At 39.1% G+C, this 71395-nt stretch overlaps 6 protein-coding genes, 1 long non-coding RNA gene and 1 pseudogene across 9 annotated transcripts in view; 2 read left to right on the top strand and 6 right to left on the bottom strand.

Moving 5' to 3' along the window:
- LOC126624625 (uncharacterized) overlaps nucleotides 1-1327 on the top strand; it is a 1402-nt gene extending 75 nt beyond the window's left edge. The window contains exons 1-4 of the mRNA XM_050293700.1: nucleotides 1-342; nucleotides 431-575; nucleotides 800-842; nucleotides 1179-1327. The exon at nucleotides 1-342 is cut by the window's left edge and continues 75 nt beyond it. Of these exons, the coding sequence (XP_050149657.1) occupies nucleotides 165-342; nucleotides 431-575; nucleotides 800-842; nucleotides 1179-1193 (381 nt within the window). The 5' untranslated portion in view covers nucleotides 1-164 and the 3' untranslated portion in view covers nucleotides 1194-1327. The remainder of the gene's footprint in view (nucleotides 343-430; nucleotides 576-799; nucleotides 843-1178) is intronic.
- Nucleotides 1328-7354: 6027 nt separating this feature from the next.
- Nucleotides 7355-8188, bottom strand: LOC126621561 (protein SMALL AUXIN UP-REGULATED RNA 12-like). The gene has a single exon (XM_050290089.1). It carries the CDS (start codon nucleotides 8067-8069, stop codon nucleotides 7752-7754), a length of 318 nt encoding a protein of 105 aa, XP_050146046.1. The 5' UTR covers nucleotides 8070-8188; the 3' UTR covers nucleotides 7355-7751.
- A 5160-nt stretch (nucleotides 8189-13348) lies between these two features.
- Nucleotides 13349-17391, bottom strand: LOC126621558 (transcription initiation factor TFIID subunit 14b-like). Of its 2 annotated transcripts, none has more exons than XM_050290083.1 (6): nucleotides 17193-17391; nucleotides 16699-16787; nucleotides 16397-16618; nucleotides 15756-15943; nucleotides 15551-15666; nucleotides 13349-13738 (listed from the first exon to the last, which is right to left on the bottom strand). In XM_050290083.1, exons 1-6 carry the CDS (start codon nucleotides 17304-17306, stop codon nucleotides 13652-13654), a joined length of 816 nt encoding a protein of 271 aa, XP_050146040.1. In that variant the 5' UTR covers nucleotides 17307-17391; the 3' UTR covers nucleotides 13349-13651. The 2 variants fall into 2 exon arrangements, with proteins under 2 accessions (XP_050146040.1, XP_050146039.1); XM_050290082.1 differs by having other exon boundaries at nucleotides 15551-15672; nucleotides 17193-17385.
- Nucleotides 17392-28352: 10961 nt separating this feature from the next.
- LOC126622531 (uncharacterized mitochondrial protein AtMg00810-like) lies at nucleotides 28353-29228 on the top strand. The gene is made up of 2 exons (XM_050291324.1): nucleotides 28353-28875; nucleotides 28963-29228. Exons 1-2 carry the CDS (start codon nucleotides 28353-28355, stop codon nucleotides 29226-29228), a joined length of 789 nt encoding a protein of 262 aa, XP_050147281.1.
- A 1248-nt stretch (nucleotides 29229-30476) lies between these two features.
- LOC126621564 (uncharacterized) lies at nucleotides 30477-30794 on the bottom strand. Its single transcript, XR_007623087.1, has 2 exons — nucleotides 30758-30794; nucleotides 30477-30667 (listed from the first exon to the last, which is right to left on the bottom strand). It is a non-coding gene; the product is annotated as an uncharacterized LOC126621564 (long non-coding RNA).
- Nucleotides 30795-30808: 14 nt separating this feature from the next.
- LOC126621563 (uncharacterized) lies at nucleotides 30809-31705 on the bottom strand (the record flags this gene model as incomplete). The annotated part of the gene is made up of 2 exons (XM_050290091.1): nucleotides 30809-31114; nucleotides 31355-31705. Coding segments are annotated over 2 exons (549 nt in total), but the record flags the coding sequence as incomplete, so codon positions are not given.
- Nucleotides 31706-32324: 619 nt separating this feature from the next.
- On the bottom strand, nucleotides 32325-36940 carry LOC126621559 (60S ribosomal protein L2, mitochondrial-like). Of its 2 annotated transcripts, none has more exons than XM_050290084.1 (3): nucleotides 36657-36940; nucleotides 34020-34213; nucleotides 32325-33177 (listed from the first exon to the last, which is right to left on the bottom strand). In XM_050290084.1, the coding sequence occupies exons 2-3, from the start codon at nucleotides 34123-34125 to the stop codon at nucleotides 32687-32689; spliced, it is 597 nt and encodes a 198-aa protein (XP_050146041.1). In that variant the 5' UTR covers nucleotides 34126-34213; nucleotides 36657-36940; the 3' UTR covers nucleotides 32325-32686. The 2 variants fall into 2 exon arrangements, with proteins under 2 accessions (XP_050146041.1, XP_050146042.1); XM_050290085.1 differs by having other exon boundaries at nucleotides 34020-34205.
- Nucleotides 36941-45172: 8232 nt separating this feature from the next.
- Nucleotides 45173-61992, bottom strand: LOC126622530 (DNA polymerase zeta catalytic subunit-like; annotated as a pseudogene).
- Between the last annotated feature and the right edge of the window lie 9403 nt (nucleotides 61993-71395).

Genomic DNA, 71395 nt, shown 5'->3' with positions numbered 1-71395 from the left:
TGAGCCTCCGACCCTCACCAACGTCGTCCCTCACCATACTGTCGAATTCCGACCAGCCACCGACCCACCACCACACCATACTCTCATCTCTGACTCTCCAGCCTTCCTTCACCACACAACCACCGCTCTCTCTCTCTAGGGCGATTGTTTTTCACGGACAAGACATGTCACAGAACTGGGGATCTCTCTCGAGTATACTTCTGCAGTTGGATCTCTCTCAAGTTTTGCTGCAGGCAAAGCTGTGCGTGGATGAAAACATCCCTGTTATTCCTATACCTGGGCCGTCTGCTTTTGTGGCTGCTCTCTCTGCATCTGGCCTCTCCACGGATGAGTTTAAGTTTGGTAAGTTTTCCATGGAAATGATGCTGCAGATATTCTTCTTGGTGGATAAGATGTATATAGAACTTTGAAACTGAGTATACTTCTGCAGTTGGATTTCTCTCTAAACATGCTGGATCTAGAAGAGAGAGGTTGACGGTTTCAGCAAATGAGGGGACGACCCAAATATTCTATGTGCCTCCCCACAAACTTCAGCAGTTTCTTGAAGAGACTTCTTCAGTTTTTGGTGTTTCAAGGTAAATACTTTTAAGGCTTCAGATTAAAAATCAATTTTAATAAAGGTATTAAGAAAAAATACCAACTTCAATAAAAGCTTTACTGACTTAAGAAAAAAATGATTATATATTAGTTTTTGTTATGGTGAGTTACAAATTAAACTTCCATGTATGGATTTATGCGCTTTTACTGACTTAGTGGTCTTACAAAAAACTGATTTGGTGAGTTTGTAATTGTGTTTCAGAAAATGCGTCCTAGCTCGTGAAATTACAAAAATTCATGAAGAGGTAGGTTTATGGTGATGTCTTTTATTTATATCTATTTTACTTGTGATCAGCTTGCTGAATATGTGCACATTATTTTCCTTACTTCATTTGTGATGAATCGCATGCCATTAACCATTTTAAAATCCCATTACATAATTTAAACAAGTAACAAGTTAATGTTATCATAGGATGTATATATTGGGTCAGATTTTACTTTGAATGTACATTGTTATTAATGTACATTGTTATATATTAATGTACACACTATGCTGAACTGTGGTTGTGATATATTAATGTACACACTATGCTGAACTGTGGTTGTGATATATTAATGTACATTGTTATTTTATTTGTTAGGATGGACGGATCTAGTAGCCAATCTAGTACACATATGGTCTCGGTATTAGGAAAACGAAAACAAACCCAACTTAGTGGTACCCTTCAACTAGGCACTCCCTCACCTCAAGATTATTTGCATAATGATTATTATGAAGATTGTTGGGATGATGATCTGGATGTGGAGGAGGATATTGCATTAGAACAAATAGAAGAAGAGGGGGAAGAGGGGGAAGAGGGGGAAGAGGAAGTAGCAGAAGTAGAAGTAGTGAGACAATGGGATGGTCCTCCTCGGAAAAAGGGCAATAGGAGAAAGGGTCCAAGTCCGGTGTGGAATGATGCTAAGAGGGTAACGATCACCGATAATAATGGGGAGAAATCTTACATGGCCGAATGCAAGCATTGCAAACTCTTAGTACCGGCACACCCTATAACTCATGGGACAACGGGAATTCTTAAGCATTTGAGGAAATGCCCGGGTTCTAGTGTTTTTGAGAATGTGGATCCGAACCAACCTACATTGACACAAGCAAGGATGGGAGGTCCGGTTGTCACTCACACTTTCAATCAAAAAAGACTTGATAGGAGATGTGTGAGGTGGATTATAATAGCGAAGATGCCTTTTAGGGTGGTTGATCAAGAGGACTTTCGAGATTTTATTCGTGACTTGAATCCAAAGTACAAACTTCCTAATAGGCATAAGGTGGCGGCGGCGGTTTTGGAGTTGTATGTTGAAGAGAAGGCAAAAATAAAAAGTGTGATTGAGGGGTTGAGAGTGAGTATTACAACCGACACTTGGACCTCAATTCAAATGATAAACTACATGGTCATCACGGCTCATTTTTTGGACACTAATTGGGGGTTACATAAGAGGATCCTAAACTTTGTCCAAGTTACTTCTCATAAGGGTGATGATATTGGAAGATGTCTTTTGCTTGAATGATTGGGGTATAGACAAGGTGTTTAGCATTACCGTTGACAATGCTAGTGCAAATGACACCGCTATTGCATACATGAAAAGAAGACTTAAGTCAAATGGTACTCTTTTACTTGATGGGGCTCACTTGCACATGAGGTGCGCTTGTCACATTCTCAATTTGATAGTTAAGGATGGAATGACGGAGCTTAGTAGGGAGATTGATGCCATAAGAAATTGTGTGAAGTTTATACGCTCATCCCCGGCAAGGTTGGAGTCTTTTAGGGAATATTGTGTCTTGTTGAGATTTGATAGGATGTCAAGTATCCCTTTTGATGTTGTCACAAGGTGGAATGCCACATATCAAATGCTTAATAGTGCTTTCAAGTTTAAAGAAGTGTTCTCTAAGATGGTCTTTGAGTGTGACTCTTTCATTGCTTACTTTAAAGAGGAGGTCTCGAAAGAGGTTGATGGGGTGACAAGAAAGGCCAAGCGGGTGGGTCCTCCGGAGGTGGATGATTGGGAAAGGTCGGTGAGTTTTGCTCACTTTCTCAAAAAAATTTATGATGCCACCTTGACATTGAGTGCAACCCTTACTCCAACGTCACACTTAATACTTAGCACGGTGATTGCCTTGCAAGTGGAGATAGAAGAACAAATTTCAAACGCCTCTAATGCCACTTTGCAAAGTGTGGCTACCTCAATGAAGCTCAAGTTTGACAAATATTGGGGTGACATTGAAAAGGTGAATCCTATTCTCTTTGTGGCCCAATCACTCGACCCGAGGTACAAATTTGATATGTTGGAGACAAATCTAGAAAAGCTTGGCTATGGATGTGACAAAATAAGGGAGGAGAAAGTAAGGGTTAAAGGTTATGTAACCGAGTTGTATAATGCATATAAGGAGGGAGTGGTCTTTAGTAGTAGTAGTGGTAGTAGTACTAGTAGTAGTGCTACCTCAAATGTGGAGCAAAGATCAAGTGTTGTACTAGATGATGGGGCAGGGGGTGTGATGGTAGATATTGATGTTGCTTCAAGGATGGCAAAGAAGATCCAAAGAAAGAGAGCGGAGGCACAACAAAATGAGATAGCCAATGAAGTGGATATGTACTTCAATGATCCACATCAAAGCCTAACATATGAGGGTTTCAATCTTTTAGATTGGTGGAAAGGAAATTGTGGTCAATATCCAATTCTTAGTAAAGTTGCTAAGGATGTATTGGCCCTTCCTAGTAGCACCGTTGCTAGTGAGAATGCCTTTAGTCTTGGTGGGAGAGTTGTTGATCCTTTTAGAGCTTCCGTAACACCTAAAACGGTTGAGGCTTTAGTGTGTACTAGTGATTGGCTTAGAGAAAAAGAATTTTGTTTCTACAAGGAGCCTACCCTTGACGAATTATGTTTCTACGAGGAGCTTGAACGCTTAGAAAGAAGTTAGTAAACAATTTAATTTCATCTTTTATTTTCTTAGTATTTATTATCTATTAGACTATAATTCAATGTAAATGATTTGTGGTTTATTGTTTTAGACATGGCTAATTTGGGAGGTGAGGAGAATACAACACAAGAAAATGAAATGTCACCTCCACCTCCTCGACCACCTCAAGTACAAGTTCAACAACGTCAAAATCAATCACTACCTCCACGACCACGACCACCCATTGTAAGGGGAATGACTCAACCATCAACATCAAGGGGAAAATTACAAGTGCCAACAAGAAGGGGCCGAAGGGGCCGAAGAGGTCAACAATCTTCATAAACTTGAAACTTTGTTTTTTTGCTTTTGGTTTGTAACTTAATTATTAAAACTTTGGATTGTAACTAATTTTTTTGCTTTTGGTTTGTAACTTAATTATTAAAACTTTGGATTGTAACTAATTTTTTTGCTTTTGGGTTTGTTACTTTATTTATTTTAAAACCTTGGCTACAATACAAGTGGAAAATGCAGCTGAACTGCTAATGTTCGTTCTGCTCTTATAAACATTGCAGGTTTGCCCAATATTTTTTTTATTTGGTTGAATAAAAGTTAAGCCCATATGTGGGGGCTGTTACATTCAGTGGGCAGGCCCAATATTAGGTTTTTGTCCAATTGGACCAATATTAGTTTTTTTTGTCCAAAAGCCCAAAGTTATTTTTGGGATTCCCGATTTGTCCCGAAATCCCGAAACTATTTCGGGATTCCCGAAAAATGGGATTCCCAAAAATTTAGTTTGGGATCGGTATTGAAATTGGGATTCCCAAAAATTTCGGTATGGGAATCGGGACAAGGGTTTCGGTATGGGATCTCATACCGAACCACCCCTAAGTATCTCTAGAAAAGAAAAAGAAAAAAAAATGTAATTGAGTGAAATTTGAATGACATGTTTCAACAAGTACTCCTGTTGTTATTTATGTCGAGATATAAATTAAGAAAATCAAATAGGAGAACTGCACTTGGACTTTTAGCTCAATATCATAGATTTATTCTTTACGTTTTGAGCAGACAACCAGATCTTGAGGGGCTAAGCATCTGCCTGATGTATAGCTTATAGGCCTTTGGGCACATTCACATAAAGGAGTTCTTTAGGCACATGATATCTAACTCCTGCCACCGTGTCTTTCTCGTCTTAAGGAGGCAGGTGTCGACACTTCAGAGTCTCTTGGATGTCCCCAGGCCTTCCACCAGGGACTTTTCGTAGCTACTTGCGAAGTGTAATCTTCACCACATTGGTATATAGAACATAGTGGTCTGCCTAGTATCGCCTACGGCCTCACCTGTTAGCAACTTGCAAGGGGTAATAGCTAAGTCGAACAAGGAGATCTGGCCGCTTACTACTCAGAATTCTCTTTGTTGTAGTTTCTCTTAAACTATTTCTAACTTAGGCATCATAAACCCTTTGGCGGACACCCTCCTTTTTTCTCAAGTGTTCATCTATTAGATTAACAATGTTGCTTGTTTTATAGGTGTTATTTCGTTAATCCTGGAATTTGCATCCACAATATACATATACACTATTAATTGAAAATTTAAACTAAAACCAGATATGCTGGTCATCATATTGTTATAGCTGCTGTATTCCACAATCGGCATGCTCACATATTCAAAGGAACCCGTACACATATATGTAGTCATACAACACTATGGTTGTGATGATCACATAAAGGTTCTTTGGCATTAGTAAAAAAGGTGTATTCAATTTACCGACTATTGCCCTCATGAAAGGTGTTATAGGGTGCTCACAAGCATGTCATAACAACACTTCATAATTGTTATTTAATCATTAAAAGAAGTGATTAGTGTAATTAAGTATATTTTACCTAGGTAAAGACAATGTCAAATGCACATGAAGTACGAGTTACATAAACTTGAATTTGGTCAATGGAAATTGCTCACCCACATTAATTGTGGTGTATACTCGTCACACATCTCTAAGCCTACCAAGTGTCTTTTGACTTGACTCTAGTTAAATTGCTCTTTATTAATTTTTAAAAGAATTGAAAAAGAAACTAAATATTCACAAAATCCAAAATACCCAACAGCCACCGCATCCACCCAAACCCATCTCGCCGCACCACCTATTCGCCTCCGGCCAACCCTTACTTTAGCGTTCTCTATCTCCTTCTTCCCCCCCTCCCATCTCTATCTCCTCTCATTATTTACCAAGACTCGTTTCTAATAATACTATGACCATATATTTATGACTAGTGGCACTCTAAATGACAAAGTTTATCGAACCCTCTACAATATGTGAACACTCAAACACTTTCTAAGATGCAAAATGACTCACGTTATGTCTTGTATTAACTAATTGAATAAGATCTATAACCTACCCTTTAAAACTATATCCCTTCAACCCACCCTTCAAAATTTCTCACAACTTATTTTTTAGTAGAGCGATAGCGTTAGAAGGTTAGATAATTAGTTGTTAGGAGAAGAAAAATTGGTGAAAATTTGAACCTGCACTAGGTGCATATATAGGTATGGTTACTTTCTGCCACTGGGGTAAAACACGATCTGCCACTCTTAAAATATTATTAATGTTGTTACTTAACTTTTATCTTTTGGGCTTATATAATTTTTTAATAATAATATATTTGTCACATAGTATTATAGTTTAGTAGTATTTATCTTGACTTGTATATGACACAACATAGGTTTGAATGTCGTGAATGACAAGTTCTATACCAATTTATTCACTCCACCACTTGGTGTAAATATATCGTTATAAATTTACCCTAAGAGGTGGGAGATTTGGGTTACGCCACATAAATGAATTAGCCATATAATTTGGTATTGAACTTAAAATTTAAGAGTCGAACTTAAAAACTCTTACATACAAATAAAAAGAAATATCACCTAGACCGTAACACTTGATACTTTCAAATAAACAATACTTTCAGATAAAATATGTAAGAGGACACTTTCTTTATTATAACTCATCTTATATAAATCTGATCATTTTCTTGAAGTTGCAAGTTGCAACTAGGATTATTTGAGAGGGAGTTTTATTCTATATGACATTCTTGAAGATGCTGTTATGACTTATGAATATATATTATTTTTTAATTAAGGAAACTTTCAAATAAGCTTATTTACAGATGTAGACCTATATAAATATATATAGCACGTACCCACTTTACTTACTAGTAGTACGTTACAACTACAAATAATGATTCATGTGAAGAACCTGATCGTTGATCCGTACTAAACCAATGTACCCCACATTCTCTGACAAGTCACTCAGTTTTAACATGATTTTGGGAAATCGATCTTCTTCTGATTCCTTCTATCAAATTCATCTTAACAATTAATCCGGATATTTGAAATTTGATTTAACGGTTAAAAACATAAAGTCTTTTTAAAAATTATAATAACTTTAACTATTTGATCAAATTTTAAAGATCCGAATTGATTGATTTGATGAATTTGATGGAATGAATCGGAGAGGAACCCTTTCCATGTTTTTGGGTACTACTTTCTTTTACCTAATAGATGCTCCTCTATGTGATTTGACTCAATGTTTTGTATTTCACGTAGCTAAGCTACCTGCAGCTTCAAGCCATGCACAGATCTCAATGTTTTCTATATGTGTGTGTGTGTGGGTGTCTAGAGAGAGAGAGAGAGAGAGAGAGAGAGAGAGAGAGAGAGAGAGAGAGAGAAGCTTAATTTATAAGGCAAACAGTCAATTAAGCTGTTCTTAATTCCTCAAAAACAGTAGTAATTGTCTCACAGGGAACATAACAATCTACCTCTGAGAGAGAGAGAGAGAGAGAGAGAGAGAGAGAGAGAGAGAGAGAGAGAAGCTTAATTTATAAGGCAAACAGTCAATTAAGCTGTCCTTAATTCCTTAAAAACAGTAGTAATTGTCTCACAGGGAACATAACAATCTACCTCTGTGAGTAAAATGGATCTCAAACTTTACAATGTAACCAAACCCATTTTATGTTAATGGGTTTCAAGTTAGGGTCAATAATCAAACATCTCAAAAGGGTTGAAAACAAACCTCCATTCACAACCCCCAAAAGAAAAAAAGTATATAAAAAACCCCAACAAATTAAGGTCAAGATTGATGAAAAATGAAGAAAAAGATGTTAAAAAAAAGAGAAGCTATAGCTATCTACAGCTAAGCTTCATCTTGGTCATCTCTTCTCCAAGAAAATCCCATACACAAATCTCTTGACCTTAAAAATCTGCAGTGATATCATCTCATGAGCATCGACGTTAGGGATCGAAAAACGACTTCTTCGCAAGGGATTGTGAGGCCCATGTCGTGATCGAAACCGAATTCCTCTTCGGCTTGGTGGAGGAGGCATTGGAACTGAGGATGTGTCAAAAACGAGATGGGAACAATGTACCTTGTTCTGTTCTTGCCAACGTAAACTGGGAAATGGCCTTTTGGGACATCGATGGGAAGACCATCTTCGTCGTAGCCATGTTTCTTTCCCAAGCTTGAGCATCTTTTCAGGATTTGCTTGAGCACTGCGGTTTGAGCCAATTTGTTCGGTTTTCGGAAGCCCATTTCCTTTTTCTTTGTTTTGTGTTTTTGGTTTGTGGTGTTTGTTTTGGGTAACGGAAATGGGGAAAAGGAAGGATAAGAGAGTGGAGTAGTAGAGAGCTGTTGGTGGTGAAGTGAGTGAAGGGTGACCGGGGTATTTATGGAGAGGGAGAGAGAGAGAGAGTGCTAGGTCATGTGGAGAGGGGAGGAAAGGACATACCACGGGTGTTTTGCGGTGTGTATGTGTGCAAGGACATGGTGGGAGCCAAGCCCATTGGGTTTACTCTTGCATGTTGACCCTCCATATGACAACATGGACCCTCTCTTTCTCTCTCTTCCCTGATGGAAAAAATTTATATTTTGGACGAAGATATGCCATTCTCATTATGTTATAATTCTGATTTTGAGGCGAACCAATTGCAGTTGTATTATAATGTTTGAATATTAAGAACTGATGGCAAATATTAAAGAGGTTAATTTGGAATAAATTCAAGAGATCCCCAATTAAAAGAGACGTAAACAAAATATGAATATCCAACTTAATCCGGTTAGTTGTTACCGTATTAGTGGATGAGACATGTCTTAAACTAAGCAAATGAATGCATCCAAATATTAAAATCATCCACACCAAAACTCAATAGATTGAGATGGCACTCCAAAGCCAATTTAACTCAATTCCTAATGAAAAACTTAAACACTTTGCAGTTTAGAACTTGAAAGATTCTACGGAAAAAAATTCAATATAACGAACACGAGGACAATCTTTGACAACGATCAGTGCCAACTCTCAAGAGAAACTGACAAGGAATCAACTAGTGTATATCCCATGAATTTTGTGCTCATCATCATCAAAATACTCATCAGGAAAGACGTACAAATAACCTCACTAGGAAGACACTTATGGACGAGAAGTATTAATTGAGTAATAGATTTGCAACAATTCATATGAAGACAAAAGAACAAGGCTAAGAAAATGGGGAGAGAGGTTGTCATCGGCCCCAATCCAGAGCTTGAGGCCGGCGACTATGAATTTTTTAGATCTAGGATTTTAATTAAGGAAGGAAAGTTCGGCTATTGGAGAGTTATAGACAAATTTTCTAAATACTAAATAATAGGAATTTACAAATGGTATGTAAATTTTCCATGAGAGTTTAAAGCTAGGAAGGTAATCCATTTTTCCTAGCCTTCAAAATAGATCAACAAAGAATCAACCGACAAAGATGTGGGTTTTTTTTCCCTCAGTCCTTTTGCTTTCCTTTCTCTATTTTCTCTTGTGCTCAGTTGGGTGCTTCTCTTTTAAGCCTCAATGTTGAAACCCTAAATCTCCATCTCTCTCCCTCCTCTCTTTTTCTCCACCCACCAAAACCATTTCTCAGCCTCCATCTCTCTCTCCTTATCTTGGGCTGCCTTTGTTAGGCATTCCTCACTTTGTAGTGTCTTTCTATTTTAATGTATTCTGTTGAGATTTTCCATCCTTTTCTCTTTACCTAAACCCACGGACCGATAATTAGGGTACTATTCAGTACAGTCCCGTGGATGGTTTGCCCTTTTCTGATTGTTCCACAACCTGGTCTGGTGGTTCCAGATAAAACAACTCTCTCTCTCTCTCTCTCTCTCTCTCTCTCTCTCTCTCTCTCACACGCACACACACACACACAGCGAACATAGCAAACTGACATTTTTACAGAAACCCATGTGTAACTTACTGCTATTTATGCATCCTTCCATCGTACTTTGGTGCCCATGCTTCCTGAGGAAGCTGATACCAAAAATCAAACAAACTCATGCCTCAAACATTTCCTTACTTTCATGATTACAATATTTAACCTTTCTTTCACGATTGTTTAATTAACTTAAACTCAACCCAGATACGTATACGTACATAAAAGTGTAGGATTGGTAATCTAACACCAGCACAAAATGACACTGATAATCCGTTAATACGATTCAAGTGGATACGTATATGTATTTGTTTATCACAGATATCAAGTAAACTCCATGTACTTATATATAGTTTCGTGTCCTACGTCCTGAACACAGATGTCTTTCTCATAAATCACAATTCAACGCCCTCTTCTAAATTGGTAGAAAGTGTTGACGAAGACAAAGAAGGTTGAAGGCATTGATCAACATTGGTTGTAACTGAAAAGAAAAGAAGCATTGCTTTTTTGTTAAAAGTTTTTTATGTTTCCAGTTTAAACAAACTTCTAAAGTTGTACCAGCCATCTTATCTTCCCTATGGTGAATATTCATTCTATCTTCTCAGATCAAGACCTTTGTCTATCGTATAGGCGTTTACCTATTTTTTCGTTGCGTTATACTCTTGACACGCTTACGAACTCATAATTGAGTTATAAAATTAATCATTGCATGGAGTTATACAAGTCACCCAACCGGCTCACTGACTCAACAAATTGCGCGTTATACAACTAAGACCATCTTCAAAGGAATGTCAAATTATAAAAATCAAATTATAATTGATGACTGATGTGGCAATCTGGAGTCTTATGTCAAATTTTGTATTTCTCTAACCGAATTGTCAAATATTATTTTATTATTTAAATAGAGCTTTAAATGATTGTAATTATTAAAAAAATGTTGAAACAAAATTTTTATTGGTTGAAATGTTAGTGGAATAAGGGACCCGCTATTAAAATGAATTAAAAATAAATTTGACATTGATGTCAAATTTGACATTAAATCACTAAACCTTCAAATCCAGTCAGCAAATAACATTTTGGTTGGAGAGACTTTTGATGTCAAATATGTACAATAAAATTTCACCTAAGATTTTGACATCTCCTTTGAAGATGCTCTAACAGATCCAAAACCTGACGAGTCATTGGCAATGGACCTAATGGTTAACATAACAGTGAAGTGCACTGTCTTAATAACGTAGAGCTTTCTTTCTGTGGTCCTGATGAAACTAGTCCCACCAGAAAAGAAGATTTGCAATGAGACATAAATCTATTGCAAATGTACACCACTTATGCCTTCCTAGAGTCTGCATCCATTTCAGCAAAGGAACCCCTCCATGTTCGAATTCATACAGTGGTCCACAAGCTATGATTTAGTGGCCGATACGGTCATGTCCTGCATTTCTGTCTCTTCTTTTTGTGTTTTTCTCAAACCCAAACAAGTACATAATCCTTACGATCATAATTAATTATCACACTCACAAGCACCACCAAAAATGTAGGTTTACAGGGTGTAATTTTCTACCAACATAGAGCCGGTCATTAGATTTTTGAGGCCGGGGCAGCTCCAAAAAATATGCACTACATAACTCTCCAAATAACTAAAAGTATTTGTGCCAAAGACCATAAGAAAGCGGTTTTAGTTGACTAGAGACGGTGCACTCTTTGATAAGCCAACTAGTCCTTAGCTACGGTGTTTCTAGCAGACCTAGCCGAAACTCTTGGCTGAAACCGCGTTGGTGTTGTTGAGTGCATGTCGCCAAGAACGTCCTCAAACAGCTGGGTTCTTGATTTTAGAACTATTGTGGCTAAGTAAGTCGACCTGGCAATGGTGTGGCTAAGTCGACCTGTCAAAGAAAGTGACTATATATGGGGGCCAAGGTTGGAGGGTAAAATCTGTTGCAACAGGCAGCCCCAGATAGAAAACATACACAGGTATCAAATTACCTACATACATGTCACCGTCTTTTGAAGAACCCCTCCCATCCCATGTTCTGTGAATGAGATTGATTGGGGGAAAAAAGAACAAACAAAAACACAGGAGAGGGACTGTAAAGGCCCGCCACCATAGACCCACCAAAAATACGGTGCCCTGCAAAGCCAATAGACATTTTATTCAAATTTTGGGGGTATATATTTTTTTCTTCTCATTTTTTCACTGATTGTGACTCTGGCTTGGTTTTGCACATGATGGCCATGTTACTCTTGCCCCCAAAACTCTCCTGTAAAGACAACAATGTAAGGACCTGATGATGATCACTGAGATGAGATCATTTTCAACTGCTTCAAACAGCCCTCTCTCTCTCTCTCTCTCTCTCTCTCTCTCTCTCTCTCTCTCTTCAATTATCCAAAAAAGATTACTTCAACTGTTAACTGTATATAGTTGGAATATCTTATGAGGTATTGTCTTTTTCCACTGGCTCTCTTGCTGAAAACTTGGTAACAAAATGAGGTCATCTTGAATATTTACCAAAAGATCCCAACTATTATTCTTTTATAGGTATGGGTAGAACAAGAGGAACTAAACCAATAATGAAAATGCAGACTTCAAACGTAGCTCAGTTGGCTAAAGTACTGTGTTTCTGCTTTTGTAATTAAGTTGAATCATGTTCAGAGTAGTTTGGATCAGGTAAAAATATTGTTCGAATGGAAAAAACATAATGAACAAAGGCATTCACACCCATGTGGGTTGTAAGCAATTGCTTTGACAATGAAGCCTGAAGAGGCTACATAATGGATTTTGATGGTGGTGATGTCAGAATACATGGTCCCATGGGTTGTTCAATAAGAAGTTTAAAAATCATAAACATACTAAATAAACACATAGAAACATGATTGGTCAAAGGATATATATGAAATATGGTGTTATCCATATCCATGTGTATTTTCAAAGTAAGGATAGGATCAGAACACTAAGCACCTGATGGTTATGCCATCAAGATTTGTAAATTGGTAATATGAATTCAATCCCATGTGCATTGCAAGGGAAATAGTAAATGGCGAACAATGTAGAGATAACTGACCACATCGTTTGTAGGGCACCTCTTACATAAGATCATTATGTATTTAGCCACCACATAATCCCACGTGATGTGAGAGCTACCCTAGTTAGTCAGCCATATTGAATATCTTCTCTAGTAGAGGACGACAAAAACTTCAATATAGCTTCTGCACTATGACAATCGATACAAATAGGTGAGTGAAACCAAATCAATGTATTAAAAGGCGAAGGCGTAGACAAGGTGTCCCATGGATAGCCCCACCTAGGTGTGAGGCGAAGCCTCACAGGACCTAAATTTTTTAATATATATGTTTTATATATTATATATAATTATACAGAAAATAATACTTTGTAAAATTTTAAATGGTAATATCATCCAAATCCATTGTAAAATTAACCAAGCATTACAATTAATCAGTGGAACTATATATTATGTAATTAAAATGCATGGCAATATTGGTTATAATACACAAGTGAACACAATTGATTCAGATGATATCGTAGTTCCGAATGCACCTCAAATTTCATACCTACTATATTCTCTTCATATGTACTTTCAGATTACTAGCACAGACAAGTTGAACAATCAATAATAAGGGTCAAAGTAAACCAAAATTCTCTCTTTTCTTGGCATAAAATATATTAAAAGATACACCTTTTACGTTCCTCCTTTAAATCGTTTACCGATGGATGCCTCATTGCAAATGAGCAAGACAACAAATTTACGTAAAAGAGAGATAAACAAAAAAGAAAATGAGAAGGTACAATAACTCGCCATAGCTGAGAATATACATGTAGGCACTACATTTGTGTGCCATCATGTGCATCTGCTGCGAGTAATTCGAATGTATCTACCACGGAACCAATTTGGAACTGGAATCTTCATAAATCTGCAGGATAATGTACAGTCACTGGTCGGAGACAGAATTCACTTGTTTATTCTTACCCTCTAGAAGAGTCATCTCTCTTCGGAATTTAGCAATATGAGCTTGAACCTAATACAATGGCATTTGAAACCTGAGGTTAATATAGTTCCTTGAGCATTTTCTATCACGATAAGTAATTTTGTTATCTTAACTAGAGTAACCAAGCTTATGGTATACATTACTGCCTACTAATGCATAAACATCAAATATGTTCAGATCTCTACAACATGTGATTCATCTTAATAAATCCTTACTAGTTTCAGGATTCATAACCTACTCAATTCCAACTTATTTCAGATTTCAATGGTTAATAACAATGAAATCACAAAGAAATTTGATTGTGATGAGTCAATGAACATAAAGAAACAAAATTAGGTATTTATCACAGATGCTTAGGCTGGTTCACGAATTTCAGAATAATTTAAACAACCACTATAGCAGTCGTGAGAATTACCAGTAAGAACTCATACAATTATGCAGAACTCAACAAATTAGTCTGCCCAAGGAGAATTTAAAGAAAACATATTCATTCCGTTGAACGCCATACAGATATGTTTCATGGAAGATGGTTGGCTCCATTTCTAGCTGAGAGATTTGTCCCCGAGGGGGGGGGGGGGCTTTTAACTCAATATGGCATGTTCGCACTTCAAAAAGAAACTTTGGTGGAAATTTGGCGACCGACGAGACTATTAGTCTTCTGATTAGACCAAGGGTTACAAAAAAGCAGTGCGTACTTGCCTGCCATAATTGCCAGCCTGTTTTTTTACTCTCCCTAGTAGTGTACATAAACATAGAACGATACCATGAGCGAATGACTACAGATCTTTGCATACATTTTGCTCTGTTTGGAAACATGTTATCAGAATTCATTGGAAGAAGAAAGGTAGTCCTCCCTTAACTCATTTGAGAACCCAGTCAATCCATTCAACACATACTTAGGATGTGTTTGGGAAACTAAAGAATTAGTTTATAGTTAAAACAACTTAAATAAGAACTAGTTTTGAAAGTTATTTTAGGTCTGCCTTGGCTCTAAAGTACAATTTTGGTTCACCATTTTCTACATCTGAACCCATGGACGTTACAATCCATTAACGCAAAAAGCATGCTGATTTGTTATTCATCCTGGCTGTGTTCTCAACGCATTATCAGTTCCACAGACCAGCTTACAGCATTTGAGTACCAAAGACTGTTCAATTTAAACACAGCCCTACTAAACATGGCTGGCTGGTCTTTGGGGTTTACAGAGCACACCCTAGGATTCAAACATCGTACCCCTATATCTCTTGGGATATTTAAACATCTGTTAGATTAGACATTATTACACTAGTTTACACACTACATGATTGACCAGATAGAGAGCTACCATCTATCGGGTAAATGTTTTTGATTGATGCACAACAATGTTTCTATGAAATCGCTTTACAACTCTTAGAACATGAAGCCGTCCTATTCATTTTCTCTAAGCATACTGGGCTCATGTTTGATGTTTTCTTCACTAACGTATAATGATGATTTTAGAGTTCATAATTCTCAAATATACATCTAAAGTTGCGCTAAAGACATGACTGCAAAATACGGATGGAATTCCATTCAATACATAAATGAGAAGGGTGAAATACTTCTAATAATAATTATTATATTTATCTTTGGAGTTTGAGTGCACATAAGATTTTAGAATCCTAGACACTAATATATGCAATAAATTGCAAAAGGATTCAGCACAAAGAAATTAACTGGACAAATACATCAGCACATAATCTAAGAAACCACAGATGGTAAATTTTTTTCCACAAATACAGACTTATTGACAGCTCTTCATGATCACAAAGTTTCAAGTTCCATAAATTATATCTAGAAAATATGAGATAAAGTAATGCATACCTGCTGACGAGCTGCTGCAAGTTGTAGCAGCTCATCTGCTTCTGAAAAGTTTGTGAACCACTGGCATAGGGGATGATCTTTAGTGTCCCCTCTCTTTCTCTTATTTGGATCCTCAACTGGCACTACATGCAATGAAAAGGAATAATTTACAATCCACAAAATGATAAAGAGAAATTACAGACACAACAGCATAAATAATTTATACCAGGTGGAGGCAAAGCAACGCCAGCAGGTAGTCTGGGAACGACAACAGCTGGCTCATTCTGCACACGAGCTAAGAAAGCCTCTGAAGGCTCAGGGAACACAATCTCATCATATGATTCCACAACGACAGGCTTTTTAGTCGACATAGGACCGGACTCATCCTCTGGGTACAACTTCAAATGATGAAATCTGTGAAAAAGTTCAAGATCAAATTCTCCTTGCAAAGATGGGCAGGCATAGTACCAAATGTACGTTAAAATGAAAAACAGGTTGTTGGTTTTTTCCAATCAAATGTAAAATTATACCAATGCACGTAATAAATAATCAAACTCATAAAAATTCATCTCCCAATTAAGCATACTAGAAGGCTAAGTAAAATCTAATTTCCCCATTTCATAACTATATGGTACATATAAAGCAGGATGTGTCGCTGCAAGGGTTCTGGTGAATACTCAGATAGACAATGAACATATCGATGTTGGAAATTAAAAGACAAAGTTGCTTCGGTCAAACTAGGTTTAAATCTACCATTCCATTGTCGAGGACTTGGTACAAATGCAAAGAACTTAGACAGCATCAAACACAAAATTGGACAGCCAAGTACCAAGTAAATCACGTAATTTATTATTCAAAGCAACTCACAAGTTTAATGGCTTATCACAAACATCACCGTGGAAGAAAAGCGTAATGGCAATTTCAAATTCACCCCAGCCACATTCTGACAATTCAAATGGTGGTGACTCAACCACCCTTGTGGGATTACTGAAACTGGAATGCAACTGAAAAACAGCACGTTTTATCACCACTCCAAGATCCTCATTGGTTGCCCCACGAACGTACACAGTCCACTTGTGCGATTGGTACCTGGTTAAATGTCACGAACTTAACTATCATATTCCATTCCTCATGTAAGTAATTCAACAAGACAATAAAGCAATACTTACTCGTTCGCCTTCTTACCGAGCCAGAATGCAATATTGCCATACACTATCGGAACACTAATCTCAACATCTTTGAGATTCTTAAGAAAAATCTACACAAAGTTACATGAAAAGCAAAACAATGAAAAAAAAACTACAATTTAAGTTCTAAACATAGACTCATAGTATTAGCATATGCTCAAAGCTTTTTTGACAATTTTCCGGTGATCAGAATGATGGGCAACAATCCAAAATCAAAAAACAATTTTGAAACGATTTTTTTGAATTTTTTTTTTTTAAACAATGCCGACTCTCATGATCCATAACAGGGGGCAATCAACACATTATACAAATGAAACAATATTTGGGAAAATCAAATCAAATCAATCTCAAAACAGAGTCTTGAAGTTGAGGATCAGAACTATTTCCGAAAGCACTTCTGGGTATCTGGGTAACCCTGTTTTGGTGAATTATGAAGTGGGTAATTGTAAAATTTTGAAATTGAACAAGAAAGTTACCTTCTTTTCACTGTCTTCCGGTTTGCCCATTTTGGTGCGCAGGGATTTGGGGGAGGACCCACTTATTTCAGGTTGATCAGGACCGTGCATTTTGGAAGAGGAACCATTGTTCATGTCCTTGTAAGAATCTCTTCCTTCTGTGGTGCAATCGAGAAGGGTTTCTTCCCGCTAATTTGCAGAGTACCCTAGCTTTTCCAGGAGGGAGTTATCCTGTACAGCGTGCATTCCAGTTATTCCGCTCTTTCACCCAATGAAGCTGGGCCGTGTGGCGCGTAGTAAGGGCATTTCAGTCGGTCCACAAATACAAGGTTCTCCTCAAATGACGAAAATGACCATATTGAACTCACCGTGATGAGTATGTCATTTTAATCTCCATCGTCCTTTAGTAATTTTCTTCCGGCCCCGGTCCATTTTCACCACGCGCGTGTTACTTGAATCTCTAGAAAAAATTCTCTATCATTTGTCTGTTTATAATATGTTATTAGCATGATGATCTTTGCATTTTATTTTCTTTACTTTGAAATATTTCCTGTAAGGATTTCACTATTCCTTCTTTGTCTCTTCATCAACTGTTGTATGCTCCCACAATGTATGTGTGGGAACATAAAAATATCCCGATCAATAAAAACACCCGATGGTACCACTTAGACAAAATAACTACTCTATCATTGATGGAATACACAAACTGTTAGTCAAACCTTAACGCGTTAATGGGCCACATTCTCTATGAAGGCCTTAAGAGCCCACAATCAACATGCCCCAAGCTCAATTCATCACATACATTTAAAGTTGATCGCCATGTGACTATGCAGATTACCCTGATATGTAATGAGTTTACCTGTCAGTCTCTTAGCATGACAAGACTTTCCAAAGCATATTCCTTGAATCTTAGAGGAACACTTTTCCATTGGTGTGCAGACCAGATAACACTTTGCTAACAAGTTCAACGAACCTGAATGCTAGGGTTAGTTCCTCAATTCTCTATAAATAGCCAAGCTAGCCACTTTATCCCAGTAATCAAGAACTCTCACCACACTCTTATCACTTCCTATAGCCTTTCTGACTTAGGCATCAAATACCCTTTGTCTAAACCTACAGTAGTGTTAGCCTGACTTTGTTTTTCTCTTGTCCTTATTTGTGTAAGTTTTCAGCAATTCAATTTGCAACGAAAGTGTGCTCCCAAAACTTGGTGCTTTCATTGAGAGTTCTTGAAAAACAGTTGCAAAAACAAAATTCTAAACATAAAACTTCATTCATCAGTATCTTCTTTAATTCAAAATTGGTGGAAACACAAAGATTATCGAGTAGGAACATCAAAATGGTGGTGGCACCACCACCAAGTTCGGCTCTCTATATTGCAAGGTTGGAACCGATTCCATTGGCCCCACCTGCGACACCTACTGTAACATCCCAAAATTTTCAATTTAGAAACCAAACACACAGGTAGGCCACAATAAAAATAATGGTTAATTATAATTCTAACTAACCACACTAAAATAAATAATCATTTTGTTTAGTTTATGGATCCATCTAACCTTCTCGTTAGACTGCTTACGTACCCTACGAATGGATCAAGTCATCGTAGTTCACAAATTCAATTTCTAACTCATTTTTGAAAAAATTTCAAGTGACTAATAATCACTAACTAGGTTCAAACAAATGAATCACACCAAATGCATTTCAAATATGGATTCAGAATATCAAAATTAGTTTAAAAAAGCAGCATCGGCCCTCTGGCCATGTGTCGCTGTACGTGGCGGTTTCCAACGAACGGAAACCCCAAATTCCGACGAACTTTAAAAATTACCAAATTTTAGAGGGTTGTAGATAGGGATGGGCAAATACCCATTGGTTATGGGTAACCGAGGTTATCCGCCCATCTAAATTTCATGGTTACGGTTATGGGTAATCGTTTAGATAAATAAACAATTATGGGTATAACCGTTTACCTTTGAAATTTAAATGGGTGGTTATGAGTATTAACCACGGTTATAAACTTAAATGGTTATTAACACAAACTATGTTCCTTATCAGACAAAACTTAAATCAATGCTATTGACTATAATGCATGGTTTTTGTAGTTAATATAATATAGACTCAGCACAGTTTGAGGGACTTGTAGTCATTGGATCAAATTTCAAAAGTTCGGATCTCCGGATCCTTAGGACTTAGTGTGGGAGATCCGGCTGCGATCTTTGTCCCAATTTGAGAATATATCATCTCACTGCATGTGTTTGGATATATGCTAGTGCAATGCAATTGAAAATTTTTAATTTGGAGAAAAGATGAACCTACTCTTGCTTTTCATCTTCTCTCTCATCAACTCCTTCGGATTATCATGTAAGCAACAAGCTATCTCTCCCCCCCCCCCCTCTCTCTCTCTCTCTAAGATTTTTGTTTAATTCAGTTGTTCAAATTTTGGTGACAATTAATATATGATGCAGATGGGTATAATCCATTAGATCCATATGCCAACATAACAGTTAGATGAGATTTTCTGCAGCAAAGTGGAACAAATATAAACATATTATATTTGTGTTGAAAAAATATGTAGACTCCTCGATTGTCAAATGACAAATTGTTCTTTTTTAATTTTCAAGTTGTTAAAAAAACATGTAGACAGATAAAAAATGGGTAAATGGTAAAAAAGAAAGGATAAACGGGTTAAAAAGGGTAAATGGGTAAACGGGTACTAAACGGTTACATTAAAATGGGTACATGGTTATGGGCATGGTTAACCATTTATAAATGGTTATGGGTATGAGTATAACTGTTTAGGCAAATACTCAACGGGTAAACAGTTATGCAGATATGAGCATAAACGGTTATTGATAAATAACCGCGGTTAACCGTCCACCATAATCGTTGCCCATCCCTAGTTGTAGAGTTCAATGAGAGGAACAACTTTCATACCTGGGTTGAAGTCTAATTCGGCCGGGTAGTGGCCGAAAAATCCCTTGAACTGCCGAAACCCTCAATTTGGGTAGTTGTCGATTTGCCACCAAAATGAACTTTGACGCCTCATCCAAGGCTTGGGCCTTGCTCCCAGGGTTGAAATGAGTCTTTTGGTGGTGGTCATCGATTTTTGAATTTGGGTTAGAAAAGTTGGGTTGAAAAGAGCCACCGGAAAAAGGTTAAAGCTGCCGGATGCACCCATGGGTGTATGGCTTTGATTTGTGAATTTGGGTTAGAAAATTTGAAATTTAACCCACCATAAGGATGTTGGGTTCGACGAGAGCTTTCCATAGACACCAGAATCACCTCGAATAGACGTCAGACGAAGAAGTTTGAGCCGGGTCAAGGAACGGGGTCCAGTCGGGTTGTACGGATCCAAAAGGATCTGGTGCTCCCTCACCTCCCTCCTTTCTCTCCCTTCTTCCTCTGCCAATTGGTCCTCTCCCTTCCTCCTTTTCTCTCCCGCATCCCTCATTTCCCCTCTTTCTTGCTGCCACCTAGCAGGGTTCAACCCCAATTTGTTTTTTCCACAACGAAAACATCTCTAATTTCTTTGTTATAATTCTGTTTCACGAACGGTTTTCGCCTACACACTCATAGGATCGAGCTTTATCCAAATATTACAAGAAACATGACAAAATATACGAAGGTAAAATACTTCCTCGTAAAATTACGTTTAGCCCCTAGGGCATTTTCGTCATTTCCACTTATCGATAAAATCTTCCACATAACCATATATGTTAAATTTTTTAGGCTGTTACACCTACGACTCCACGTCATGCTACAAGGAACGACAAAACTCGAGCCACCGACATTGTGAAAGGAGGAGCGACCCGAGCCACCATCGTTGTTATGGTGCCATCTATCACCACCATGATACCAGTCCCATCCCCCATGAGACTAACAACAATGCCCACCGAAGCCACCTCAACTTCCATTTCCCCTAAGGTGCAGCTCTCCTAAACATGGCTAAGGGTTTGCAAGCCCTAGCACGCTAAACCCTAGGCTTTCTTGCCCACAAGCTCAAGCCCTAGTCCACGAGGAAACCCTAACCAATGCATGCCACACCTCGCTCATCCTGGTTGACCACAAAACGCTCACTAATCGACCAATCATGCAAGGATAAACCTCACGACAATCGACTGCCTCTAGGCCTCGTGATTTAACAAGACACACCAAGATTTTTGACCTCTAGGTCCAGCTAGAGAGCATTCATAGCTTGACAATTCCATGCATAAGTACAAAGAAAGATTAAACTATTATCTGCACTAAGTAACCTTCTCTATATTCTAGAATGGTGTTGTTTTAATTAATTTATTTATGTATTCTTAAAAAAAAGTAACGATATAAACTGACATATGTTCTGCTTGTAGAACTCCTGGATGCTTAAAGCATTTGCGAGTATAATTGTAAATTTGGATGAACCATTAATTTAGGTTTGAGTGGGCATATATCTAGTGAGGGGATGTGATCATTTGTAATGGGTGTATCTTTTATAATAAAATTTTATTCTTGGTGTTGTTGATCCTTTTTTTTCCTCTCACTTATAAAATCTTAATATATGGATTCACTATGTTTGAAACAGGAATCTAAGCACCTAACAATTTATTTCCAATTTTGTAAAATGTCACATCTCATTAGAACCCGGAGGGCGATGACTTCTATACCTAGTCTGACAACTACCTACTACTGCCACCACTGCTCCAGCAGAGATGAACCATAGGAAAGGTGAATCTGATTGACCCAGTTGGTCCTCTAGTCCCACAGGTGCAGGCATCGTCTACTTCTTCGGTGGCGCTACCTGTTAGCGTCCGACGTACTCACCGGCGTCCCCGCACTCTGGACCAGATGTCGTCATCGGGATCCATAACCGATGCCTCGGGTACACGGCCAGGTATACAATCCTAATTCAATCCCTCATTCCCATGTTAACTGAATTGGGTTATTTTAGGTTCAATTTGTTAAGTTATGTCATGTAAGGATTAAAACATTGTCATCTTTCCGAACCTTTTATTAAACTGTATGTGATCATTGTGTTGGATACATATATTGTTTATGTTATTTTTAGGGTTTTGGGAAATGTTTTAATTATAGGGGAGGTTATGCCAAAATTTTAGTAGGATTTGTTATTAGTTTTGGGTTAATGTTTTTTTTTTTTTTGGTCATTTCTTTGCAGCAAGAGAAACACCCGAGGACCTTGTCGGCAATTGAAGACGGCGAAGGTCACCTAGGTGACCAACGATCGTATCACATTCGGATACACCAACGACGGAGCAGCCTAGTACATTGGCCCCTGACATTGGGCATGTCGTGCGGACCTTTTGCCCTATGTGGTGGAAGTCTTGGAAGGCGATGCCGGAGGAGACGAAGAACATGGTGTGCAATCAATTGTCCGTAAGTAGCATCGCCTTTTTAATGTTTTTTCATGTAAAATTTATATATTTATATTTAATACTGTTTTTTATTACTAATACTTTCATAATATTTGTTACATTGCAGACAAACTACAATTTGGAGGATATGAACAAGGACATGTTGGCGCACCTCAATTGGCTCTTCTCTAAAAGCTACAAGCAGTGGAAGAGTGACCTGCACCAATATTTCCAGCAGTTTGATGATCCGCAGGTAGCTCTCGCGGAGGGTTGCCTGAAAGAGTTCGAGGACCAACAAGATAGTTAGATTTGGCTTTACGGTCATTTCAGGAGACGAGCTATGTGGTGCGTTTTTAATTACGACTTCTTTCATTTAACATTTTTTACTTTTTGCTAACGTTTATTTTTTTTTAATTTTCTTTAAGTAGTACAACTAATACATTTATTTTTTGTATAACAGAAAATCCATGTTTTTTTTTTCACAAGCGACTATGGTGGAGAAGAGTCAGTCAGTGCTTCTGGAGTCTGTCTCCCAGCTTCCCTCGGACATGCTGATCGAGTCTGTGGATCCCCCTGAGGATGCAAGGTTTCACATCTTGACAGAGATGTTGGACCAGACTTCGGTTGGAGGCCAGGGACATATTGTCGGGTATGGGAAATGCCAGGCGGCGGGGGAGTGGAGCCTCATAATTTTCGCAGTTAAAGGGCCAGGTTACGGATTTGAAGCAGAAAGTCGCTGGCCTAAGGAGTGAGCTCACATCATACAAGTCTTAAATGTCAATGCTTGTACAAGCCCTCAGTTCCTCCGTAATACATCTTCTCGGTTTTTCTGCAACATCGCCCTCAGGGCCCTTCCACACCGAGCATGCACAACAATCAAACCCGTCGACCTCCAACCTCGTCCCCAACCCCACCCCCTACCAGCAGCAAGATTACCAAGCACCTCAGAACGACTTGCCTATTGATTATTCTGCTTTTTTTTTTCATAGTTTTGTTCCCGCTTTCTTTTAAAACTTTGTATTTGTATGTACAATTTTTATTTATTAATTTCCTTCTTTTTTTTTGTCATTTGTATGAAATATTATTCTTTTAATATTCCTTTTATTCTATTTATTTATTTATTTATTTTAAATTCCACTTGGGCGACGCCTATTGGTTATCGTGCAAAATTACGCACGTCTTACAAGTTTCGTTGCGCAAATTTTTTAGAGACAAATTTCTGACATCCCCAGAAATTTGTTGTCACAAAGCACACTTGTACCCTTTTATATCGTACGACGAAAGCCTTTGTCTGTATAACTTTAGCGCAACAAATATCAAAGCGTCGAGTGATTGTTTATAAGCGCGGCGAATTTGTACTTATTTGTCACGCAAGTTTTTTTTCACGGCCTTTGTGCGACAAATTATGAGGGACGATTGGTGCGTTGCCATAATTTTTGTGCGACCTAAAATTGCTTTGCGCAACAAAGTCTTCCTTGTCGCACAAACTGTTTTATTAGTAGTGATTTGTGATTGATTTCCTTTATGATTTGCATTATCAATATTGTGTGTATATATACATTACACCAATTGACTTTGTAAAGCCATAGAAGGCAAGTATTTAGAATACAATACAACAGTAAAGACAAAGGAGGAGTGATTCGTGTAGTGCAGCAAATCACGTCCTAATGACCTATTTGTCTACTTAATTTGCTGGACCTGTAGTAATATCTTCAGTATCAACATCCATGAAGTTGAAGAACATATAGCACTTTTCTGAAACAAAATTAATTTACTGATTAATTTAAATTTAAATAATGATGATCATATCAACATTCGGCTTTCACATTACCTTAAACGTATATAGTCAAGTCACATGGTAGAAGATTGTTGAAATAGATCAAAGTCACAAGTATGGGTTGTAATCATCACTATAGCTAAGTTATGGGTTAAAGTGATGGCTACAAGGTTAAAGTGATGGCTACAAGGGTTAAAGTGATGGCTACAACTTTCCAACTTGTCATCTCACTTCTTGTTCAAGCATACTTTTCTTTTTGTCAATATTTATCTCTAAAATTTGGGATTTGCTTAATTGTATATTGTTATTTGTTCAATCCTTGGTGTGTACGGTTTCTTAGGGCAGAAACCATGTGGTGGATAGTGGTAAAAGTCCTCTATCTTGTAATATGTTCTCGGGCTCTTTATAAGAGCTTTGTTCTCTCTCTCTTGTAAAGTTTATGAGAAATATACAAACCTTGAAAATCAATATGGTATCAGAGCAGTGACCACAGTGGCCTGTCTCTGCATATCGTCTTCTTTAACCTTTTTGTTTTTCCATTGCTGTTTCAAATGGCTGGGGAAAATCCTCTTAGTCTTGATACTGCAAGCTTTAGTGTTTCACCCACTTCAAATTTTACCGAAGTAGAAGTTAATCCAAATCAAAGACTCAGTTCAGTTTTGCTAAATGAGTTCAACTATCTTCCATGGTCTCGAGCAGTTTCACTTGCTCTCGGTGGAAGATCAAAGCTTGGCTATGTAAATGGAACCATTCAGGCACCTGAAATTTCATCACCTTTATATGGGACATGGCTATGCAAGGATCAACTTGTCATGTCGTGGCTTCTCAACTCCATGGAGAGGAAGCTAGCTGAGATATTCAGCTATTCAGAGTCTTCCTTCCATCTCTGGAACAATGTTTGTGAGATGTATGGGAATTAAAACAATGCTGCCCAGATTTTTCAACTAAAAAGGGAGCTTGCAGGTTTGCAACAAGAAAGTAAGTCTTTTGTCCAACACTTGGGTGATATCAAGAGTATGTGGAATGAGCTTGATGTATACAGGCCTCACATCATAGATGCTTCCGTGCTTCTGAAGAAAGCTGAAGAAGATAAGATTTTTCAACTCTTGGCTAGTCTTAGCTCAGACTATGAAGATCTACGTGGTCACATTTTGATGAACAGTGAGCTACCTTCCTTCTCAAGTGTATGTGCCATTATTCAACGTGAAGAAACTCGAAGGAAAGTGATGAATCTTGAAACCAAAAACAGATTGCTTGAGTCTAGGGCATACTTTTCAAACCACAAGTTCTCGGATGATAGAAGAGACAAGGGCAAAAGGTTTGACCTGAAGTGCAAACATTGCAACTATGGTGGACACACCATTGACAAATGTTGGATTCTACATCCTGAGCTCAAGCCAAACTTCCAAAAGAATAAGGGGCTCTAGAGAAACTCACAACCATCTTTGTACAAGGCTAATCATGCAGCTTTAGCTGCTTCTCCTTCCTTAAGTGAAAGCTTTCTTGACTTTACTTCCAATCCAGTGAACTTGATCAACCAGTTTGCTGTCTATTTACAAGGGAGACAAAGAAGTAGAGATCTAGAGAATACAACTGGAACTGAAATTGAAAGCCCTACTGCCTTACTGAGCAAATTTGTTGGGTTTCTTGCTGATTCTGATCATGGAGGCTCAAGTAAACAAATTCCAAGTATATTGAAATCGTTCTCCACTGCTTTAAATGCTAGTCTTGTGCATGATTATTGGATAATAGACTCAGAAGCCACATACCATATGACAAACAAATCTTCACATTTATATGACTTCGAAAAAATGAAAAAACTCTTCATATGTGTCAGTAGCAAATGGTAAGGGTGTCTCAATTGTTGGAAAATGGAAAATTAAGTTGATCTCTGATCAAATAGAGTCATCAGCCTTGTATGTTCCTTCCTTTCCATTTCATCTTTTATCAGTAGGAAAAATCACAAGACAACTAAATTGTCATGCTATTTTTTCTTCTGATCAGGTTATCTTTCAGGACATAGTCACCAAGAGGAAGATTGGTGAGGGTTTCTTCCTAAATGGATTGTACTATCTTTCAAAGAATCTTTCAAAACCTAAGAGTCTTCAAGTCAGCTCAAGCCCTTCTCAGGAACAACTAATTTGGCATCATCGTCTTGCTCATCCCTCAAACCATGTTTTGTCCATTTTGTTTCCCACAATATGTAAAGGTAGTTTGGAGTGTGATACTTGTCACTTCTCCAAATCTACTAGGTTACCTTTCAATTCCTCAAGGTCTAGAGCTAGTAAATTATTTGAACTTGTTCATTCAGATATCTGGGGACCTACAATTCAATCTTTTGATGGTTATAAATACTTTGTAACCTTTGTGGATGATTATTCAAGGATTACTTGGTTGTACCTTTTAAAGTGCAAGAGTGAAGTCATGAATGTGTTTAAAGATTTTCATAAACTTGTAACAACTCATTTGGATTGTCATATTCACACCTTAAGGTTTGATAATGGCACTGAGTACATGTCAAATAACATGTCTCAATACTTAAGTTCTCATAGGATATTCCATCAAACAAGTTGTGTTGGCACTCCTCAACAAAATGGAGTGGCCGAGAGGAAAAATAGGGATTTGCTTGAAAAGACTAGAGCCTTAATGTTACATATGAATGTTCCCAAGAAGTTTTGGTCTCAAAGGGTGCTTTCTGCTACCTATTTGATCAATAGACTGCCTAGTAGGGTGTTGGATCAAAAATCTCCCTATGAAGTCTTGAAAGGAAGAAAGATTGACATGTCTCATTTGAAATTTTTTGGTTGTACTTGTTATGTTCATGTTGCTTCAATACACCGTGACAAGCTTGACCCAAGAGCTAGCAAATGTGTTTTCTTGGGATATTCTTCAACATAAAAAGGTTACAAGTGTTACAATCCTTCTTCAAGGAAAATCATTATCTCAAGGGATGTAAAGTTTGATGAGACTACACCTTTCTTTGAACAATCAGTGGAGGGTTTAAGTCAGGGGGAGAATGCCTTCGAAATCTTCCCTTTACCAAGACCAACAACCAGTGAGGAAAATATATCCATGTCCACTGACAGAGAACATGAGAATTCTCTAAGTCATGAAGAGGAAATCTTGCTAGAACCATCAATTCAGTCACCTACATCCCACTCACCTCCTAAGGACCCAGAATCATCACCTGTCTTGCCTCAAGGAAGAAAAAATCCTTCTAGTAATCGTCAACCTCCTTTAAGGCTGTGGATTATGTGACTTACAATGCAAGGTATCCCGTTGCTAAGTACCTTTCATACCAAAGAGTGGCACCCAAGCATGCAACCTTTCTCAATTCCATATCCAATGCTTCTGAACCAAGAAGTTTTCAGGAGGCAATGCAGCAAGATGAGTGGAAGAAAGCTATGAAGGAAGAGTTGAAAGCCTTGGATGACAATAGAACGTGGAGTGTTATCAAGCTACCACCAGGAAAAAAGGCAGTGGGAAGTAGATGGGTGTACAAAACCAAGTTCCATTCTGATGGCACCTTGGAAAGACACAAGGCTAGACTGATAGCTCGTGGTTTTACTCAAACTTTTGGGATAGATAACAAGGAGACCTGCTCCTGTAACTAAGATGAACACAATTCGAGTGTTGTTATCTGTTGCAATTAACCATGCATGGCCTCTATATCAAATGGATGTCAAAAATGCATTTATGAATGGTGAACTTGAAGAAGAAGTTTACAGGAAACTCCCTCCTAGTCATCATCAATCCAGTGACCCCGAGTTAGTCTGCAAACTGCACAAATCTATTTACAGATTAAAACAATCTCCTCGTGCTTGGTATTCAAAGTTGAGCTCAGTTCTTGAAGAAGTTGGCTTAAAGAGAAGCAATGCAGATTCATCTCTCTTTGTTCGAATTTGTCCCAGTGCAACTTTAGTGGTTCTTATTTATGTGGATGATCTCATTGTCACTGGTGATAATGCCAGTGAAATTGTGTTACTAAAGAACACCCTCAAGTAGAAGTTTGCCATCAAAGATCTTGGGACACTCAAATATTTCCTTGGCATTGAAATGGCAACTTCTAAGAAGGGAATGTTTTTGAATCAACGAAAGTATATTCTCGATTTGCTTCAAGAAGCTGATATGTTGGATTGCAAGCCTGCCTCTATACCCCTTGACTGCAAACACAAAATGACCATGGATGGAGAAACACTCACTGATATCAGTTACTACCAAAGGTTAGTTGGGAGACTTATTTATCTTACAATAACAAGGCCGGACATTGCCTTTGCTGTCAGCCTTGTGAGTCAATTTATGCATTCTCCAACAATGGATCATTTGCAAGTTGTTAAGAGAATATTGCGGTACTTGAAAGGTTCTGTGGGACGTGGTCTTTTGATGCAAAACAATGTTCACACTCACATTCTTGGTTACACTGACGCGGACTGGGCAGGCAACTCCTTGGATCGCAAGTCAACTACTGGTTTCTGTATTTTTGTTGGAGGTAATCTAGTAAGTTGGAAAAGCAAGAAGCAAAGTGTGATTACTCGATCAAGTGCTGAGGCCAAGTATAGGGCTATGGCAACTACTGCTTGTGAATTAATCTGGCTTAAAGGCCTTCTTTCTGATTTAGGGTTTCCTAGCTCTTAACCAATGACTCTCATGTGTGATAACCAAGCAGCCATGCATATAGCTTCTAATCTTGTTTTTCATGAGAGGACCCAGCATAATGAGGTTGACTGCCATTACATCCGTGAAAAGGTTCAATCAAAGATCATGCAAACTCGTTACACTCCGAGTTCTTGTCAGTTTGCTGATCTCTTCACCAAGCCATTGGCGACTGCCGTGTTTCAAGGTCTTTTGTCCAAGTTTGGATCAATCAATCTCCTCGATCCAAACTTGAGGGGGAGTGTTGAAATAGATCAAAGTCACAAGTATGGGTTGTAATCATCACTATAGCTAAGTTTTGGGTTAAAGTGATGGCTACAAGGTTAAAGTGATGGCTACAAGGGTTAAAGTGATGGCTACAACTTTCCAACTTGTCATCTCACTTCTTGTTCAATCATACTTTTCTTTTTGTCAATATTTTTCCCTAAAATCTGGGATTTGCTTAATTGTATATTGTTATTTGTTCAATCCTTGGTGTGTACGGTTTCTTAGGGCAGAAACCATGTGGTGGATATTGGTAAAAGTCCTCTATCTTGTAATATGTTCTCTGGCTCTTTATAAGAGCTTTGTTCTCTCTCTTGTAAAGTTTATGAGAAATATACAAACCTTGAAAATCAATAAAGACAACTGGACTTACCTGGACAAAGTCAAGTAAAAGTGCAAAACCTAGATTTGCAAAGAACTTACAAAGTTCTTTTCTTGGACTTGTTTAGGTTTCACTTGCTTAAGTACTATCAACTTTATATATATTTTTTACGCATGTTTTTGTGGGCTCACTTCGTAATATATTTTAACGATCCAAATCGTTCATTTTTTTAGAACATCATTCATAGATCATTTTTACAAAAAAAAATTAGACAAATCCAAGACCATTAAGACATTATGAACGAATACGGTTCTACAAAAAAACCCTAAATCCTTAATCTAACAGTCATATGATTTCAAATTTGGATGATTTACGGTAGACATGATCTTGAGAGAAGACCTAAAAGATAGACGGTTCGGATCGTTGAAAACATTTCGACGTGAGCCCCACAAAAATGTACGTAATATATTGTGTAAAAAAGGAAGTGCTATAGATCCGCCCCATATATATTTTATCTTTGAAGTCTTACAACTCGACTGTTGTCTCATAATAAAAAATAACAAGACAAATGTTTGTGTTGGACACTCACAAGAAGGTGTAGGACTCCCATTATTTTAAGGTATGGAATGAGATTAAAAAACAATGGTGAGAGTTTAAGACAAACTTATAGTGTTTTTGTTTTATGCAATTTCTTCTCTCTATTGTGATGATTTTTATCTTAATTTTGAAACAAATTAATGAGATAAGAGGCATTCAGAAAAGAATAATACTTGGTGTAATGCAAGGAAGTTGAGACCGCGCTTTGTTTCTTTTTTTTTTTTTAACCCAAAACCTTGTCCAAAGAGTTTTTACAAATTAGCTGAGACTGAGCTTTAGGTTGATTACTTTGATTGATGATTTCAAATTCTAGCATATTTACGTGGGATAATTTTCTTAGGGAGTCGCAAAATATTTTTAACATTAGGATTAAGTTGATTAACGTTGTGTGCTTTTAAAGGAGAATGCTTTTCCTATCAAAGCCCCCCGCTTGATTATTAATTACATTGCAACGTCAAGCCCCAGCACCTAGTCTACGCCCAAGCCCTTTTCTCTATTCGTTTTCCAAAGGAACTAAGACTGCCTCCTCTTATTCCTGCACATCATCAAATCATATAATGCGTTACAGTGCAGTAAGAAAATGAAATCTACAACTTGTCCGTGTGCGAGAGAAAATACTACGAACCTTTAGAAGATAAACAGATGATAGACGTACCAAGGAAATATGAAGAAAGAATGCAACATAAAACCATATAAGTCTATAACATAAAAATGTGCCATCCCACACTGAACTAATGGCTCTGCAAATACCTAAGGAGCAATTCAATTTCAAACAACAAGAAGATTACATAAATTGTACTACTTTAGAAATAAGTGGTAGTACAACATCACCTAAATGGTTTTCAGGGGATGAGAGTACATACATGCTTTCAGGGTCTGTATAGCAATCCTTGTCAAGTATCTTTACAGAAACCTTCGTACCATTCCATTTAGCCACTTGATACGATCCCCGTTGAGAAAAAGGGAGAAATATATCAGCACTCTGTCTAAACAAGAAAGCACACATTAATTGTCTTGCCGATCTGCAACATTATGCACATCCTGATAGGAGTTCAATAATAGGGGACTCAGACTTCCAATTTTCCTGAGTACAAAGAAACTGCTTTCAATCACCCGAAGACTTGAGACATCATAAATACTACTACTAGACCGAAGCATACATGAACATTGAAAAGTAGAGCAGAAATCTACAAATGGTGGAGAAAAGGAGAAAAGGGACAACCTTTGTGATACCGTCACTCTTTCGAACTTGAAGCTCTAACGGATTGAGCTCATACTCTGGAACTTCTCGAGGATTCACAACAGTCATTGGTGCCTTCCTGATTTTGTAGAAAATAAAAACAAAGAGGATTGGCGGACGGGGTCGAGGGAGGACTGCCTGCCGAAGCTGAAGCGCAAGTTGTTCCTCCTGGGGTCGAGCGAGGATTGGCGGGAGAACTGGCGACTGAGGTTCCGGCGCAGCGACCCCATCGAGAACTGCCGTGATATCCCCCGCTTCAGCTGCGCCGCGATGTTCTCCATTTAATATAATCCAATGGAAGAAGTACGCGCATGCACAGCAGCTGTTGTACAATTACAGATACACGATCATCTCTGTCAACTCCTCCTCCTTATTTCTTTTTGCTTTTTTGGACGTATAAAACGCGGCAAACTTCAGTTTCTGTTATTATTTGTGTCATTATTCAAGAGCAATTACCTGTGACAAAATTACACGTAATTGCTTTTTTAATTCATTTTATTTATGGTCAGGCTGAATTTAGTTTGATTTGGGTATTGTACAGGCACAGCAGCAGATGAGAATGACATGGATTAAGCCTAAAAGAGGAATTGGCTGCCTCTAACAAAACAAGGATCAAGGAAGATCATGTCAGGCAAACCTTACTGGATCAGGCAAGATCAATCCAATTTCTCTGTGTTACAGGAAAGGCCCTCAAACAAGGTAAACTTTTGCCATGGGTGAAGAAATAAGGTGATTTTTCATTCTAACTGATCAAGTGTGTGTTTCTCATCAAGACAGTCCCGGCTCTACAAACCTATCGCCTATCAAACAATTCTAAAAGGGCAATGAATTCTGAAACGTCACATATCTTGATGCGTACATGGCATGCCTATCATTTCTCAAAGCACAGGCGATAAGCCTATGTTAGAAACAAAACCAAACTAAACATCTGCAATATTTGCAAAAACAGACATCAAGGACGAAACTTCAAATATCATTGTCTATCATCAAGTCAACTCAGTACATTGGCAAAACTGTAACAAATGCAACCTGGAATTGATTCAGGTAATCAACATCAAACCCGCTCGATACCAAATCATTAACATCAGGTAAAATGCATTTATCCAAAAGATAGTCACAGTTAAATCAACTAAGCTACTTACACAGCTTAATCCAGAAAACCAACACTTTCAGTAATTTGGCAAGGGAATAAGGTATGCAAACCTTGAATATCTTCTGAAGAGTTAAACATCTAAGTGCGACTTTTATTGCCATCTGAACTCATCACAAAGCTAACTTCCACACTAGTGTCAACATAAAGTGAATGATAAAACATTACTTTCTACGCTTGTTGGGACTGGTCTTGTAACCACCCTTGGTAGGCTTTCCCCAAGGTGTTCGAGAACCCTTCCCATGAGACCCACTACTCTTGCTCTTACCCTCACCTCCACCATGAGGATGATCAACTGGATTCATTGCCACTCCTCTAACCGTTGGTCTAATCCCTCGCCACCGGTTTTGCCCAGCCTTATAGAGTTTCTTGGGCTTATTTCCGTCACTTGGGACTGTACCAATAGTAGCCTGGCACTTAGCATCAATCCATTTTTCAACACCTGAAGGCAGTCTCACTAAACACCTTGAAGCAGTGGGTTCTTTCAAAATCTTTGCAAAAGTGCCTGGTGCTCGAACTAACTTGCCACCTTGGCCCGGGTTCATCTCGATGCTGTGTATTTTGGCTTGAATGTGCATATCAGCAAGAGGCATGCACCTTCCGTATTGTGAATTGATATCATAGTGAAACAACTGATTACTTGAACCAGCTACATCTGTGGAAAGTATAACAATACAAGTAAAGTTCGTTTCGGCGGCAACTAGATCAAGGCAATTAAAAGGAAAGGTTTTTCCTAGTTTTCCAGATGGCTCACGGAAAGCAACACCGCAAAATGGACACAATCATTCTCAGGATCATTGCTAAAATTAATATGGGTGTAAACTGCAAAGGTAGTTTACAGTGCAGAAGAAAGAGACGACGCCAAAGAGAAGGAAATGAAATAGCATAATATCAACATAGAAGAAGATTGTTCATTTATGGATACAACGGTTATTTTCTTATCATTGTTTTGTTTAAGACAAACAGAACATCTGTATTGTCTTCTCAAGTAGAAACATCCCAGATTCCACAAACTATGGCAAAAACATCCTTTGAAATACAACTGTTCATTCATCAAACTCTAGCCACCTACTGCCTACTGGCTCTGCCATAACTTTCTGCTTAACCCTATATAGCATTGACCTTCTAGTTGTAAGGGTATTTCTCCTAATTTTATAAACTAACAAGCTTTCCTATAGAAATTATACAGACAATAACTTCACTCAAGAATTCACTTCAAATCTGAGTAACCAATAACTGAAATCCACATTTCTTCCCCCATTAATTTCTCAGAAACCAAACAGCAATTTGGCTTAAACCTCCAACCCAATGAACTTAACATGCAAGCTTAAACATCTTTACCAGCTCCAATCAGCTAATTTAATAGCAATTTGGCTTAAACATCCTACCCAATGAGCTTAACATGCAAGCTTAAACATCTTTACAGCTCCAATCAGCTAATTTAAAATGATCTGAAATGTGGAATAGGAAATGCAGAAATGGCATGAAAGGAAATACCGGTGGAGAGAGTGCGAGTAGGGGCGGTGACGTTGATGACGTTGGAGTGTCGTAGGAGCCTACTCAACAGGGAAGACGAAGCTGCTCCAGCTCTCCACACCGCCATTCAATACACTTCTAGGGTTTCCTCCTCGTTTCTTGTTTGTTCACGCAGCCGAATTCAATCGGTGCTCTACGTTTTGGTTCCTGCCCAACTAAAGGGAGAGTGAGTTAAAGGTTTAGGTTATGACTAGTATGCCACTTTGTGGCACCATTGATCTTGAGAATTTTTATTTTTAATTTTCTCCAATATCTTAACACAACTATTTCAGCAAACAATATTGATCTTTGTGGCACCTTCTTACATTGCATCCTCTATGTGACAAATGTTTCTGATAGACATGCTTGCATGCATAAACATCAAAGGATAATTAAACTAAATATCAGATAACCCATCACAACTGGTTCATTCTCGCAGGAAAGAAATGAAATTGCAAATCGGACAGAAGAAACAGAAAACACAAACATCCACCATAGATTTGAGCTTATAACAACACAAGAAAGTATCAAATCTGTGCCTTAGCTTAACAAGATTTAATAGACAAAGCATACGATGAGCAGATTCGAACATGTTCAATTTGTAGAGGAGGATGTTGTCTTCCTAATGATATCTCTCAACTAGTATTACATGCACACTACGCAGAAAAATATCTTTAAAAGAACAAGTTAAAATGCATACCATGCTTAATCAAGACTAATACTATTGGAGCATTATCCCAAATTTTCATAAACCAATAAATGGAATAGTCATTCTACTGTTCATGGAAGTAAGATGTTTCCAGTTTTCATAATCCTGCTAAGATGTTTCTAGTTTTCTTATTAAGTAATTACTTCTACCTTTTTTATAGTGGTAAACTTATTAATCTGTAATTGCAATTGATTTGAGTTCCTTTTTATAGTGGGGATGTTATTAATCTGTTAGTATACGGGATGCACCTTGATTATGGGATTTAATAGTATACGGGATGTACAAATCCCAAATCTTTCAAGCATTTTATCAGAAAACTTTGCACACAATTCACAACAAATTGCAAATTGAATCCGAAAAATTGGAGATACACATATGAATACTAAAACATATGAATACTAACAGCATATGAATACTAACAAGCTGAGATGCAATTTGAGAGCAAAAAAGAAAACACTACTATACTCAAAGAGAGATCCTGATACATGTCAATACACCATGCCAAAAAACAAAAAGAAGAATACAAGAATCTTGATGATGAAAACATTAATGGTCTGTATGGAAATGGTATGCTATCAGTTGATGTAGAATGCATTTTTTCAATCAATTTCTACGACTCAAGTTCTACTCCTTTCGCTTATCTAGTTCCAGCCCAAACTAAAGATTTAACGGTTCAAAAACCCGAAGAATCAAACGCTACAAAATACAATAGAAAATTCCGTTGTGACAGTACATACTAAAACTAACTACTATATATATTTTTCCTAAAGCAGGTCATGTCCTCTGAAATTCTGAATTCAAAAGTGAAGTGCTTTTGCTCAGGACCTTTCCTTTTACTCTCCCCCTACACTACATTAGCCTAACGCCTCCTTTTTTAATACCAACAGTCTGCCAAAATCCAAAAACAACAGCATCCTCTGTCCTGCGATTTGTTAGACATAATGCAGAGACCTAATCAATGCCTGTTCTTTCTCTCGGTGACAATCGACATTAGCCTCAAAACTAAAGATTTAACCTAAGACCTAATCAATGCAAAAACAACAGACATAATCCAAGTGACAACCTAAGACCTAATCAAGCATTGTATATGTCCCAGCAAATAACAGCTGACCACAAGTCAACATATTTCACTATCAATTTAAAACAGGAAACGAAATATAATTTAAAAACAAAAAGAGAAGGAAACAACAACAACAACCCAATTCCAATCCAAAAACCAACCCAAACAAAGCAAACTCAATACTTTTAATTTCATGAGGGTAAATTAACGGCTCCAAATTACCCAAAAATGGAAATTTTAATTGGAGAATATACAAATGAACAAATTTTACACAAAACCCATGAACAAAAAGCAAAACCCATTATCCAAAACACAACCAAAAAAAAAAAAAAAAACCGAAAAGGGTCGGAAATAAAAAGCAGCATTAGATTACCAAAACGAAATTGTTCTCACACCCGGCCTTCTTTGGAGATGAGCCTCCATAGTCTCCCACAATACATTCACAAGTGGCTTACATCATTAAAACCCAGTTAACCGAATCGTATAAACAATCCAATTAACGAGAAAAAAACACAATATATGCCAATTAAGTCACGTAATTTAATGATCATCAAGAAATAAAGTAAGAAAATTGAGATTTGAGAGAGCAGCAGGAAAAGGGGAAAAAAAAAAAAAAAAAAAACTAGAAACCCAAAATCTCCAATCCAATCACACCGAGAAAGCATAATTTGCACAACAAAAGCACAATCGCAGTTGAAATTATCAAACAAAAATCAACTAATTCCGAATTAATTCGAAGCTGTTCTAAAATCAAGCTCAAGTAAAATCTGAGAAAAAATAGACGAATCTAATCTGCAGAAACGAAAAGTAATCGAAATGAAAGAAGAGGTGGAAGGGAATCGGAGCTTACCAGAGAGAGTGGTGGAGTTCAGTTTGAGGGAAGAAGATGAGGGAGATAACCGGGGCCAGAACGAAGGAGCACAGCGATCTCTCAGTCACACAGAGCAACGGCGTGCTAGAGAGAGTGAGTTGCGAGCAACCTGAGGGTTTTGGATTAGCACTACTGAAATTACACAAAAGTCCTTACTAAGGGCTGTTAACGAGTTTCGCGGATTCATCCAAACTGACCCGTTAACCACCCGACCTGTCTATCACTTATCCGAATACTAATTTTAACCCGGTCGGGTCGAAAATGCCAGGTGTGGATGCAAATTTCTTCCTCCTCGATCTTGGACGATTTTGCACCTACAAAACAATTAACACCTTAGGTTAAGGCCAAGAGCCTCACGCGCCCATGATGAATGGGGGGGGAGATTTGGCCGAAGAACCTCCGATGCCAAAGTTAGAATTTAGAGAGAAAGAGTGTTTAGAGAATTTTGGGGTTTTTGCCAAAGTGTTGGAATTAGCTTTTTGGTGAGAATGGGAGTATATTTATAGAAATAGGAGGTGGCTAGGGTTTTTAGGTTTAATTTAGGTTTAATTAGCCAATTTATTATGATAAATTTGCTAATTAAACATAAAGGGAATAAATGGATGGTTATAGAATCAATTAGCTAGCTTAATTGGGGTAGTAAAGTGGGAAAAGATAGGGAAGGTAGAAAGCTTAAAGGGATGGCCGGCCATGTGATGTTTTAGGGTTGAATTGGTTGTATTTTGTGGTTATTTGGATATAATGGATGGTTTAATTGAGAATTAATGCGTTAATTAGGCAATAAACCCATTAATTAGCCAATTAACATAATTTAAAAGGAATGTGTTTGGGAATTACCTTGTAGAAAGGATTTGATGAGATGGACTTTGAATTGTTACCTATTTTGGGCACTTCTGTCTTGGTTGAAAGAGGGTTGCCCGCTGCTTGCGCGTAGGAACCTCGTTGTACTGCAAGGGTATTTTTTTCCTTTTTGTCCAAAAAACCCACGTGTCGCCTTGTGAATATTTTTGGCTCCACAAATGCCCCCACACCTGTTGGGCTGCTCGCAGAAAAGGGCGGCAGGTGTAGAGATTTTCTTGCTTTAGGAAACTTAGGACTGCTTCCTATTTTGATGTAGATTCTCTCTTTAATAGGAAATTAGATCCTTCTAGGAAAGGGAAATAAATTTCTCTCAAAGCCTATTTAAGTCCACCTTAAATGGGTTATTAAATCAACTTTGGAGAGCGATTTATTCTACCCTACAAGAGAGAGATAGCTTAGAGGATATTTGTTCCCCCTCCTCTAGCAATCTTCTACATCTTGCCCGTACAAAGGACCATTTTTCGTTGCTTTCTTCGTCTTCTTCGTGCCGCACCAATGTAAGAAAAATTTAATTTTTCTTGCCTTATTCTTGGATAGTGCTATTGCGGGGTAGCCGTCGGGGTGGTGAGGCACGTCGGATGGTAGGGGCCAGGAGCTGGCTCGGCATGAGCTGAGGAGATGTCGTGGCAGGGACCACTGCTTGGGCAGCTTGGCTTGGCTTGAGCCAAGGGCAGCTTGTGCAGCTGGGGTCGAGGATTGTGGCGCTAGGGCACAGTGTTAGGCGAGCCGCATGGCTCATGTCCTTTGGGCTCTTGGACCTGACTCGGGCCAGGCTGGCGATTGAGAGAAATAAGGAGATTGCGGGTCTCATGGGCTGCTGGAATGTTGGGCATGCAGGCCTTCTGCCTGCTGGAATGCTGGGTTGAGCTCCCCTGCTGAGTACCATGAATGTCGTTGGCTGCTTAGTCTTCTTTGTTGAAAAAAAGGTGGGCTGCTCCAAAAAGATGAGGTAAAGATGATCAAGGCGGATGCATTGGCTCGTCTGATCGCTGTCGTGGAGCTTACTATGAATGAAGATGGAAAGAAGAGATCTTCTCCGCCTGCTCATGAGATGCCTAGTTAAGAAAAAACTGAAGACTTCTTCTGCTGCTCATGAGGGTCCGCTTGCTACCGAGAGGTATGTGATTAACATGACTTCTTCTAATGGGAAGAAAAATAAGGCTGCTAGATCTGAGCATGTGGCGTCTTCCATGTTGAGAATGGCTAGTACAATTGTGGATAAGATTGCTCAGCGTAAAGGTTTTATCATGCCCCTAGTGCCGAAGTCTGTACCAGGACGTTCTTTGGGAGCCAAGTTCGGTTCACCTTTGTAGAGACTTGCTATTATGAAGAGTGGTAAGGTGGACTCTGCTGCTAAAGTGGCGCCAAAGCCTGCTCCCTTTGCTGCTGAGATTGATTCGCCTCAGATTCAAGATCTTAAGCTTGCAATTTCTGAGCTTCGTTTCGCTGCTTATGCTAAGAAGGGAGTGGATGAGCTGCAGCGCGTCTGTGTTAGTCTGCTTAAGAAGAATGAGCAGCTGAAGAGTGAGAATGATGGGCTTGAGGTTTTAAGACCTTCTCTATTTCTCCGAAAGACTTGCTTGCTTTTACTTTTAAGGCTTCCATTGGTGAAGTAGTTGGAGAAGTTAGTGCCCAGACTGGGGCAGCCGGGGGTGAAGCGCCGGATGATGCCGTTGCTAAGAGTGTTACGGCTGTTGAAGGTGTGGCGACCGAGTAGTCGTGGGATGTCCAAGCTGCTGTAGTGTAGTATTTTAGGTAGCCTTTAGGATTTTCTTTGTTTTTCCTTGTAGCTCTTGTTTTGCTTAAACTCCTTCGGCCTTTGCTAGTTGTTTATAAACATGTTTTCCTTCGTTTTTCTTCATCTTCACTTTTTTTGTTCATGCCTTAACCTTTAGACTTGATAGACCAGTGGCAGGCATGCTACTTTTTTATAAGCAGACAAGCTCGCGTAGCCTATGCAGCCGTAGGTGTTGGTGTAGAACTTTGCAAAGTTGTTAGCCATAGGGTTGGCAGCCGGATGCCTTACTTACAGAAGAAGACAAGTCCGCGTAACCACTAGGCTGTTAACCTTGACTTTCTTCAATTCCATAGGTTGCGTAGCAAGTATCACAACACTTTAGGACTTGGTGTAGGTTGTTCCGCGCTTGGCAGAGGTGAAGCTTATCGACTACGTAGCATGTCGGCAGTGGATAAAACTTCGTATATGCGCGCTAGCTTGTTTAACCTTTCACAAGAATGTGCGGTTGTATAAGTCTAACGCGGCTTTACTGCTCGAAGGGCAAGCCGTAGGCAGTCTTCCGGAATCCGTAGGCTACCTTAGTGCACTCGGTAGTGGCTTTAGGATTCCAGGGCAGCCGTCCATCGGATGTACTGCGTAATGTGCCCTCTCCGTCTCTAGGGCCCGGTTCCCCACGGATTAGGCCAAGAGACCCAAAATCCTTCAGTTAGCTAAGCCTTGAAAAAGACCATTGCGGCTACTTCTAGGAATCCCGGCGCAAGCCATCGTGCATCTAGTTATACTAGGGCAGCCAGGCTCATCCACGTCTGGATATTCAAAGTGTAAAGTTTATCCTCCCGTCTTGGAGAGCTGACCCATATGGGTGTTGGGGAATTGGTTTACCCTCTCGCACTGGAGAGCAATTAGTTTACCCTCTCGCACTGGAGAGCATGGTTGGTCCCTCGGGGGGGGGCAATTCCTGCGATGGGTCCCTAAGAAGGGCACAGTCTTCTTTTGAAGTGCTGGAGTGATCACTTGTTGTAAGCATGCAGCCGAGCCAAGTTGTGATTACTTCTGAATTCCTCATTGAAAAACGAGTGAAACGAACGAGAACTTAGCTGTAAGGTAGGAACTGCATAACAACTGGATAGTCCTCGACTTGTGAGGTGGTGCCCGTCGAGCTTCTTAAGTCTTCGGGCTTTGATGTAGTCGGAGGTCACACATGGTACTTCTTCAGATTGTAGGCGCTCCACTACTTTTCGATCTTTTTATCGTTTCATGGTAGCGGAGGTATAATTACTCTTACCGCCTATTCTGCTGAGCTTGTACGGACCTTCCCAGATGAGATCCATATTGTTGGATGTTTCGGCCTGCCTATTGCCTTGAGGATATCTCGGCATGGACATATGCTGCTTGATGCCATATTTTTTGAATAACTTCGCCAAATCTTTGCCCACGAATTGCAGGCCGTTGTTGGTGACGATGGATTAAGGGATGCCAAATCGGTAAATGATGTTCCTCCATATGAAGCGCTCTATGTCCTTCTGAATCGTGGTCGTCATGAGCTCTGCTTCCACCTATTTGGCGAAGTAGTCGGTTGCCACGAACCACGGCTGCTCGCAAGCCTTTGTAGTTGGATGCGTCGTTGACATGTGAATGCCAGAAATCTCCATTAAGGGAATATGTGCAGCTAAAGTGTGCTCGACTGCCTTCGGGGCATCGTTGGGCCGAGTTGTTGCGTTCGTCAGAAAACTTTGCATCTGCCAGGGTCTACGCCTTTATCATCGCCGGTTTGGATTTGGCGGAATAGTGCGTCATGATAATGACTGCAGGTAACTGTAGAATACAGGTAGTCGGGCCCCCAGCTCTTCTCGCATGATGGTAGAGCTTATTGCTACTTTAGATACCGTCAAACATGCGAATAAGTCATCCGCTGCTTCTAGGGAGGTGATGTCGGGTACTTCTTCAAGTCCTTGAATGTGCATTGGCGAGCCTCATCCCAAAGTGCATGCTTCTCTGCTAAAGCAAAAGAGTCTGCCAGAGTTAGATCTTCTTTCATGATCAATTTTTCGAATAGCGGGTGGTCTGCTGGAAGTCCTTTTTGGAAGGCTGCTCTAGCTATCGAGTCGTTGCATCCGACTATTTTTGCCTTCTCTATTTTGAACCTCCTCACATAGTCGCGAAGCGACTCCTTTGGGTTCTTCTTGACGTCGAACAAATGGTCAGACTTCTTTTTGATCGAGCGATAGGATGAATATTCTTTGGTGAAAACCAAAGAAAGTTCGTAGAAATTCTGGATGGATTGTGGCATGCAGGGTGTAGAACCAATTTTGCGCCTCGCCTTGTAGAGTGGTGGCGAATATCTTGCACATGAGATCATCGTTGTTTCGATAAAGGATCATTGCGCTTTGGTAATGTTTTAAGTGTCTCTCCGGGTCTTCATCCCTTTTGAAAGATGTGAAATGTGGCATGCTGAACTCGCGTGGAGGCTCTGCCTCCTCGATCTCCTCCGTGAAGGGTGACCTGCTTATGTTGATTATGTTCCGTCGTAGTGCCTCGTCGGTGACCTCGTTGCGTTGGAAATCATGCAATCGCTTGGTCAAGAGTCTCTATACTTCTTCCTGAATTTGCCTTTGTTGGGGTAGCGGAGCTCTCGGCTGCCCCTAGTCATGACTTGCTGGTCTAGGCTGCTATTCCATGTGTTTGGCTCGTCTATGCCGCGGATGCAGTGCATGTGGTGCGTTCCTAGTAGGCGAGCGAGTTCTTCGCAGGCTGCTGGTTGAACTTAAGCTGGATTGAGTGACTGCTTCTCTCCGTCCGTCGTGCTGCCTACTCTGATGTGAGGTGAATGACGCTCTTTGTGGGCTTAGCTGCGAATAGACACTTTGCCCGGAAGGTTGCTCATGTTAACTATCGGAGTATGACCCCAACCGTGAATGTATGCTCATCCGTGGGCCTAGTCGAGAGTGCATGCTCCCTCGCGCTCTAAGACGGGAATGTACACTGCCCAAACGTTCGGCTCGTGGCTGGTCGAGTGGCTGCTTACCGGGACGCTGCTGGAAATGTTCGTCTGCCCTTGTCCTACTTCGGGATACCTCGTCCGGGGCACGTTGGATCCCGATATGTTGCAAAAGTTGATTCACCAAGGTTTTCTGTTGTGCAAGGGGGCTCGTCAACTCTATGACTTGTCGAGACAAGTGTTGTTCGCCATTTGGATTGGAAGAGTTTGGAAGGAATGCGCCTCCTTGGGCAGTGGAAATGTGTTAGACTCCGGGCGCGAGATTTGAGTTGGGAAATGTCAAATCCGCGAAAAAATGTGGTAAGAATGCCCCCGGCTCGATGGTAGGTCCGGATGGTTGAGATAGTCTTGGGCCGACTTAGGCTGCTTGGAAAGCCACAGGAACAGGCTGGGCCGTGAGAGTGGGCTGCTCGAAAGAAGCAGGCTGGACCACGGGAGTGGGTTGCTCGTCGGGAGCAAGCTGGATCACGAGAGCAGGCTGCTTGGCAGGAGCAGGCTGGGCCACGGGAGTGGGCTGCTTGGCAAGAGCAAGCTGAGCCACCTCAGTGGGCTGCTCGACGAAAGCAGTATGGGCCACGGGAGTGGGTTGCTCGTCGGGAGCAGGCTGGGTCACGAGAGCAGGCTGCTTGGCAGGAGCAGGCTGGGCCACCGGAGTGGGCTGCTAGACAAAAGCAGGCTGGGCCACGGGAGTGGGCTGCTCGTCGGGAGCAGGCTAGGTCACGAGAGCAGACTGCTCGGCAGGAGCAGGTTGGGCCGTGAGAGTGGGTTGCTTGACGGGAGCAGGCTGGATCACGGAAGCAGGCTGCTCAATGCGCGGTGCATGTGAATGCGAGGCTTGGGCTTGGGTCCACGTAAACTTGGATGGCACGGCTTGGATCGTGGTCTTGGTACCGTGAGCCTTGGATGGCACGGCTCGGGCCGTGGTGAAGGCTCCATGGACCTCGCCACGAGTGGCTACTGAAGTAGCCACCGCGGTGGTTCCCATGGTGGCCGTGGTGAAGACACCATGGACCTCGCCGTGGGTGGCTACCGAGGTAGCCATCGCGGTGGTTCCCATGGTGGAAACTCGTGGTGGTGATGCCGCTCCCCTTATTGTCGCATTTTGCCTCACGGATCTCCGGGCCGTGGTGAAGGCTCCATGGACCTCGTCACGAGTGGCTACCGAAGTAGCCACCGCGGTGGTTCCCATGGTGGCCGTGGTGAAGGCACCATGGACCTCGCCGCGGGTGGCTACCGAGGTAGCCACCACGGTGGTTCTCATGGTGGAAGCTCGTGATGATGATGCCGCTCCCCTTATTGTCGCATTTAGCCTCACGGATCTCCGCAATCCCATTTCTTGAACATTAGAATTTTCACTTGTGGAATTTTCTAAATTTCTAGCCATTATATTTTGCTTATACGTTTTATCAAAGAACCTTTGCAAGTAAAAAATTCTAATAATAAGAACGTATGAAAAATATTCAAATGGACTAGAAAATAAAGAAAAAACCTTTTTGTGCGAGAGTCTTTTACGAGTATGGATTTCAACTCTCAATGAAAGCACCAATTTGTGGATGCAAATTTCTTCCTCCTCGATCTTGGACGATTTTGCACCTACAAAACAATTAACACCTTAGGTTAAGGCCAAGAGCCTCACGCGCCCATGATGAATGGGGGGGGCTTTGGCCGAAGAACCTCCGATGCCAAAGTTAGAATTTAGAGAGAAAGAGTGTTTAGAGAATTTTGGGATTTTTGCCAAAGTGTTGGAATTAGCTTTTTGGTGAGAATGGGAGTATATTTATAGGGATAGGAGGTGGCTAGGGTTTTTAGGTTTAATTTAGGTTTAATTAGCCAATTTATTATGATAAATTTGCTAATTAAACATAAAGGGAATAAATGGATGGTTATAGAATCAATTAGCTAGCTTAATTGGGGTAGTAAAGTGGGAAAAGATAGAGAAGGTAGAAAGCTTAAAGGGATGGCCGGCCATGTGATGTTTTAGGGTTGAATTGGTTGTATTTTGTGGTTATTTGGATATAATGGATGGTTTAATTGAGAATTAATGGGTTAATTAGGCAATAAACCCATTAATTAGCCAATTAACATAATTTAAAAGGAATGTGTTTGGGAATTACCTTGTAGAAAGGATTTGATGAGATGGACTTTGAATTGTTACCTATTTTGGGCACTTCTGTCTTGGTTGAAAGAGGGTTGCCCGCTGCTTGCGCGTAGGAACCTCGTTGTACTGCAAGGGTATTTTTTTCCTTTTTGTCCAAAAAACCCACGTGTCGCCTTGTGAATATTTTTGGCTCCACACCAGGCCTAGTGAAGAGGATGAGCTTGTTTTGAAGGATTTGCGATGAGCTTCGCACCTGCGTTTTGCAAGCAAAAGAGGGAGGAAAGAAGAAATGGGGCGGAGGCAGAGGGAGAAGAAAAGAAAATATGCTTCGAGAGGGGCAGTCTTTCAGGACTAAACGCCACCATGAGCATAATTGGAAGAGAAAGAAAAAGAAAACATACCAAAACATAACAACCCTGAGATTCAATTATCAATAATTAGACCTATTTTTCTTTGCCATGGTTTAGGACACTTTTGGGCCTCGAAAAAAAAAAAAAAGAATAAATGTCAACCATAAAGAAAGTGAATATTTTACACCTACCAGCTGTAAGTTTATACATGAGTGTACAATGGGTTGATCCAACTCAACCCGACTTAATGAGTGTACGACGAGCCATGTTAGCTCCGCTCAAATATATACATAATGTACAACAGGTTGATAAATGAAATAAATAAATGAGGGTACAAAGAGTTGACCCAACTTATCAGGACTCGTTTAAAATCAACTTATCAAGCGCTTTCAGTTATTTGAAAACAATTCAAATTCACACATAGCCGTTCTTGAAATTGTACAAGGCATGGAATGGAATCTTATGATATCATATGCATGTAGAGACAAATAACCTTCCGAGTATTCATGCAACCATTTCTCAACAAAATTTAACATCTGACCAAGGATAAAGGAAAATACAACAAAATCCCACAAATCTTGTAATCATGGTGGTTGCTCATCACACCACTTATGTCCTCTCACTGATCAATCAGATCGGAGGGGAAAAAAATATGGAATTATAACAAAACGTGGAAAGAATTTACGTGTTTCTTCCTAGCATAAGAGGACGACTCAAGATTACATGACTACACTACATCTCCTTCGATTCTTCAACTCAACATCCTCAACTCTAGATATTGCTCAGCCACTCCACAGATTAGGCATCTAATCGGCGTAACAAACAGTCTGCCAGATTGAAAGTAAAAGAGAGGTGAGCAGGGATAATCTTAGAGCACAAGCATTTTGAATCTGATCAAACTCAGTGTGAAGCAACATCCAATAAATGCCATAGTTTAACAGCAGTCATTACCTCTATGTTACGGATTTAGCTGGCCTTGCCTTTGTACTCGTATTATCCAATCAACATAACCTCTGCTTCCACCCATCTGCTCCTCAAGCAAGATTGGCAAGCATAAGATGCCCTTCTCGGGGCTGCTCACCTTGTCTTACAGAAACTAAAACAAAAAGCTGATACGACCATACAACTACAACACAGCTTTTGGCCAAATACTAGAAGTAACAGATTTTCTTGCAGTCTTCAAAACCACTCTACCATGCATTTCGGGTAGAAACCAGTTTCCGCTGCAACAGAAGCAAGCCCTTGTAATTCTTTCCAAACCTTACACTGCTCATAAAACACCGAGCATGCAAGAGAAGTGCATTTGATGCCGCTTTCTACAACCCAGTCGCCACCACCACAATGTCGACAGATCTGCCAGAGAGAAGTGATATCCGTAAATGCAAATTTCAATCATATGTCAAACAATGTAATAATTCTATTGAAGGATATAAAAAGCAAAGGTTCTAAGAAAGAACGAAAAATTGGAGAGGTTAAGTGTCATAAATGAAAAAAAAAAAAAAAAAAAAAAAAAAACTGATCAGAGCACTTACAGCATCAAGCTGATGCATCTCTCTCTCCAGTTTCAAAGTTCTTCCAATCACAGCTACAGTAGCACAACTTTTGTTTTCAGAACATTGATTGCATAGATGGGCTGATCCCTGGACCAACTCACCGCACAAGATACAATGCCTCGAAAGATAGTAATAATCAATTCTGGTTCAGTGTGGATTGGAAGCATAAAAGGGGCGTTTACCAAAGGCTTCTCCGGCTGGCCGGGGCATATCTGAAAACCACTCGTTCAAGTCAGCCCCAAGAAGCCCAAACACTCGCTGCAAAGCTGGGATTATCTGTTTATGGATGTAATAAAGATCATTTAATCTGTATGGTGAATCAATAGCCAAGAGATTCAATGGATCCACGACCACGTCAACCAGACGAACCCCAGGCTCCCCATGGATCACAATGTAAGGTATTCGCTCTGTATAATGGGGTTCTGCCCTAGGGTCAGTTTTCATAGCTTTTGTGGCAACAACTGCAGCTGGTGGAAGTGACGAAATAGAACTTGCCCGACAGGTGCCTAGGCAAACTTCCTTTGCAAATACAAAATCCTGAAGAGACACCCTTCCTGATATGATTCGCTTCCACTGACGCTGTAAGTATGTTTTGACCTACGCACAAAAACAACAGTGATCACCGCCCAACCATGAAAAATAAAGTCAGCAAAACAATATTTCAGGCAAAATGCTCCGGCAAATACAAGATAGCCATGAAACTAAAGAAGTAACATGGGAGCATGGATTGACTTGCAATCAATGGATGTCTCACCACAAAGAATATTTCTATTTTATTAGGCATCTTGTTCTTTTTCCTTTTTGGCCTTGATTCTTATCAAACCAGTTGAAATATAATAAGAAAAGAAATTCATGACGCATGCGCTTGTACCTCATACATGTCCCGATGTTCAAAGAAAAGTCTCAAAGACTGCTCTATTGTCTTGGCAACAGCCGCACATGTATCCCTACGGACTGTCTCAATACCTTTAGCATCAAAAATAGGTTCGATCTGTTCAGGGCTTTCATAACTATAACCAACATAACACTTCTTAGTAAGGAGGAAGTACTGGCTGTAAACTTTTTCCATCTTCAAAGCAACTGGATTCGGATTCATAGCACTAATTTCAGATACAATCTCGCGTCCAATCTTAAAAGAATCTTCAATAGTGCGTCCTTTTAGGAGGACAAACATGGTACAAACATAAGGCCAGTTAATTTTCCAATCTCAGCACACATAAAAGAGAAAGAACTGGTACAAAAATCTCCATTGACCCAGAAGCAATCACACAAATAGACCAAATCACACCAAACTAAACTCATGATGTGTCATGATGCATAATCAAGAAAAATTGATTGTAATTTTCATCTAATTCATCATAAGAAATTGACTGATACCTGTCTGTGTTGCCATAAATAACTTTTGCCTTCCACTTGTCATGTGCATTTACGTATGAAATAGCCTTTTCCAGTGTACTACGGCCACATTAAACAATAATGTCTGCAATCTCGGCACAAGGCATGCGGCCACTAAACCCAGCAGCAGTATAGCCATACACGTTTGATATTAACTTCAGAGCAAGCATTGTTGCATTAAAAATCTGGAAAAGAATGTGATGCCTTGTAAAAATGATAAATTCAACCTTTACGAACTTAAAAGAGCACAATCCATGGAAAAAAGGAATTCCAAAACGTCACAACTTGCTGTATCTTTGAGAATCAATTCTTTCAAAAAGCACTAATGAAGTTGTAAATTTGCATCATATTTTGAGGCTCCCTTGATAAATTATGGACCCACAACATGTTCAACCGAAAGACATTTGTCGCTTCTCATTCAACAACACATTTCAACTGAACCACATCCACACCAGACATGCATTCCAAGGAAGGATGGCAAAATTAATAACAGAATATAAATCAAAGCTTTGAAACTTTGCCGATTGAATAAAACTTCTTTCGTTTATCTTGGTATAGGTCACAAGATCAAACATTGGAATTCAGAAGATACGAATCAGTTAACAATTGAAGCATACACATACATTGTAAGGGACAATATCCATATATCAAACAACTAGTGCTGAGAACTAAGAGGAACCACACAAACTTTGTATTCTATAACGTAATGTACCCTGTGAAGAACTTGCTGTGAAGCAGACAGCTTTTTCATAGCTTGTTTAACCATTATTCTCGTTGACAATATTTCATCTAACAAACGGGGTAATACACCTTTGCGAACCTGTATCACATGATTCACAGCAAGAACTGGAAGTTACTCTCTCCTCCCTCTTCTGAGTGCATGATCAACTCGTAATGCATGCTCCATATGATTAAAAGATAACTCAAAGGAGGAATTGCAGACAAGACAGCAAAAGTAAAAGAAGGTATTTTGGCTCAATCCCTCGATACTTTAGAGGGTGCATTATCATTGATTTAAATAGTGTACAATGACTTGATTTACAAGTATAATTAATCTACAAAGAATACATAAAGGGAATGTTTTAATAAAACAGGGAAATCTGGAAATCATGATGAAACAGGAAACAATCCCAAGAGATCAGGAATGTATCATCCTTTACGCCCCCGCAAGCTGACAGTACAATCAAGTACAGGAAGCTTGGAAACCAGAAGTCGAAAACGAGGAAGAGAAAGGCCCTTGGTGAAGATGTCAGCAATCTGATCATGAGTAGAAAGATAACGAACATCAAGCTCCTTGCGAACAACCTTTTCACGAACATAATGGTAATCTACCTCAACATGCCGAGTGCGGGCATGAAACACCGGGTTGGAAGCAAGGGATATAGCACTGATATTGTCACAGAACAGTGTAGGACAATGGAGAGGAAACTGGAGGTCACGGAACAGCATACGAAACCATGAAAGAGTGGCAGCGGTGATTGCAAGTTGACGATACTCGGCTTCAGTGCTGGACCGAGAGACCCCATTTTGTTTCTTGGCACTCCATGAGACAAGATTGGAACCCAGATACAAGCAATAGCCCCCGGTGGAACGCCGATCATCAGGATCCCCGGCATAATCGGCATCGGAAAATGCCGTAAGACGAAATGAACCAGGCTTGTAGATAAGACCGTGAGAAGTAGTGCCGACAAGGTAACGAAGAATGCGTTTGACGGCGGCCCAATGAGTAGAAGTCGGCTGGTGAAGAAATTGGCAGACTTGGTTGACGGCGAAGTTGATGTCGGGGCGAGTGAGAGTCAAGTATTGAAGGGCGCCGACAACACTTCGGTATTCAGTAGGATCCGGCAGAGGGTCACCATCCTGAAGACTGAGCCGTCGCCCACTAACGGCAGGAGTAGGAACCGGCTTGGCACCATGCATTTTGGTGCGGTGAAGGAGGTCAGTGGCATACTTCTGTTGGGAAAGAGAGAGACCTGATGGAGTGCGGACCACCTCCATGCCTAAGAAATAATGAACCGGTCCAAGGTCCTTCATAGAGAAACGGAGGCCCAAATTCTTAATGAGGGTGACAATATGAGAGGGATTATTCCCGGTGACCAAAATATCATCAACATAAATTAAGAGATAAATACGAGTTGAGCCATGAATATAGGTAAAAAGCGAGTGATCCGCGGTAGAGGGACGAAAACCCAAATCTTCCAAATGAGTGGAAAAACATTGGAACCATGCACGGGGCGCCTGCTTGAGCCCATATAAAGAACGACGAAGGCGGCACACATGATGAGGGAACTGTGGATCAACAAAGCCACGAGGTTGGTGCATATAGACCTCCTCAGACAAAGAGCCATGAAGAAAAGCATTCTGAACATCCAACTGACGAACAGGCCATTGAAACTGAACTGAAAGAGCCAAAATTAAGCGAATAGTAGAGTGATTGACAACAGGACTAAAAGTTTCACCATAATCAAGGCCGGGTTGCTGATGAAAACCATTGGCTACCAAACGAGCCTTATACCGCTGAATGGACCCATCAGAATTCTGTTTAATACGAAACACCCATTTGTTTGGCAAAATATTCATAGAAGTAGTACGAGGAACAAGAGTCCAAGTACCAGCACGTTGAAGTGCATTAAATTCATCGGCCATCGCAGTACGCCATTCTGGAAAAGTGTTGGCCTGACTAAAGCAAGTAGGCTCAATAGGACCGGTAGAAGAAATGGCAGCAGAAAAAACATATTTAGGAGGCTTAAGAGAAGCCGTTTTGGACCTGGTGAGCATACCATGGGAAGGAGAGGGCACGGCAGGTGGTACAGCAGCAGAGGGAGCCTCTGGAGGCGCATCAGAGTGAACGGCAGAGGGGGTGGCTGCTTGTGCAAAAGAAAGAACCCGCCTGTGAGGGTCACGGGAGTAAACCTGGAGGGCCGGCTGTGGTGGGTCGGATGATGGACGGGATTGATGAGTCTCCAAAGAGGGGGACACAACCACCGGTTGGCTGCTAGACAGTCGGGGGGCACGCGGAAGAGGCCCAGTGATTTCTAAAACAGGAGGAGGAGACGAGGCCGGAGAGGACGGGGCAAGAGAGCCAGAGATGGCCTTGAAAGGAAAATTACCTTCATCAAACACAACATGGCGTGATAAAAAGATGCGATTAGTAGAGATGTCTAAGCACCGATAACCTTGATGATTGAGAGAGTAACCAAGAAAAACACATTTAGTAGAACGAAATTGGAGTTTATTATTATTATAGGGTCGTAGGTAGGGAAAACATGCACACCCAAAGGTCTTTAAAAAACTATAATCAGGTTCTTTAAGAAACAACTTTTGATAAGAAGACATAAAACCAAGTACTTTAGAGGGGAGGCGATTGAGAAGATAAACTGCTGTGTGCATGGCCTCAGCCCAGTAGGCAGGAGGCATCGACGCATGGGCCATTAAAGTAAGTCCAGTGTCGACAATGTGACGGTGTTTGCGTTCCGCCAAACCATTTTGTTCGGGATGGTGAGGGCATGAGAGACGATGATGAATACCATGGTGAAGAAAAAAATGCTTGAATTGATGACTAGTGTATTCGCCCCCACCATCAGACTGAAACATCTTAATTTTAGTGGAGAATTGATTTTCAACCAAGGTCTTAAAGTGAGTAAAAATATTAAAAACTTCAGATTTTAATTTCATGGGATAAATCCAAGAATAACGAGAGAAATTATCAACAAAAAGAACATAATATTGGAAACCACTAACAGACTTATTGGACGCACTCCACACGTCGGAGTGAATAAGCTCAAGAGGAGCGTGAGTAACAGACAAGGATGCAGAAAAAGGTAACTTAACACTTTTGCCTAAGGGACAAGAATGACACATAAAAGTATTGAGATTGAGGTTGCCAGAAACAGGCAACTTATTCGAATGCCTAGAAAAAAGAAATTTTAAAATGGAAGAAGATGGATGGCCTAAACGAGAGTGCCAGACATCACTACTAACACGAACACCAAGAAAAGCAGCACGACCATGAGCAGTCGGTGATGAAGAGGAAAAGGGATAAAAGCCATTGCTACTCTTGCCCGAAAAAAGAATCGTCCCCGTCTCCATATCCTGAATATAGAAACAAGAAGGAAACAATGTAATATAACAATTGTTATCCAACATAAACCTATTAGCAGACAACACAGAAGTAGAAGCATCCGGACAATGAAGAACATCATTAAGCTTGAAAGAAATATTATTATGAGAGAGAGTGGAGGAGCCAATACGGTTAATGGGCAAACCTGTACCTCCAACGACACCACCGACGGAATCACCACCACGATAATCGCGGGACTGAGACAACGTATTGAGATCATTGGTGATATGCGAGTTGGCCCCGGAATCAAGAAGCCAAGGCTGGGAGTGCTGAGCAGTCAAGGCAGTGAGACGTGAAGAAGGAGGACGACCTTCATAAGCCAAATTAAGGCGTTGGGCACAGTCAAGAGCACCATGTCCAAAAGTATTGCAAATCTGGCAGCGAGGACGGGAGGAACCGTGAGATGGGGCTGGACCAAGAACCCCAGAAGTATTGTTGGAGCCACGGAAGCGAGAGCCGTCGTGCTGAGGACGACTACCACCACGATCGCGAAACGGACGGTCATGGAAACCACCAGCACCGCGATAGCCACGATAGCCGTCACCACCATTGTTGCGAGACCCATCATGTTGAGGACGACCACCCCCACGTGAGAAACGGCCAGAGCCACGATCGCCGCCGCGATCAGAAGAGAAGCGGCCACGAGAGGCAGAAGAGCCGCGAGAGGCTACCAGGGCCGAGACGCTGGAGTCCGGCGGAGCAGGAGGATCAGCAAGGCGAAGTTCAGCAGCGAGAAGAAGAGCCTCAAGATCAGGAAGGGAGATGGGCTTGTCACGGGCCTGAGCAGCAGCAACAGTGTTCTCAAATTTGGGGCCGACATTAGACATGACGACCGGCACCATGTCATCAGGAGAAACAGGTGCCCCGGCAAGAGCCAATTGATCTGCAATACCATTGATCTTATCAAGAAAGTCAGAAATTGAAGAATCACCTCGTTTGGTCTGGAAGAAAGCAGTACGAAGCTGAAGAATGCGACTTTGGTTTGTAGAAGCAAAACGCTGCTGAAGAGCAACCCAAACATCACGGGCAGTGGAATGACGAGCAGTGGCGGCGAGGGCCTGGTGACCAAGAGAGCCATTGATCCAAGAAAGAACAAGCTGGTCCTTCTGAACCCAGTCAGCATACGCTGGGTTGGGCTTGGGAGAGGCGTTGCCGGTAGCGTCGGACAAGAACGCCGAGGGGCAGATGGAAGTACCATCAACAAAAGCCAACAATTGACGACTGCGAAGAACAGGTAGCAACTGAGCCAACCAAAGAGGATAATTGGAAGAGTCAAGCTTGATGGAGATCGCATGAGAAACAGAAGGGAAGATGTCGGAGGAAGGAGTAGTCGAACTGGTTGAGGCAGCCATGGAGAAGAGTAGTAAGAATCCGAAAAAAAAAAAAACGTTAGTCACTGGCTCTGGATACCATAAAAGATAACTCAAAGGAGGAATTGCAGACAAGACAGCAAAAGTAAAAGAAGGTATTTTGGCTCAATCCCTCGATACTTTAGAGGGTGCATTATCATTGATTTAAATAGTGTACAATGACTTGATTTACAAGTATAATTAATCTACAAAGAATACATAAAGGGAATGTTTTAATAAAACAGGGAAATCTGGAAATCATGATGAAACAGGAAACAATCCCAAGAGATCAGGAATGTATCATCCTTTAATGATTGCATTAAATCTGTAAAACAGAAACAAATACGAAAAGAATACCTTCTTGGGGACATACATGACACCATTTGGAGTAAGCAGAATCTGATCTTTTAAAATATGAAGGTCATGGGGATCTGGTGAAAACGAACTGACTCCAAGTGTATTTGCCTCTGAAGGTACAACTTTTCCAAGGCGTGTAGAACAGCAAAGGTTGTATGCAATAATCATTGACGGATAAAGAGACTGAAAAAATCCAATACGACAACTGCATCTGCATAAAGACCAGACTCTGGTTCCATGACAAGAGGTAAGTACTCCATCGCTGGTTGAGAAGCAACCTACATAAGATCAATCATCACAGTCATCAAATGGTCTAATATATCATCCACGGCTACATGAGAATCTAATGCAACAATAGAAAAATGCAATCCACCAGCAGGCATCATTAGGAGGGAAATGAAAGAGTAAAAGATAACTTGTAAGAACCTGTTTACTGCCAGGGGATATGGCAACATAGTTTTGTGCATGGGCTAGTCTCAGAAACATGGATTCAACACGGTATTGTGAACCTCTAGAGAGAACTGAAAAAAAGTCAATGCCAAAGACACGTGCAAGTTCTGATGTTCGATTTATCTGCAAAAGCAGTGATGATGAACTTAATAAAAAGGCAGTGGAATAGAAAAATATAAAAGAGAGTAAACATTACTCTGACGAATTATCAGCTCAACAAAGCTAATCAGATACACATTTATTAAGAAGACTAATCAGGTAAGCATAAAAATAAAAAGTTTAATCTCAAAAGACCAAATGGAAGAACTATTGGGACGATTGAAATACTTTAATCATGCCCAAATGGAAAGAAAGGACAGAGAAATTATATAAGAATAGGCTAATCTAACCAATGAAATGCAGGCTTCAAAAAAAAGGCACCTATAAAGCAACCTCTTAATATCATTGCTCAATTCTCATAGATATGAAACACACATACAAGCGCACAGAGAGGAAGCAAGCTAGAAATTAATTACCAAAGCAAGAAGTTACCATACCATGTCTAACTGATTCATTATTTCAAGGCTCAGCTTCGCTCTCTCATTTACATATTCAATACATCGATATCTGGCTTGTCCAGGGCCACTTGAAAACCATTTTGCCAGTACTTTATTAGAAATATATGGGACTTTTCGCCTCAACACAGCTAGAGCAACAGCCTCAACCGTGTACATATTGAGCTTGACTTCACCACAGATCAGCCGCCATATATTAAGGATAATTCTGCCACAAACATGGACATCGCTGGCATGAGTTCTTCCCCATTCATCCTCAATTACTGGATCTTCTCTTACAACTGAATTGGCAATGACTGCCTCAGGAATTATTTTATCTTGTATTGCCTTCTCCAAAATTTCTAAATCTTCAGCCTCCATCTTGGATTCGGATGGTGCCCGAGATATTTTGTTGAGTAAACCTATACCAAGATGTGAAGCCCTTTCTGCCAAAAAGCCAAGAGAACCACTTTGTATATCTCAACCCATCAAAACATCTGGGTCCAATGAGCACACAATTTTCGTAAAATGATCAAATAAGTACTTCTCCTCATAAAAAAATAACACCTTGCAGCCAGAAATTCCATCAAGACTCCTGCAAAAGAAACACACAATAAGCACTATAAAATGCCAGCCAACGCTACCTAGAAAATGGCATTGATATGTATATCTTCATTGTTCTTAAATATTACAAAAGATTTTATAATGTTCCAGTTATTTAAGCATATTGCCCGAAAAATTTAAGGCCACAAATTCCACCATATATAAAACATCCAAATTGTAACTATCAAATGAAACAACCATTACAAATATCCCAACCAGGAAGATGCACCATCATACTCATTGTCGGAGAAAGATCTGGAGAAAGATAAGGTTATTTAAATTTCAGTATAAATATAAGATTTTACCTCTGAGAACCTTCAGCTTTACTGAGCAAAAGCACATGAACTTCAACAATAGGATCGCTATCATTCTGAATAGCGAGAGAGATAAAATTGATGGCATCAAACCGAGGATCAGGTCGAAGATCTCCTCTTGATTCTGCTTGAACCTGTCACCAATGTTGCATTCAAGTTGTATCAATGCAAATGCTAATAAATATTTGAGCAAGTGAAAGTTTCAAGAAAACTTAATATACAAAATTTAATCACAACATTGTTATGAACGTTTATACTTAAAGCAACAAAAATAATTGTTGACAATAGTACAACCCACTAAACCTAAAACATTGAAACAAATCATTCCAAAAAAAATCATCGTGATTTTCTAAATCCAATAGAGCAAGAAAAATAAAAGTAGACACAAATACTGCTATCTGTTTTGATAAGATGAGACTACTACTTTGTGTACCTCTATGCTTAACAATGTCAGCTGTTGGCCTCCGCCAACACTTGCAGGGTCCCTGAATCCAATTTGATTTAAGAGGAGTGGGCTTTGATCTCCCATCTGGGCCAGAAATCTGAGAATTATCTTGTGCGCATTCGGAGTTTAGTTGAACTTTAACAGCATCTCCTTCTCTTTGACCTATTCCCGTCCTGTCAGTGCAGAAATGGTTCCTTTCTTCTTCATGATTTTCATGATTCTCTTGAGGTCCTTGGGGCAGAGTAGGTGGAACATCATCTACAACCACATCCAGGTGAACTTTAGTCCCAATCATTAAGCAAAGAACTCTGTAAACTAGTAAGACTCCCAGAAGACTGTAGAAAATGTTTACACATGAGAAAACATTTGTACTTTCTAAAGTCTAATATCTTTCAAGAAAAGAAATAATTTATCATTTTCAGATTCACAGATTGATAATGGCACATTGCTATCAAAAGTAGCACCTAGAAGTCCATAATCATAATTTAGAGCTAAAAAGTTCCAATATGTAATAGCCTCGATCTACAAAATTCTAGCAAATACCTTTTTCATCACTTGACAACCATCTATTCACCTTTTCGGCAGACGGGGGTGAAGTTGCAGGTGTTAACAAATACAAGTAAGAGTCATCGGTTTGATAGTGAGTAGGGACACCCATAACAGATTCTTCATGAGAGCTAGATTCACTTCTAACACACTTGTTCTGAATTTCTGTCTCGTCTGGGAAATCTCCCACAAAGAAGGGGAAATAGTCATCCGTAGCTCTTCCTTGAATAGAAAACATAGGCTGGTCAGCAATAATTTCTAGCAAGCACTACAATATGACATCAGAACCAAACCAAATCAACAGAATAATTCCTAAAACCTAAGCATGATGAATAAACCAACTTAATGTCAGAGACAGAATCAATGGTAACAATATTAAAGGATGCAAAGCACAAGGCATTTATGCAAATATCATCAGTCAATATTTAAAAGTTTTCAACTTCAACTCTTTGAAAAACATATTTCTTAACCAAATGCTAGTAATACCATCATATAAAGATGAAGCGTCTTTAGATGCCCTGTCCTTCCAATGGAACAGGAGGTTTCTTGTGGAATGTCATTCCAATTACGTCCTCATCATCTAGACAGATGAACTCAGGCTCTGAGCTCAGATGAAACAGAGTCCCTACCCAGTTTTTGGACACCAGACCTCTCATTGTTTAGAACAGCACTGACAGTTGTGGCATTTGCACCCATGGGATTCTCAAAAGACATTTCATATACTCCAACCTTGGAAGATAAGCTTTCAAAGCCACTTTCAACGTAACCATCTCCATCAGCCACTTCATGTTCAGCAGACCAAATCTGTATTCGTTGGTTTCGAGTCATATTTATAAGCCTTATAGCTTCCTGACTGTTGGTCAGCTAATGATAGCCTGAAGTTAGAAGACTCTTGAGGCTTCCTGTCAAGCTCATCAGCACCTGACACTTGAAAATCTAAACGCTTTGCACAGAGAAGTGTGTCTTCGTTTTCCTCCCTCCGACTAGTTTCAGGTGGCTCAACCCGGTAGGATCACTTTCTCCTCATCAAGTCCCTCACAGAGCATCTTGTCAACATACCGCTGTCTTTTGCATCACAAGCTCCAGTGCCTGCACGTTTTCCCATTTCATTTTCAGAAGAAGAACTTGTACCATTAGGGTCCTTTGTTTCTATGCGTAAACTGGCATGTTCCCCTTCTGTCTTCATCTTTGAGGTCTCAGAGAAAGGTAAAGAGCCCCATAATTTTTTCCTTTTGTGCTTATGATTGAAGCTGGAGCTAGCATCTTGCACCTGATGGCTGGAGGTCCTAAATTCACTCTTCCCCTCTATTTCAGAAAAGCTTCCAACTGATCCATCAAAAGGAGTTGAGAAATCGTCATCCCCACAACCATCCACCTGAGGAATCACATGCTCAGATGAACTTTTTGAAGAATTCTTTTGATCTGAAGGGCAAGAAGCTCTTTCTTGTGATCTCTCAAAGTCAACCATATCACCAACCGAATCAAGTACGTCCTGACACTCCTTTAGGGATTCAGTCTCATAATCCACATTAGCTTTGTTCAGAACATTGTCAATGGTTGTTGCCGGCAACAAGGGACTAAGAATTGTTTCACAAACAAATTCATCATCAGAGTTTATATCATCACCGGCCTGAGAAGTGGCAAGCCATCTAAGAAGACCCAGTGCTTCACTATCTGCAACTTGAGAGAAAACATATGATTCCTATCAATGCCAAGACACAAAATATATCAGTAATAGGTTCCATAAAAGGAAAAGCAATAAACTAGCCAAGCCCCTGTAAATTCACAGGGCCAAGAAAAGAATTTCCCAAGAGTGAAAAATCTGCATCTGCGATGAAAGAGATAAATAATCAGGATTTTTATACCTTCATGTTTATTGTCTGGATTACCTGTGATGCTGGAAGTTCCTTATTCGATAGTAGTTTGGCATTTCGAACACTATCTTTAATAGAATCTTGTGTTAGCAGAGATCCAATTATTTCCCAATCAATAAGATTATCAGTTTGGGGTCCAGCAAAATTTCCTTCATCTTTTCGAGATGCCATCTGCTCCACAGACCTTACATCTTTCCTTAATTGATTTCGACACAGAGAACTTTCAGCTTCACTGTGAACTTTCACAAGCTTGTTATCAAATCCAAGACCAACTAAGAGAGTTTTCAAAGCATCTTCAGGAAGTGGTTTGGCAGGATCAGGTGGTATTGCTGCCTCATGTATTCCAGTCCTTTCACACTCCTAAGGACCAAAAAGAAAGGAACAAATGTAAGATGCATAACAATAAATTAAATATAGCAACTGACTGAGACGAAGGCAAACCTCCAAAATTGGTATAAGTGACTGAACCATCTTCACATTTGAACAGGCTTGTGAGAGGGAAGTTTACATCTTAAGCTGCTGATTAAGAGGCAAACCTTCAAAATTGGTAGAAGTGACTGAACCATCTTCACATCTGAACAGGTTTGTGAGAGGGAAGTATACATCTTAAGCTGCTGATTAAGAATCTCTGTGAAACCATCAAGTGGTAAAGATTTGACCAGCTAAAGAGAAGTGATGAAGAAAGATAACGCAATCTCTGTGGCATAACTGAGAATAAAAAACGAACCATCTACAGTAGAATCGCCCTCAAGTTCACAAATACTTTGACGTTTAATGCAGTTAATGCCTGGATCTGAGGAACCTTCAAATTCAACAGGAGAATTCCATGTCCAGTCAACTGGAATTGTGGAAGATATCCAAACGGGTGAACCCAAAGACAGATGGCCATGTATGTCTGCCACATATGAAAATCCAAAACATCATACAAGAACATTATTCAACCAAAGTTACAATCATGCTCATCAAATCCTGGCCAAAAGCATAAACACCAACAATGTCAATTCAAACATATGAAATGCAGAAAAGAGATAAAGTTGACCTGCAAAACAGCAGACGTGCAAGTCGTTTTATCTATGACCTGACTAGGCTGTCCATTGTAAACAGACCTTCTATGGACAAAAACATCTGGTATTGGATAATGGAATTTAATCTTTGATACATGTAGATGACCCATCCCATACAAGTTGTAGTCAACCTACCAAAAAGGATATCAATTTATCAGTGAGGATGCAAGGACAGTGGCACATTTTGTGTGGTTACATATGTTAAACTTTGGGAGCACTTAGTCCTCTAGCAACCAAATGCTAACATGTACAATTTTATGAACTGAAAATCAAAGCTAAATTAATAAGCAGGAAGTTATATACCATAAATTGAAGAATGAAGGGAATGTGAGATTCATGAGGCTGTAAGCATTTATCAAAAACTGAGCTTCCCTGAAAACTGATGATAAGAATGATAAATCATGCATTCACTCAGTCAACTTTATAATACAAGCTAAATCAAGACCAAAAAATAATGTGATTCGCAAACAAACATCCATGATCATCAAATTTCATTTAAATCTAAAGAAGGTCAATAAAAGCTCATCGAAAATCTGATTGAGAAATTTGCACAAGGGTTATGATCAGAAGTAAGAGGCTCATTTCCATACAGAATGTGAAATCTTGCAAGAATCAGTTTTAAGGCCCACAAGAAATCAATATCTTCGGTTTACAAAAGATTTTACAGAAGTGCACATGCTACAAAAGAAATAGTTTGAACAAGTTTAACACTTGGAAATATAAAACAAATAAAAAGACAGAATCAGAAGTATCTAATCAATAACAACTACAATAAGAATGCACAACCCCCAATGAAATGCTTCCACTTAAAAAATGTCCACGATAATAAAAAACCGCAATGTTTACTACTTTATAAACTATAAAATTAGAATTGATAGCACTTAAAGAGAACTTCACATCAAAGAATCAATAACCACAACGAATGGGGAAGAAATCTCTAACACATCAGCCGTCAAAATACATCTCAAACAGACAAGAGACATCATGAAGATAGTACCAGAAGAAGACTTGCAGCACGAGAGACATCATGGGGATAGTAGCTTAGTTTCTTGATTAGGTGTTCAATTGTAAACTCCTAGACTACTAAGGATATATATCCATAGAAACAAGATTAGGATACAGGTATATCTTCAAAAACAACTCCGATGAGTGGTAACCATAAAGCTTCCTGCCTGGACAAGGCTGCAACCATGTACATGTTGTCGCCTTGAACCAGCATTGCCTTTGAGCTGTAAGTGTTCACACCAAACACATTAAAACTGTATTTTCAGTACCACACATGTGAAGCAAGGGAACCGTAAACCAGATAACACGCACTGCATAAAAGTGTACTTGATTTGATTCAATGAGGCATACCTTCAAAGCTTTCTTTATAGCAAGAGCTACATCATGTGCGTATGAATCACCTGTGACGTCAAACAAACGAGAAAATAATATATTTCTGTATCAAATCAGGCTTCAAACGACATGCTAAACGCATAACTACAGAGGAGGTCAAACTTAACAAACCCTAAACTTCACATAAGAATAGATACAAATGTATATTCTCCTAAAAAATGAGCTTTATAAAAAAAACCTCCAGCAGGGCATCTCATATCTTCTTAATAACAGAAGGTAGCATAACACAGTAAGTAAAAATAATACCGACCCAGAAAAGCATTCAACTTTTTGGTGCTGGCCTAGTTCTAAACACACTATATACCTTTCTGGTGCAGCTGAATCGGGATATCAGCGCATGGCACATATAAGTACGGTAGTGCCTGCACATTATAAAAGATATTAATTTGCCTGAAGAAATAAGCGTCAAAAAGGCAAAGTAGCAGCACAACTATATGGTAACATGTATCCCGTCGAACAATATGCAAAATTAACGTGGCAATTTATGATCTGAAGACAATAAATAAAGCTATCCAAACTCTTCAATTTGCGTACCCGAAATCAGGGAAAGAAACACCAAAAAAAATATACTTAAAAATAAAGAAATAAGCAACAATCTTACTGTATGAATGTACAAGCAAGTCTTCTGACCAGCCGGCGTGGCGCCGAATATTCTTATAACTGGCACCTCTTTCACCTTCCCACCTTCAAAAATAATTGAATTGAACCACAATTAACAACGAATTCACACAAAGATTGCAATATTCAATGAACTACCAATTTCTCTAATTTGAAGATTAAACCCTTAATCATCAGTTTTTTTTGCACAAATTGTTAACGAAAAGCAGTGAAATTGAAATCTATTTTCCAAAAATTGAAGAAATTGAAGTCCAAGTTCAATGAAACTCAGAGTGAAAGAGGCTATGAGCTTAACCAAGCAAACGGCGTCGTTTCTGCTGGGAAAATCATACCTTGAAAGCTACTGTAAGAGATATCGAGACCTGGGATCGGCGGCGCCATGTAGTAGTCGACGGAGACGATCCGTACGCTGAAAACGTCAGCCGCCACCGGATTTCTTCAAAATTACGGAAATAAACCCGCCAGCAGAAGCGCAAGGAAGCAGGAAGGATGGTTATTTAGTGATTTCGTGGAGTTTTTGACTGAGGATTTAGAAATTGGGGAGCTTTCATTCCTGAAATGCGAAGAGGAAGAAGAAGCATCAATTTTTGGCGCAGGAAGTCGGCGGTTATGTTTGAAAATCAACTGTTTTTGTAGTTCTGTATCCGACATGGTTTTTTGGCTAGGGTCTGCTATCCACTCCGACACGACACGAAAACAACAATTTCGGATCAACCATAACTTATCGGATCATTATCAAGTGATCAGTTAAGAACCCATTAATAACGGGTTCTTAACAGGTATACACGCAAGTAATATGTGGGTAACCCGTTTCGACCCGTTAAAAAAAATTATTTTGATAATTTAAAGTTTAAATACTAATAGATTTATTATAAAATACAATAGTCATATTAATATATACAATATATTCTATATTAAATATATAGTTTTATATTATTATTCTATATAAGTTTTAAAAAAAAATTAGTAATTATTTATTTTTATTATGAGAGTTACTTAGGATAAATTTTACTTAACATGTTGTTGTCCAAAATTAAAATAAACTAATATAGTATTTGTATAGGCAAGAACTAAGAAGACATACATACAAATATGAAAAATGTGAAAGAATATATAAACACTCGAGAATCATCATTATTCTTCCACGAGTAGATAATGGTTACACTTACATTATTGTTTAGATTTTTAAAATCCTCCAAAACTTCATGAATTATGTTTTTTACTTGAGGGAAAAATTAATAATAATTATTGTAGAAGTATAAAAAAATGTAAAAAAAATATACAATCACTCATAGTAACAAACTTTACAACTTTCATGAAGAGGTCAGCTTCGAAATTCAACACTATAATTCATAAACCTTAAATTTATATTTAACCGTCGATTACCATTTACGCTTAATTCTTCTTATTGAATTTCATTTTAAATTTTTTTTTTTTTAAACATGATCATCTGGCAGATGTAAGAAGATGAACGGTTCAGATCTTTGATATCACGTTTCGATATTTACGATTAACTGAAATATGAGTCGATGTCATATAGTTTGTAGAAACTTTATAAACTTCAAGCAATATTTTCACTAACCGTAAAACTCTGAATATAATATCAACGATCCAAACCGTTCATCTTCCTGCATCCTCTAATAGATCAAGTTTTCAAAATGGAAAATCTGAAAAAAAAAAACAAACAAAAAACACAAAATTTGATGAGAACAATGAAGTGTAAATGTAAACAACAACCAACGGTTAAATTTTGATCTATGATTTATATGATTATAGTGGAGAATTTCAAAGTTAAGCTCTTCATGAAAGTTGTAAAGTTTGTCATTACAAGCATTTATATATTTTTTTCTATATTCTTTCACTTCTACATTAATTAAAAAACTATTAAAGACTTTTGGTAAGTGAAACTATACTTAAAAGAAAAATGCGTTTTTATGTTTTGGATATGACAATATGGTATGTATATACTTATTTAGTATTATGTTTTTCAATTGATTATTTTATTGGTTTAAAATATATTTTCCTTAATGAGTAATGGGTCGGGTCATATTATCTGTTAATATTATCGGGTCGATTTCGGGTCGGGTTATTTTACCCGTTTATTTTAACAGGTGTTACACGACACGACTCGTTAAGATATCGAGTATAACACGAAAACGACACGAACACGGAAAAATGACACGAATGTCAGGTCTACTATCCACACACCATTTTTTACTTCTCACACACCCTTGTTAATTTCTGTCTGCTGATCTTCTTCAATTCATCTGATCCGACGATCAAAAACCAAAAAAGTGTGGAAAAAGTAAAAAGGGGTGTGTGGATATCACACCCCTTTTGGCTAAAGATAACGTTACCAAATTTTTTCAATCAAATGATATAGTTGCTTATTTTTTATGAAAAATATATGATTTTGTTATAACATTATGAGCCATTCAATGTGTGGATGGCCAACCTACTACATCCCATTCATCCCACTCTACATGTCATTCCACTAGGAGCTGTCACTGCTTACTTTTGGTGCTCCTGCTTTGCCTATAAATCAAAGGAGATACAAAGAGAATAAAGAGAAGAAAAGAACAGAAGAGAAAAGCCAGAAGGCTCATGTCAAAGAGAGGAAAAAGAGGAGAGAATAGAGAGAGTTATATTTGTAATCTTATTATTCAAGATTATAAATAAAAGCATCACTATTGCTCCGAGGACGTACTCCAGTCACACTAACTGTAGAGGAACCTCGTAAATTTTGTGCCTTGTTTATTTATTCCATTACACACACCGCTGATTTTACAACACGTTATTAGCACAAGAAGCTCTCGTGTCAGTGGAAAGCACAACGCCACAAATCATGTTCACACCTATCACCTGAAATATCACAGATAAGAAAATCTTTTCATTTCATCCTAAAATGTTTGTACTACTGATTTTCCTGAAGCAAATATATATATGTTGTTGTATAACTGTATATCATTCTTTGCAGAAGTAAAAGAGTACATACTCAAAATTCATAGAGAATCTGACAGCCATGTAAACAACCTAAGAATTTCAACTTGCAGAACTCGGATTGAAATATTTTCTTCTTCAAAGTTATTCATCCACCCAGTACCTACAACATATATCGCCGATATTATCGATATTTCCACAAGCCGATATTTTTAGTGGTATCCAAAGGGTTTTCGGCAAAATTTCGCTATAATATCGATAATATCGCGATATTTTAGAAATATCGCGAAAATTTCGATATTATCGAGAGGAGGACGCGCCCGTCGAGGAAGAAGAAGGAGCTGGAAGAGGCGGATGAGGGCTTACTGAACGGCCAGATGGAGAGGGAGTGGAGCCGCCGGAATCCGCCGAGCGTGAGGACCACAGATCTCAGCTGCTGGTTGCCGCAGCCGATGTTGGCCTAGTACCTGGTGCCGATGTTCGCTTCCGCTGGCGTCGTGGTGGTGAGGGTGTGGGACGAAGCCGTCGTCGAAGCGGGCGGGGTGGAGGTGGACGGGGCGGATTTGGCTGATCTCGGTGACGAAGCCGAAGGAGGAAGAGGAGGAGGGGAGGCGGCGAAGGGAGAAGGAGTAGGAGGAAACAAAGAGGGTTTTGCAGAAGGTTTTGCAGGGCTTGATGCGGTGGCGGAGATTGCGAAGGGGAGATGAGGGCGATGAGGAGGAGGAGGGATCGTTGACTCGTTGACGCCATGGATTACTAGCACAAAGGAAGACGGGGAGCCTCTCGTTCTCTCTGTCTTCTCTTCTTTCTCGTTTCAATTGGCAATTTAGGGATTTAACCAAGTTTCAGGCCCCCAAATCATCTACTTAAATTGCCCTGAAAAACTCCAAGTAATTACAACATCGTATTAGAATTGTAATTGATCCTTGTTAGATTTGGTTTAGAAATTCTATGTAATTTAGTGATTGTTTCATACTAGGTTTAGATTTGAATTTTTTACTCCATTCAGATTTTAAAGGATTATAATAGATTTAAAAATTTATGAATTTTGATGAAGTTCAATAATTTTTAAAACTTTTATGTAAAATTTTAAGTGAATTCCCTCAAATTTTCAGGAAGCGATTTGAGAATGTTTAAAATATTATGTGAAATATTTCTAATTTTTTCGAGTTTCCCAACTTTTTAAAAATCTCTTCGAATCAATTTCTAAATGAATACATTTGGGATGTATGAATTTCTTAAAAATCATGATCGAATACCCCTTAAACTTTAAAGAATCACTTAAAATCCTGATTAAATGCCCTTAGATTTTTAAAGAGAATTAAAATGTTTATAAGCCCCAATTGGATGTACCGCTTAATTTAAATAATTGACACAACACAACAAAACCAGTTAAGATTACAAATTAACACAAAAGACCACTTGATGCGAGGTCATATCTAAAAAACTTTTCCCGCAATAAGCCCCAATTGGTGTGTTTAAACTTCTTTCATTAATTACTACATATTTTCTACACTCACAATGTTTGCCAGCTCGCTATATAATCAACTTAAATCAGTTAAATCCATCATGCAATGCATTTCCTTCCAATTTTTTGTGATAAACTAATAGATAATTGACTAAATAAACATCCTGCAAAGTTTCAATAAAAATTTCCAAGTTTTTCTTACAATTTCCGTGGTTTCCATGTAATTTTTATCGATATCGATATTATCCCGATATTTCCATCGATATTTCCGTGTTTTCGGACTACCGATATTTCCGATATTACCGATATTTTCTTCCTTGCTTATGAGTACCAAAACTCTATATCAGTAGCTCAAATCGAAATTGTTTCTTCACAAAAGTTGTTCGGTATCCTCTTATCCATATCATATTAAAATTTGAGCTAAATCTAACGGTTTAATCTTCTCATAAGTTGCAAACTCTCTTGACTCCAAAACTTATGGAAACCGTTTTGACTTTTTCAAAACTCACGGAGGAGGAACACCAATTGGAACTTATTGTTACTATTATTTCCTGAGTAACCAAAATGACTTCAGAACTGTGAAATAAAAATAAAAATAAAAGGAATCAAACAAAAGAAAGTGGCAGACCAAGAAAAAGGAAAAAACAAAAGATGAAGACTTAATCATTGCATTTTCTTTTTTGGCATATTTATGTGCATGATGTTGGTTTAAAGCCCTATCACAAGTTCTGTTTATTTACAATGGGTAGAATTATTACCCTTTGCTTTAAAACTTTGATATTTATGTGAATGGTGCTAAATCAAAGCCATTGTCACAAGCTTTATTTACTTAAAAGCAATTTATTTACCATGGTTGGAATTACTGCCTATTGCTTTAATTTATTTATTGTACTTCTTTTGTTACGATGAGTACATACTGGACCCAAAATTTCTTGATCAGATCAGAACCTGAAGTTTCTTGATCCTCATCACATAAAATGATTAGACCCGAAGTTCCATCATGCAAAAAGATTAGGAATGAAGTCCCTATATCCTCAAGATTGGACATGAAGTTCCTTGATGAATACCTTAAGTTTGAAGAGTCGAAGTGCCACAACTTAATTGTAATAAAGGCCATGAGAATCCTAATCCATAGGCTATTAAATAAGGACTAGAAGTTCATTGATTTATGTAAATGATGATATAATGCATATTTGTTGGAGAGTTTACATCTCAAAGTTTTGATGATTATTGCATGTCATTGGGCATTGATGTTGAACACCATGTTCCTCATGTTCAGACTTAAAATGATTTAGCAGAAGCATTTATTAAGCGGATGAAATTGATTACCCGCACCCTGCTCATGAAAAAGAAATTGCAAGATGGGGACATATCATTTTACATAATTCATTATTAAGTTCGGTTGAGACCAGTTGCCAACCATTAATATTTCTCAATACAACTCGTGTTTAGGCACCAGCTAAACATTACATATTTACGAGTTTTTTGTTATGTTATCTATGTGCCTATTGCACTGTCATAACATACTAAATAAGGCATCGATACAAATTGGGAATTTATGTTGAATTTGATTCACCATCTATCATTCAATATTTAGAACCCTTGACTGAGGATATACTTACCGCATGATTTGCAGATTATGATTTTGATAAATGAGTTATCTGTTGCACGCCTGAAGCGTGGCAAACTTTCAAACTCAAAATATTTAGTCATTCGAAAGAAGAATATGGCACTACAGAATTATTGCATTCCCGAAGCATAACTGTTGCATGTCAGAAACATGACAGTCGCCGCATGGATACAGTCTTAGAAAAGACAATCCGCGGACATGGAAATGTTGATGTCTCATGCATGAAGCATGATAGACGTATAGGTTCCAAATAACTCAACTCCCAAAAGTGGAGATTAAAATCCAAGCTTTATAATGCTCCAGAGGAGATTATGATCCACATTCTCTAAATTATGACTATCCTGGAAGAGATAGTATAATGCCTTTGAAGAGGCAATGGATATCCAAAGAAATGAAAAGTTTTTATGCATGCACATGCACATGAGAATATGGGATCACTGATTGATGATAACCAATGGTAATTTTGATTTTTACAAGTAACTACTAAATTCATCAATGAGCTGTATTGATATTAAGTCACGTTCTTTTGTTCGTCGACGAAAGGAAATATTATTTGCCAAAAATAGAGAAAGGCAATTCCATTACAATCTTGTAAGAACGTGGAAAAATGGACCTATATATATATGTATATAATACAAATAGCCAAAAGATGTTGAACCAAATGAGGTTACATATAGGTATTTGTAATACAATGAAATACACTCACATGATATGACACAAGGTTACTAATTGAAACTTGAAATTATACTCTTGTAAATAAGTTCATATGAATGGAGAATTATATACGAAGGGTTGTGAGTCGCTTACATCATATCTCCATAAGTAAATCCCTCAAGTATACATGGGAGCAAATTGCTCTATATAAATTCCAAAGGAAAATGTGTCATGAAGTGTAGAAAATCCCTGAAGGATTCAAATTGCTTAAAGAAAGCCCTGGAAAGGTAAAGCATAAAATATGTACTCAATACCAATGGATGATATAAATTGCCTTAGTGAGTACTATCATTATGATATTGTTGTAACATACTAAAATCTCTTGCAAGAGTTGATAATATTAGGTTGAGACTCTTGAAGAATCTAAAAAGTTTATAAAGTGTTGAGAGAAATATTGTCTCGAGCTGTAGATCGAATAATATGCCAATACGAATTTTATCCATGATGTTTATGATATTAAAGAATCATATGGATTGAAGATCATGGGTTGAACACTCAAGTGGTTATTAATATTTACACACTAAGAAAAATCATTCATCCTCGTGAGGCAGAAGATGAATTGATATTTGGTTCAGAAGTACCACATCTTAGTGAAGTATATGCTTTATTGTATTTGACACAATACATTGAATGAAATAAAGCTTATCTATTAATATCTCCGAGAAATTATAGACATGTATATGAGTTAAAATGAACAAACAAGAGGGAACCTTCACAAAGGTTGCTCCTGTGAAGCCTCAGTACTCGGAAGTACCCCAGAAAGGAGAGGCACCAGAGGTTGATTATTTGGAGCCTCGGTACTTGGTGAAGCTCTAGACGGTTGAAACAATGGGTGTCTTTGGAATAAAGACTTGGAACACCTGATTGTCATTTTGAGTCTGACCTTCGGATTCTAGTAGTTGGTCGAGCTTTCTTTTCATGCTCGTTGAGTAATTATTTGCAAGCATGTGTAACACTCTATTCTCGTGCTTGAGCCCTCTAATCTCTTGTTTAAGACTTGCCACCTCAGCCATCAATGATTCAACTTGGTGAGTTCGAGCAAGTAGGCGTTTGCCTATATTAGAAACAGAGCCCGCACACTGAATACTGAGAGCCAATGAGTTTTGAACGGCCAACTCATCAGACCGGTTTGAAAGGATTCTGTTAGCCTTGGGAGTGAAGATTCCTAGCTACCACTGTAGTGGTTAGGTCATTCTTCATCACAGAGTCCCCAACTATAAGAGGACCATTTGAAGATAAGAAAGACGGGCACCATATATTATCCTGATACGGCTCGCCTGCATTAGTCCTAAGGCTCAAATCTAAGTAATTGTTAGATGGGCAAGCCATTTTCAGAAATTGATGAAAGAAAAAGGTTGGATATAGTGAAATCTTAGAAATACAGCAGAAACAATTTTCACAAGTGGGAAATCTTCAAGGTGTGCAAATTTGAGTACAATCAATACCTCTATAAAAGAAGAGGCAACAGAGCCACTTGTTCAGAGATCGAGAGATGCACAACTCTCTGAATTTCAAAAGCCAGATTTTCCTGAATAAAGTTTGTTGACATTTTTCAAATGCAATCTCAGCTTTTTTGGATATCGCATGCAACTTTGTCAAAGATCTCTAACAAGGTTGAAAACTTGTAAATCTTACTATTCCAATGGATATCGCGTGCAACTTTGTCAAAGATCTCTGACAAGGTTGAAAACGTGTAAATCTTACTATTCCAACTACAACACTATTGCTGACAAGCGTGGATGACAAAGCCACATCCACACCACTACTTGCTATTGGGAAAATCCCTATATATGTCGACCTTCTTCCTCCATGGCAAGGCACACATCCAAAACTCCTAACTCTCTCTCATTGCGCGAAAATGCATCTGCAACCAAACCTATCAACATACTCAGTTTTCTTTCTCTTCGAGAATACCTCTTCAAATCAAGTCATACCAAAGCAAGAGTATCTCATCACATCAGGGACGAGAGTAAGAGTATCTCATATCATGCAATCTCTCTGTCCTTTCCTTTGTCCTTGTTCTTACCTGTCAGACAAGGATAAAGAAAGCAATCAGTCAGAACCTGCAATCAACCTTCCGGTAAGGAACCTATTGCCTGGAAACTTTCCTGATTGCTTACCTAGTATTGCTCTCGAGTAACCATCTTCAACTGTTGATGGAGCTAGGTCTCCAGTCACCAAGAAGTGATGAACCATTCAAATGCAAGGGTTGCATTCCACTCATGCATCAGGGGACAAATACTACAAGAGAAGATGCCACACATGCATGGGGGAAAACCAGGGAAAATACCACTTATGCAAGGGGAACAGATAAGGCAAGTGAAAATGATTCATTGAAGCATGTGGAGATAAGCGCAACAAACACGTGCTGATTCATCCCCGACAAAGCCGAATATCACTTGTCACGTGAAGCTCCTCATAGTCCAATTTTATTCAAGATCAAGCCTTGAAGGTCTTTGAAGAAATCATAAGTCCAATTCAAGATCAAGTGTCCACCACCCTTAAATCAAATTCTACTCCAGATAAAAGGAGTAAATTCAGACCTTTGATGCAAGTCTAGCAAAAAGCCCTCCAGCTCAGTTCAAGAAATAGCCTGTGGAAAGTCAACAAGTATAACAGATGTGTTACTACTTATCAGGGGGAGCATCCAAAAACAGATCAAGGTTTTAACGAGTTAATCGAAGACTTATGGCCATCCAAGGGAGAGTGTGATATTTTGAGCCATTCAATGTGTGGATGGCCAAACCACTACATCCCACTCATCCCACTCTACATGTCCTTCCACTAGGAGTTGCCACTGCTTGCTTTTGGTGCTCTTGCTTTGCCTATAAATCAAAGGAGATAAGAAGAGAATAAAGAGAAGAAAAGAACGGAAGAGAGAAGCCAGAAGGCTCATGGTAGAGAGAGGAAAAACAGAGGAGAGAATAGAGAGTTATCTTTGTAATCTTATTATTTCAGATTATAAATAAAAGCATCACTACTGCCCCAAGGATGTACTCCATTCACACTGATTGTAAAGGAACTTCGTAAATTTTGTGTCTTGTTTATTTATTCCACTGCACATACCGCCAATTTTACAATAGATTTCTTATTCATTATTAGTGACATCATTTGGTTTACAAATTAGTTTAAAATTTCGCTCTTCATTACTCTTTTGCAATAAAATGAATTGAATTTTTTTTTTCTTCATTTGGTAAAGAAATTGATTTTCATGGTTATGGCATTTATGGCTCGTTTAAAAGTATTTTTAAAATTACTGAAAACTCTTTTGGTGAAATTATATTGATATCAATCATTAACAA

Source organism: Malus sylvestris, chromosome 5 (assembly GCF_916048215.2).
Source record: "Malus sylvestris chromosome 5, drMalSylv7.2, whole genome shotgun sequence".
NCBI lineage: Eukaryota > Viridiplantae > Streptophyta > Magnoliopsida > Rosales > Rosaceae > Malus > Malus sylvestris.
This window is presented reverse-complemented; position numbering and strand designations above follow the sequence as displayed.

What these genes read in the sequence shown, in the direction of transcription:
- LOC126621561 (XM_050290089.1), bottom strand. Translation starts at nt 8,069, where the DNA reads ATGGGCTTCCGAAAACCGAACAAATTGGCTCAAACCGCAGTGCTCAAG.
- LOC126621558 (XM_050290082.1), bottom strand. Translation starts at nt 17,306, where the DNA reads ATGAACAATGGTTCCTCTTCCAAAATGCACGGTCCTGATCAACCTGAA. An exon ending in CGGAAGACAGTGAAAAGAAG is followed by an intron (nt 16,788 to 17,192) that starts GTAACTTTCTTG and finishes AACTTTGTGTAG; the next exon opens with ATTTTTCTTAAGAATCTCAA. An exon ending in TGTGATAAGCCATTAAACTT is followed by an intron (nt 15,944 to 16,396) that starts GTGAGTTGCTTT and finishes ACTTTTTCACAG; the next exon opens with ATTTCATCATTTGAAGTTGT.
- LOC126622531 (XM_050291324.1), top strand. Translation starts at nt 28,353, where the DNA reads ATGGCAACTTCTAAGAAGGGAATGTTTTTGAATCAACGAAAGTATATT. An exon ending in GGCTATGGCAACTACTGCTT is followed by an intron (nt 28,876 to 28,962) that starts GTGAATTAATCT and finishes ATAACCAAGCAG; the next exon opens with CCATGCATATAGCTTCTAAT.
- LOC126621559 (XM_050290084.1), bottom strand. Translation starts at nt 34,125, where the DNA reads ATGGCGGTGTGGAGAGCTGGAGCAGCTTCGTCTTCCCTGTTGAGTAGG. An exon ending in TACTCGCACTCTCTCCACCG is followed by an intron (nt 33,178 to 34,019) that starts GTATTTCCTTTC and finishes TACTTTCCACAG; the next exon opens with ATGTAGCTGGTTCAAGTAAT.